Source organism: Spinacia oleracea, chromosome 4 (assembly GCF_020520425.1).
Source record: "Spinacia oleracea cultivar Varoflay chromosome 4, BTI_SOV_V1, whole genome shotgun sequence".
Taxonomy (NCBI): domain Eukaryota; kingdom Viridiplantae; phylum Streptophyta; class Magnoliopsida; order Caryophyllales; family Amaranthaceae; genus Spinacia; species Spinacia oleracea.
The window spans coordinates 164285443-164343661 of NC_079490.1; the positions used below are offsets into that span (position 1 = coordinate 164285443).

The 58219-nt window shown below is 36.9% G+C and overlaps 5 protein-coding genes across 6 annotated transcripts; 2 read left to right on the top strand and 3 right to left on the bottom strand.

The window, feature by feature from the left end:
• Window positions 1-19431: 19431 nt before the first annotated feature.
• On the top strand, window positions 19432-20037 carry LOC130472118 (uncharacterized). Its single transcript, XM_056842563.1, has one exon. It carries the CDS (start codon window positions 19432-19434, stop codon window positions 20035-20037), a length of 606 nt encoding a protein of 201 aa, XP_056698541.1.
• Window positions 20038-22413: 2376 nt separating this feature from the next.
• On the top strand, window positions 22414-24105 carry LOC130472119 (uncharacterized). The gene has a single exon (XM_056842564.1). It carries the CDS (start codon window positions 22414-22416, stop codon window positions 24103-24105), a length of 1692 nt encoding a protein of 563 aa, XP_056698542.1.
• Window positions 24106-26677: 2572 nt separating this feature from the next.
• Window positions 26678-29005, bottom strand: LOC110803082 (protein CASPARIAN STRIP INTEGRITY FACTOR 1). Its single transcript, XM_022008547.2, has 3 exons — window positions 28666-29005; window positions 28503-28561; window positions 26678-26951 (listed from the first exon to the last, which is right to left on the bottom strand). The coding sequence occupies exons 1-3, from the start codon at window positions 28745-28747 to the stop codon at window positions 26808-26810; spliced, it is 285 nt and encodes a 94-aa protein (XP_021864239.1). The 5' UTR covers window positions 28748-29005; the 3' UTR covers window positions 26678-26807.
• Window positions 29006-33365: 4360 nt separating this feature from the next.
• On the bottom strand, window positions 33366-42448 carry LOC110803071 (chaperone protein dnaJ 10). Of its 2 annotated transcripts, none has more exons than XM_022008537.2 (10): window positions 42187-42397; window positions 41880-41981; window positions 39457-39516; window positions 39228-39310; window positions 38531-38699; window positions 38320-38449; window positions 36775-36933; window positions 36494-36666; window positions 35238-35318; window positions 33366-33485 (listed from the first exon to the last, which is right to left on the bottom strand). In XM_022008537.2, the coding sequence occupies exons 2-10, from the start codon at window positions 41964-41966 to the stop codon at window positions 33459-33461; spliced, it is 969 nt and encodes a 322-aa protein (XP_021864229.1). In that variant the 5' UTR covers window positions 41967-41981; window positions 42187-42397; the 3' UTR covers window positions 33366-33458. The 2 variants fall into 2 exon arrangements, with proteins under 2 accessions (XP_021864229.1, XP_021864228.1); XM_022008536.2 differs by lacking the exon at window positions 33366-33485 and adding an exon at window positions 34123-34477 and having other exon boundaries at window positions 42187-42448.
• An 8264-nt stretch (window positions 42449-50712) lies between these two features.
• On the bottom strand, window positions 50713-52509 carry LOC110803092 (uncharacterized). Its single transcript, XM_056842565.1, has 4 exons — window positions 52315-52509; window positions 51920-52203; window positions 51409-51814; window positions 50713-51237 (listed from the first exon to the last, which is right to left on the bottom strand). Exons 1-4 carry the CDS (start codon window positions 52507-52509, stop codon window positions 50713-50715), a joined length of 1410 nt encoding a protein of 469 aa, XP_056698543.1.
• Between the last annotated feature and the right edge of the window lie 5710 nt (window positions 52510-58219).

A 58219-nucleotide genomic window follows, 5' to 3' on the forward strand; every position in this document is an offset into this window, starting at 1 on the left:
ACATTCGATCAATTCTCGAAAAGGAGAAGTTGAACGGGAAAAACTTCCTTGACTGGCAAAGGAACTTGCAAATAGTTCTTATGCAGGAAGAAAAGGAGTATGTCCTAGATGAGGCGATGCCCGAAGCTGCAGGCGACGGGGTCACTCAGGCAGCCCTCAATCGTTGGATTGATGCCAACAAGGATGTGAAATGTCTAATGCTCGCCACCATGAGTGCGGATCTGCAGAAAACGTTCATCAACTCAGATGCTTTCACAATCATCAGTGAGTTGAAGAACATGTTCCAAGATCTGGCTCGAGTCGAAAGATTCGAGACTCATAGGCAAATTCTTGAGACCAAGCTTAAGAAAGGCGAGCCCGTAAGTCCACATGTTCTCAAAATGATTGGACTCATTGAGAATATGAGTCGGCTGGATCAGCAATTTTCTCAGGAAATGGCTATAGACACCATCCTCCATTCTCTTCATAGCGGGTATGATCAGTTCAAACTGAACTACAGTATGAATAGTCTGGACAAAACGCTCACTGAGCTTCACGTTATGCTGAAGACCGCTGAAAAGACGCTCAAAAGTGATAAGCAGGATGTGCTTATGGTGCGTGGGGGCAAGTTCAAGAAATCTGGAAAGAAGAGGAATGCTAAGAAAGGTGGCAACAAGGCCAGCCCAACTAAGCAAACTGGCGCCAAATCTGTAAAGAGGAAGGTCAGTCAACCCACTTCTGAATCCGAATGCTTCTACTGCAAGAAGAAGGGGCATTGGAAGAGAGATTGCTTGAAGCTAAAGGAAGATCAGAAGAACGGAACAGTCGTTCCATCTTCAGGTATTTTCGTTATAGACTGTATACTTGCTAATTCAACTTCTTGGGTATTAGATACAGGTTGTGGCTCACACTTATGTTCCAATCCACAGGGACTAAAAAGAAGTAGAAAGTTAAGCAAGGGTGAAGTCGACCTACGAGTGGGAAATGGAGCACGGATTGCTGCATTAGCTGTAGGAACTTACTATTTGTCGTTGCCCTCCGGGCTAGTTTTGGAACTGGAAAATTGTTTCCATGTTCCAAGTCTTACTAAAAACATCATTTCAGTTTCTTGCTTAGATGCTAAGGGATTTTCCTTTTTAATAAAAGACAATAGTTGTTCGTTTTATTTTAAAGAGATGTTTTATGGATCTGCTAGATTAGTCAATGGACTTTATTTATTAGATCACGACAAACAAGTATATAACATAAATACCAAAAAGGCCAAAAAGGATGATTCAGATCTCACCTATCTGTGGCATTGTCGATTAGGCCATATAAACTTGAAACGCTTAGAAAGACTTCAAAAGGAAGGAATTCTAGAACCATTTGACTTAGAGGATTATGGTAAATGCGAATCATGTTTACTTGGCAAAATGACAAAGCAACCTTTCTCTAAAGTTGGAGAAAGAGCAAATGAACTATTGGGTTTAATCCATACAGATGTATGTGGACCAATGAGTACAAATGCTAGAGGTGGTTTCAGCTACTTTATCACTTTCACTGATGACTTCAGTAGGTATGGTTATGTCTACCTAATGAAGCATAAGTCTGAATCCTTTGACAAATTCAAGGAATTTCAGAGTGAAGTAGAGAATCAATTAGGCAAGAAGATTAAGGCACTGCGGTCTGATAGAGGCGGTGAATATCTGAGCTATGAATTTGATGACCATCTGAAAGAATGTGGAATTCTATCAGAATTGACTCCTCCTGGAACACCACAATGGAACGGTGTGTCAGAACGGAGGAACAGAACCTTGCTAGACATGGTCAGGTCAATGATGGGTCAGGCCGAACTTCCATTAGAATTTTGGGGACATGCACTAAATACAGCTGCACTCACTATAAATAGAGCTCCGTCTAAAGCTGTCGAAAAGACTCCATACGAATTATGGTTTGGAAAGCCTCCAAATGTGTCTTTTCTTAAGATTTGGGGATGTGAAGTATACGTCAAACGATTAATTTCAGACAAACTTCATCCAAAATCTGACAAATGTATCCTTGTGGGCTATCCAAAGGAAACAAAGGGGTATTACTTCTACAATACATCTGAGAACAAAGTGTTTGTTGCTCGAGATGGTGTCTTTTTGGAGAAAGATCACATTTCCAAAATGACAAGTGGGAGAAAAGTAGACCTCGAAGAAATTCGAGTCGAACAACAAACTCTAGAGAATGCTCAAGATGACATTCAGGATGAAACTCAGAGATCTTTAGAAGAATCTGGTGAGAATCATGGTCAATCTAGAAATGTTACCCCGCGTAGATCGCAAAGATATAGATCTCAACCGGAAAGGTACTTAGGTATTTTGACGAACGAGAGCTATGACGTTCTATTACTTGAAAGTGATGAACCTGCGACTTACAAACAAGCTATGACGAGCCCTAGCTCCAAGCAATGGCAAGAAGCCATGCAATCTGAATTAGACTCCATGTCTGAAAACCAAGTATGGGATTTGGTCGATTTGTCAGATGGCTACCAAGCCATTGGAAGCAAATGGGTTTTCAAACTGAAAAAGGACAAGGATGGGAAACTTGAAGTTTTCAAAGCTAGATTGGTTGCAAAAGGTTACAGGCAAGTCCACGGTGTGGACTACGATGAAACCTTTTCACCAGTTGCAATGCTAAAGTCTATTCGGATAATGTTAGCAATCGCTGCATATTACGATTACGAAATATGGCAGATGGATGTCAAAACTGCTTTCTTAAACGGCGTTTTAACAGAAACTGTGTTTATGACACAACCTGAAGGTTTTGAGGATCCAAAGAATGCTAAAAAGGTATGCAAGCTAAAGAAATCAATCTACGGATTGAAGCAGGCATCCAGGAGCTGGAATATACGTTTTGATAAAGCAGTCAGTGACTTTGGTTTCATCAAGAACGCAGACGAATCTTGTGTATACAAGAAGGTCAGTGGGAGCAAAATTGCTTTCCTAGTATTATATGTCGACGACATATTACTTATCGGAAATGACATTCCTATGTTGAACTCTGTCAAGATTTGGCTTGGGAAAATAGGAAATGTTTTTTGATGAAGGATCTAGGAGAAGCACAGTACATATTGGGCATCAAGATTTACAGAGATAGATCTAAAAGGATGATTGGACTTAATCAAAGCACTTATATCAATAAGGTGCTTGATAGGTTCAAGATGGCGGACTCCAAGCGAGGCTACCTACCCATGTCTCATGGAATGACTCTAAGCAAGACTCAGTGCCCAAAAACACTTGATGAGCGTAGACGAATGAATGGGATTCCATATGCATCATTGATTGGTTCAATAATGTATGCTATGATATGTACACGCCCGGATGTTGCGTACGCACTCAGTGCTACGAGCAGATACCAGTCAGACCCAGGAGAGGCGCATTAGACTGCTGCCAAGAACATTCTGAAGTACCTGAAAAGGCACAAAGATGACTTCCTGGTCCATGGTGGAGATGATGAATTAATTGTTAAAGGCTATACGGACGCAAGTTTCCAAACCGACAAAGATGATTTCAGATCACAGTCTGGGTTTGTCTTCTGCCTCAACGGAGGAGCAGTAAGCTGGAAAAGTGCTAAGCAAAGCACCATTGCGGATTCTACAACTGAAGCGGAGTACATTTCTGCACATGAAGCAGCAAAGGAAGCTATATGGCTAAGGAAGTTCATAGGTGAACTTGGTGTAGTCCCCTCCATTAAAGGACCAATAGCCCTGTATTGTGACAATAACGGAGCTATTGCACAGGCAAAGGAGCCTAGACACCACCAGAGAGTCAAGCATGTACTTCGTAGATTTCACCTTCTACGAGAGTTCGTTGAAAGAAAAGAAGTCGAGATAAGCAAAATTGGAACTGATGACAACATATCAGATCCATTGACTAAACCTCTGCCGCAGGCGAAGCACAACTCGCACACTGCAGCTATGGGAATCAAGAATATTGGAGAATGGCTTTGATGTCTCTGTTTAATGTTTTAAAGTTTTAGAGTTTAAATCTTTGTAAAACATTATTGGTTAATCATTCACAATAAATGAAAAGAATTCATTTTTCCATTTAATTTGTGGTTTATTAAATGATGAGTCCCTTCAATTTGACGATATATTCAAGATAGACTGTCAGGACCAGTCCTGTGACTAAGAAATGTCTATCAAGTGAACTTGAATGTCAAAGGTTGAAAATGGTCCCTAGTCGGAGTTTTCTATAAAATTGGACGCATAGAAAACGTTAGACGACTAGAATGCAAGATGACTAGTAGTTCTGTTTCTTGAACTATGTGGACATGGCAATGTCATAATCATTTGCATAGATACTTACTTTGGGAAGACTAGTATCGGACAAGACCTATGGAACTTTACTGTAAGAGATGAAAGTCTGTCATAAGTAAATTTCATTAAATTATTAGACACTAAATCCTCAATACCTGAGTGATTTGAGATTACTTGTTTGAGAACTGGTTACTTTGACGTTGACCAACCGTCGCACCGTAAAAGGAGGCTATAAAGGCAACGCTCAGGTAATCACCTGTCAAACGAAGTCTAATCTCAAGATCGCAAGATTGGGATTGTCCTCCCATAAATCGGGATGAGATGCTTAAAAGTTGTACAAGGCCACTCGGAGAGCTAGAAACTGTGAAATGCATGGCCGTGCTCGGATGAATCATAGGCTATGATTATCTGTTTATTTGATCAGTTGAACTCTGAAACCGAGGAACACCTCTGGACATAATAAGGATGACAACTCTTACCTTATGTTCAAGAGCAAGCATCAAGCGACAAAGGAATTAGGAAATGCACACTTGTCCCTAAGGACAAGTGGGAGACTGAAGGAAATAATGCCCTTGGTCCAAGTATGCATTATATGTTAAGTCTAATAAATGCGGTTCAGTATTAATTAACAAGTTAATAATTCAGTGAGATCAAGTGAGCTGAATGCCTAGCTAGAGGCCGCTTCAGTTCAAGTGGAATTAATAATATTAATCCACAGCTTACTCTTGACTGAACCCGTAGGGTCACATAAATAGTACGTAAACGGATCAAGTATTTAATGGCATTAGATACTCCATCTATGGATATTCGGAATCGACGGATCTTGGTTTCAGTGGGAGCTGAGATCGTCACAGGCAAGAAATGAATACTCCGGAAACGATGATATTGCCGGAAACGGAAATATGGATCGTATCGGAAATATAAATATTATCCAAGTCATAGATGTTGCCGGAAACGGAAACATGGTACGTGTCGGAAAATATTATCGGAAATGGAAATATTACCAGAATCGGAAATATTGCCGGAAACGGAAATATTGTCAGAATCGGAAATATTATCGGAATCGGAAAATAATTCCGGAAACGGAAATATTAAATATTTGTTCGAAACGGAAATTGATTCCGGAATCGGAAATATTAAATATTGTTCGTATCGGAAATGAATTCCGGAACCGGGAATTTAATCGGAATCGTATCGTACGAATTAGCATCGGACGAGGCCTGCCGGACGAAGGCCCAGCACGAAGTCGGGCCATCGCCCAGCAAGCCAAACGCGCGCCCAGCCAAGGCAGCGCCCAGGCCCACCGCAAGGCAGGCCCAGCGCGCGCCTAAGGCCATGGGCCTCGCTGCGTGGGCTGCTGCTCGCACGCACGCATGGGCGGCCCTCGTGGCTGCCGTGTGTGTGTGTGAGTTTGTGTTCATGCACGATTCCTAAAACTATTAGAATTAGTATATGATTAAATTCCTATTCCTAAAAGGATAAATTAATTAATTAGAGTTCTTGTAGGATTCTAAGTTTAATTAATTCGTATCCTACTAGGATTCCAATTCCCTTTCCATAACTCTATAAATACGTGCCTAGGGTCACATATTTTTAGAGATTAATTCAAGTATTCAAAGTGAGTTTTGAGAGAAAAATTCAGCCACATTCCTTGCTCAATAGTGCCGAAAATTCTAGTACCTTAAGGGCGATTCTAGTTGGTCAATCTTAAGGCGGATCCGGACGTGCTGTGGACTATCTACGGAGGGACGACACTTGGAGTCCTAAAGACTTGTTCTTGTTCGGTTCGGGCGCAGCTAGGGAAGGCACGCAACAAAGAGTATGCATCTAAATTATGGTATATGATTATGTGTAAATAATATGTATTCCTGGCTTAATGGTTGTTTCCGCATGATTTATGTATTGTCATATGTATCATAACCTAACAGTTCATACTCAGTATAATATAAGTTTAAGACTAATAAGTTATGACCTATGACAAATAAGTTATGACTTTATTTATTTGGTGCGCGCATTCTTGTATTGCACGTAGATGCATGGTGACAGTGACACGACCAACCTTGGAAACTTTGTAAGTAGGATTGAAATATTTGCAAACACAAAATGCTAAAAATACTTTTTTTTTGGGTGAAATAGAGCTATAAAGAACAAATGATGTAGATGAGAGTCAATTCTAAATCTTAGAACAACCCGTAAAATTTTAGAGCTTTCGTTTCATCGTAATTCTACTTATTAATTTAGGGAAAATAAGTTCGGATTGATAAGATAATAACATACAAAAAAGTAAGAACGTAACTATTCAAGAAAAATTCACAACATATAAATACGTTCTAATAATTTAAAATAAATTCAAATAATGAAAAAAAAACAGGTGAATAGCACGACGAACCCTATTAACTAGCTAAATTATTTGTCACCAATAACACTATTAGTATGTAGAATATATTCTTCTATAAATTTTTTGTGATTGGGTGATGATAAAGGTCGCAAGTTACGACAACATTTAGTTGTCACAATCTTACGTGTCGCAGTTTAATTGATACATATAGGCGCCACATAGGCTATGTGTCATCAGGATATTTTTACTATCAATTCAATATTTTTACTATCAAAATATGCAAATAGATTAATCGATATAAAAAAGGAGACAAATTAGAATATTAAAATTTTCTTACCTTTTTTGAAACATGTATAATAGATTATATAAGTTAAATATTTTAGTTTCCAATTTAAATCATGACACATAAGCATGCCATGTCATCATTGTGACACGGTTTAAAGGTCGCGTGTTGCGACCTTTATCATTTTCGTTGGTGTGCTTAATATTCTGCCTATTATTTCTTTCTTTTATTTTTTTGGATTATTTGTTCCCTACAATTATGATAAAAAAGAAAAATCAAATCAGTAGTTGGGTAATTAGGATTTTTGTATTTCTCTCAAAAAAAACAATTAGGACTTTTGTATATACAAGTACATAATTTTCTTGCCGGTTTGTTTTGTATGTTTGCCAAATGGGAATTGAATAAATATTTGGTCCAAAACCACCGCGTAATTTCAATCTAGCTACGACTAGTGGCCTCTAGCTTGTTCATATTTTCTTCGTTTGGTGAGATGGGTTACAATTACAAACCATTACCTTGTCTTTTTTTTTTTTTTTTTTTTTTTTTCACCAATTGAGGTTGGCATGAGTGGTTAAGGGTCTCTTGTTCTTTAACCAAGGTCTCGGATTCGAGCCTTGGGAATGGAAAAAATCTCAACTGGGAGGGATGCTGCCCATCGAGGCACCCATGCAAACTCCCACGGGAGATTAGTCCACTCGTCAAACGCGGTGGAAACTCCTCATAGTAGAACCAAAAAAGAATCTTGTCTTTTCTTTTTCTTTTCTTTTTGCCATAAAAAACATTATTTTTATACGGTAACTCGGTAAGGAGAAAACTAAATACGGAATACTACGTACATTACAGTAGCATATAAGCCGAATAGGCGAATAGCCAATAAGCATCTAATTACATTGAATGTTTTAGGTCCATATATTAAAATATACTTCATCTGTTTATTTTTATTCGCAATGTTTGTCACTTTCACGCATGTCAATGCACAACTTTGATCATTAATATATTTATATCTCTTTAAACAAAAATTATAAAAAGTTAATATTTTGAAAATACACATTAAGACGAATCTAACAAGATCTCACATGACTAGGTTTTATCTTACATATTAATCACCAACAATGGTCAAAGTATAATATATAAATAGTGTAAAAATCACAAACGTTACGAGTATTAAAAATCGGAGGAAGTACAAAGTAACATATATGGAGAACTACGTACTTGTATAGTGATTCTTCATATTAGTGGTCAAACACTCAAACTACGGTCATGTATGTAAAATTGTAAATTATTGAAATTTGAGTGTCAAACACTAATTTTTATACTACGCGTATGCGCGCGGAGTACAATCTTGTACCTTTTTCTGCTATATATAATAACTATGGAGTACTACGTATGAAGTATCATTTATCTCAAAATTAAGATAGGAATGAATTAATAACTCAAGTTTTAGTTGGCAAAAAAAAAAATTACGCCATAGTGTAGAGATTAAAAAAAAATATATAACTTCATCCCCTATTCCCAAATTTCTAGATTCGCCGCCGCTTCCAAAGATATAATGTTCTTTTCGACTGATCGATCATTTGCAAACTACAGATTTTCATAATCTCATATTTCACGTAGTTCATTTTTTATTTAGGACAAATTCTCATACAGTGTCTTTTTTTGGGTGCACACCTTGAAAAAGTCTCGGGCATTTTATACGTTGCAATTAGAATTAACTACCTCCTTTTTTATAAGTCTTTACAATACGAACTCTATTAAAATAAATACCTATCTAATTTAGGCCTTGTTCTATTTACCTTATTTCCACTTATTTCAGGAAAAAGAAGTTCAGATAAGTTCTTATCTTATCGGAACTTATAGTATTACCTTATGTAATATTTACCTTACATTATCTTATCTTATTGGCCATGAACTTATCTTATCTTATCTTATTTTATCTTATTGATCCTTATTTTATCTTATTTTATCTCATCTTATCTTATCAAACCTGAAATAAGTGAAAATAAGATAAAGAGAACAGAGCCTGATAAGTTCAGGAAAAAGAAGGGTTGACCAAGTACAACTTATAACTAAAATAAGTTTTGATAAGTTTTAATAAGTACAGATCAGTTCAGATAAGTTCAGAAAAGATAAGTGAAAATCAGGTGAATAGAACGCACCCTTAGTACGCATAGTATGTAAGAAAAAATTGTAAAAGAATTATACTGTGAAAATGTATATCGGTACGGATTTAATAAGAATGCACATGTATGGTTTTTTTTTTTGATGTATAATAGTGAGAACTTGTGGTCAAGGTTTTTCAATTTGGATAGATTTTCAAAATAATTAGAAAATTCATAGACGGATGTAGTATTTTTTATTTTATTTTTGAATAAAAAGTTAGGCAAATTTGTTAAAAAGAACCTTTTATAACCCAAATTTTGCGAGAAAGGAACTTATATAATTTTTTTTTGTGAAATCACACCTTAATGTAATTTTTTTTGCGAGAAAGGACCTTATATAATTTTTTTTGGTGAAATCACACCTTAATGTAAATTTTTTTTGTGAAAGACAACCAAAAGTAAATTTCCGGCATTAACTGAGCTTTTCCGGCCATTGACTTGCACGTGAGAAGCACGTGTGGCTTTATTTTGCTAATCATACCCAATTTTCCTCCAAAATTCTAAACTTTAAAACCTAAAGTTGAAAAAAAAATCGAAATAAAATCAAGTTTGAAAATTCAAGACTCGGAAAAATCAGTGTCTTTGGCCAACGTAAGCCACGCGTGTTGCTCACGTGCAAGTCAAAGGCCGGAAAAGCTCAGTCAATGCCGGAAACTTTCCTTAGGTCATTTCCCGCAAAAAAAATTACTTTAAGGTGTGTTTTCACACAAAAATTATGTAAGGTCATTTCTCACAAAATTTGTGTTATAAAAGATCATTTTTGACAAATTTGCCAAAAAGTTATAAACTTTTAAATATTAACTAGTACTCCGTAGTATTAAGGAGGGTTTCGGCATTTTGAAAGGGGGTTTGAAAAGGGCAACTTAACTTCTTTCTTGCATGGTACGCGACTATGCGGAGTGCATGGAACGCATTCCCATGCTTTTATCACCTTTAATTTCAAGAAAGTAATATGTCTTGTTTCATCCTTAATTTATCTTTTTTAAAAGTTAATTTGGTGTTATATTTATTCTTGATTTAATTAGCATAAGCACATAAACTAATCAACATGATGTTGACTATTAATTAATGTGATTAGATGGGGGAGGGCAATGCCATACTATAATTGACTAATTGCTGAGACATGTATTATGCCAACTTATCACAGATTGAGGATCCAATCATATTTGAAAACTCTATACATATGATGTCCCTACTTAATTAAGTACATAATTACATATTGTATATACTTCCTCTTCATCGATCAACTCACATTCTCAATAATTGAGCTTTATAATTAACTACGGAGTAAGATCGTAAATCCGTAACCGACATGTTTTTAGTATACGAGGACGTACAATAATTTTCATTTTCGTCCTCAAAGTCTAATACTTTTTAAATAGAGATTTCACTTTCCGACTACGTGATCTACAATAATAAGTCGCGGTGATATTTAAAAAGAAAAATCTTAGATTCGATTTGTTTTAGCTTATTTAAATTTACTTTAGCAAAAGAAGGTTCGAATAATTTCAGCAAGAGTAAGTTTGTTGAAGACAATTTAAACACAAAGAATTAAGTTCTTTTCAACAAAATTATGTTTTTCTGATAAAATAAGTTCAAATTATTCAGTTAAATTTAAATAGTCTAGATAAATACAGATAATTTTATTTCAATCAAATTTAGGTGAATTAACCATATCCTAATAATTACGTGGATTAAGGTTCACTTCAATGATACAAAATACAAATAAAAAAGGACAAATTAATCACGTAACTAAAAAGACAAATGACAAGTTAATTAGTGAATTGACCATGCAAAGAAAATTCTAAAAATACACACAAGTGTATTTTGGTTGATGCTACCGTTCAACTTCAAATTATCAATTTTGTTGTATTACGGCATTTCCTCTTTTGAAGTCATAGGAAGTTGACAAGTAGGTGCCTAAATATCAACTCAATTACAACTTTACCCATTGAACTTTTTTTTGTTAGTCTAATAAGTCAATTAATTGTAGAGGGTAGTAAGGTAAATTTGTACACACTGACCTATTATGAAAAATATACTAATTAATGGTGCATTTGCTTTAGGTCATTTTACTCATTTATCTTGTGGTAGCGTATAGAGGTCATATAGGTTATCCATTTTATATTTCTTTTTTTTGGATTTTGTCACACCTATCAATTTCAGATTAACTACCATCCAACTATAGGTTATATACTTATATTAGAGGGTGATCAAGAATTTTTTCTCAAAATAAAATTATGATGGACCGGATTTTGCTACAAAATCTCATGATCAAACCCGTGAAATCAAGTTTGGATCAGGCTTGGGCTTAAAAACATATTCTTAGGCAATCCATACTGTATATTTTTCTGGTTGGACCGTGCTATGGTAGATCGATCATGAGTTATATGTGTTAGAGCAATCAAAATCACTAATATTTAAATTTATTAATAAGTAATATTATCACTACAAGAAATTGTACTATTAACGACGGGAAATCCCGTCGCGAATGTTAGAATAATATATGTAAATATATTATTTGGTGTATAATTATGTAAATGAGTTTGTTAGCATATTTAGTCAGAATATAGTTAGCAGTATTAGCCTTGATTAACGCCTAAGATTGGGCTTTGTATTTTGTATATATTGACACCAAACCTAATGAAAGGATCACGGAGTATAATTCTTTCATGGTATCAGACTGCTAGGGTTATCTTTTCCTTCCGTTGTGCCCTAGCCTCTCTTCCTCTTCTTCCTCTCTTCTCCTGCCGCCATGACTAACTCCGAGTCAGACGGCAAGTCTGCCGGCAAGTCCCTCTTTCATCCGGCTCTCTGTGTTTCGAATATCAGAAACCATATATTGTTCTTGAAATGGAAAACGTGCAGTACGGGACATGGGCGGAGCTGTTTAAAATCCATGCCCGTTCGCACCGAGTCCTCCACCATATCATCTCTCCACCCGCCGGACAACAGAAACCGGCTCCGTCGACAGATGAGGAACTCGAACTGTGGTCCACTCTCGATGTTACGGTGCTTCAATGGATTTATTCCACCATCTCGAATGATTTATTGAACACCATTCTTGAACCTGAAGCCACGGCGATGGAGGCGTGGGAACGCTTGCGTGATATTTTCCTGGACCACCAAAATTCACGTGCCGTGATCCTCGAACAAGAGTTTACTACCACCAAGATGGATGCTTTCCCTAACGCATCCGCGTACTGTCAGAGGCTTAAGAGCCTCTCCGATCAACTGAAGAATGTCGGTGCTCCGGTGGCCGCCAGCCGCCTCGTCCTTCAACTGGCTTCGGGACTCAGTGAGGCTTACAAGAACGTCGGTACTCAAATCCGACACGCAAAACCCCTGCCTCCGTTCAGTGAGGCGCGCTCCTCTCTGCTCCTGGAGGAACGCGAGCTAAATGCTATGGCCGCTAATGGTGGTCACGTGGTGATGGTGGCTGCGACAGATGATGGTGGTTCGTCCGGTGATGGTTCGGGCACTGGTTCTCATGGGTCATATCGAGGGAAAAACACTTCGTAGCATCATGGGAATGGTGGCCGCAATAACCGCAACAATGGGGGTGGTCGGAACTCCGGCGGGAAGGGCGGCGGTTCTGGCTCCGGTGGCCGCAATGGGGGTGGTCGGTACTCTGGGGGTGGAGGTGTTCAACCTGCTGCTGCACCTCAGGGCGGTACTTGGCGTTGGCAATGGGTGCCAAATTACACCCCTGCTCCATGCCCATATCCCACTCAAAATTGGGCTTCCCCTCAACCTGGCCCAACTAGGCCACACTTGCAGCAAGGCATTCTGGGTTCAGCACCACAACAGGCCTACACGGCCTCCCCTGAAGCAGGAACTTTTGTTCCAACCTTTGTTCCAACGGATATCGAGTCTGCAATGCATACGATGACTATGGCCCCGCCCGACCCAAATTGGTACATGGATACCGGTGCAACGTCTCATATGACGTCCTCAAATGATAATCTCTCGTCTTATTTTAATTTGAGCAATCATAATTCTGGTATTGTTGTTGGGAATGGTCATTCGATTCCAATTCGAGGTTGTGGTAATAGTAGCTTACCTTCCCCGCACCCCCCATTGTCCTTACGTAATGTCCTTCATGCTCCTAAACTTATTAAGAATTTAATTTCCGTCCGTAAGTTTACTACTGACAATTCTGTGACTGTGGAATTTGATCCTTATGGGTTTTCTGTGAAGGATTTCCAGACGGGGATGGCTCTAATGAGATGTGATAGCCGGGGCGACCTATATCCAATCACCACCATCAAATATCCAAACACTTCTCCGTCAACCTTTGCAGCCGTGTCCTCAACTCTTTGGCATGATCATTTAGGACACCCGGGGACTTCTATTTTGGATTGTCTTAGACTCAATAATAGTATTGAATGTACTAAATCTAGTAGTTCTAGTATTTTTCGTTCTTGTGTTTTCGGTAAACATATTAAGTTACCATTTGTTTCGTCCAATTCTGAGACTTTGTTGCCATTTGACATTATTCATAGTGATTTGTGGACATCTCCTGTGTTAAGTTCTACTGGACATCGGTATTATGTTCTATTTTTGGATGATTATTCTAATTTCTTATGGACTTTTCCTTTGGCTAAGAAATCAGACGTTTATGAGAAATTCTTAGCATTAAAAACCCACATTCAAACCCAATTTGAACGTCATATAAAAAATATACAATGTGATAATGGGCGAGAGTATGATAATGGCCAGTTTGCTAAGTTTTGTGAGTCTAATGGGATGTCTTTCCGTCTTTCTTGTCCTCATACGTCCTCACAAAATGGGAAGGCCGAACGGAAAATTCGGTCCATCAATAATATTATTAGGACTCTCCTTTCTCATGCATCCCTTCCCCCGACTTTTTGGCATCATGCTTTACAAATGGCAACGTATCTCCTTAATGTGCTACCTAGCAAACTATTGGGTCACACCACTCCTATTGACATCCTATACCAACGAACACCTTCCTATTCTCATCTTTGGGTTTTTGGGTGTCTATGCTTTCCACTTTTCCCGTCTACCACTATAAATAAATTGCAAGCACGATCCACACCGTGTGTATTCTTGGGGTATCCGTCACACCATAGGGGATACAAATGTTACGACTTGTCGTCCAAGAAAATCTTCGTGAGTCGTCATGTCATATTTGACGAAGGAGTGTTCCCATTTTCCGATTTGCATCTGCCAAAATCTCATTCTTCTGATTTTTTGGATAGTGCTATTTCCCCCTATTTAATTCATCATTGGCAAGATGCTGACACACTCCACTCCAGTCCAAATCCCACATCAACAGTGGCCCAAAATCAAGATCACCCCTTGCCTGGATCCCACGGTGACCATGCTTCCCCACCTCCTGCTTTCCCTTCTCCCTCATCCGCAGGTGGGCCGGCCCACAATTCCTCAGCCACACGATCCACATCTCCCTTAATGATGGACCATCATTTGGCTGCTCCCTCCTCATTACCCACTCAAAATTCTCACCCACTGCCACATACACGAATTGAACCAAGGATGGTAACCCGAAGTCAGCGTGGTATCTTTAAGCCTAAACACCAGTTTAACTTACATACCACGGTTACGAAATCTCCCTTACCTCGTAACCCATTGACCGCTCTTCGTGACCCGAATTGGAAAATAGCTATGAATGATGAATTTGATACTCTTATTAATAATAAGACGTGGGAGTTGGTGCCCCGTCCACCTAATGTGAATGTGATTCGTTCTATGTGGATTTTTACTCATAAAGAAAAGTCTAATGGTGATTTTGAGAGGCATAAAGCCCGTCTTGTAGGTGATGGGAAAACCCAACAGGTTGGCATTGATTGTGGCGAGACATTCAGTCCGGTAGTCAAACCGGCTACCATCCGCACGGTCCTCAGTCTCTCCTTATCCAAGCATTGGCCTATATATCAACTAGATGTGAAGAATGCTTTTCTGCACGATGAGCTTAAGGAAACAGTTTATATGCATCAACCTATGGGTTTTAGGGACCCGGTTCATCCAGATTATGTATGCTTGCTCCGCAAGTCCTTGTATGGACTCAAGCAGGCTCCCAGGGCATGGTATAAACGGTTTGCTGATTATGTCATTTCCATTGGTTTTACTAACAACATATGTGATAGCTCTTTGTTCATTTACCGAAAGGGGTCCGCTATGGAATACATTTTACTTTATGTTGATGATATCATCCTCACTGCATCTTCAGACTGCCTCAGGTGCTCGATTATGTCTCTTCTTGCCTCGGAATTTGCTATGAAGGATTTAGGTCCTTTGAATTATTTCCTTGGTATTGCTGTCACCCGTCATAAGAATGGTATGTTTCTTTCGCAACGTAAGTATGCGGAGGAAATTATTGATCGTGCAGGAATGTCTTCATGTAAGCCTTCCTCCACACCCGTGGATACTCAGCCGAAAGTAAGTGGCAACGCCGGTGCTCTGTTTGATGATCCGAGTCACTACCGCAGCCTTGCAGGGGCGCTTCAGTATCTTACTTTTACCCGGCCAGATATCTCTTATGCGGTACAACAGGTTTGCTTACATATGCATGCACCGAGGGACGACGATATGCTTGCCCTTAAGCGCATTGTCAGGTATGTTCAGGGCACACTTGATTATGGCTTGCATCTATATCCCTCCTCCGTCACTGATTTGGTGTCCTACACTGATGCGGATTGGGGGGGTTGTCCGGACACACGTCGATCGACGTCTGGATATTGCGTGTTTCTTGGTGATAATTTGATCTCTTGGTCGTCTACACGGCAACCTACCCTCTCTCGTTCGAGTGCTGAGGCGGAATATAGAGGGGTTGCTAATGTTGTTTCCGAGTCATGTTGGATTCGGAATTTGTTGTTAGAACTACATTGTCCTGTTCGTAAGGCCACACTAGTGTATTGCGACAATGTGAGTACTATATATCTTTCAGGCAATCCAGTGCAACATCAACGCACGAAACATATAGAGATGGATATCCATTTTGTTCGTGAGAAGGTAGCGCGAGGTGACGTTCGGGTTCTCCATGTTCCATCTCGTTATCAGATTGCCGACATTTTTACGAAGGGTCTACCTCGAATATTATTTGAAGATTTCCGAAACAGTCTCAGCGTTCGTAAGCCTCCCGTTTCGACTGCGGGGGAGTGTTAGAATAATATATGTAAATATATTATTTGGTGTATAATTATGTAAATGAGTTTGTTAGCATATTTAGTCAGAATATAGTTAGCAGTATTAACCTTGATTAACGCCTAAGATTGGGCTTTGTATTTTGTATATATTGACACCAAACCTAATGAAAGGATCACGGAGTATAATTCTTTCAGCGAAAGGCCACTAATCGTTGATTAACGACGGGATTTCCTGTCGTGAATCCGTCATAAAAGGGGGCCGTCGTTAATAGAAATCCCGTCGTAAATCCGTCGTAAACCCGTCTTAAAAGACATTTGCGACGGTTATTCCCGTCATTGTTTGGTTGTTAGCCCCGTCGCAAAAGGCTTTTGCGACGGGATTTTTGACCCGTCGTAATTAAGTTGTCATTAAAGATACAAATTCTTATAGTGTATATTTATCAGCATTTTTTATTTTATTTAATGAAATATATATTTTTAAATTGATTATATATTTAAATTTCCGTGTCTCCAAGCTTTTGGAATGTTTGTAGCACCAAAAACTATTTTACAATTTTAAAGATTGTCATTTTTCTGTTTCTTCATTCCTCCGTATTCGTTTTCGTGCAAGTTACGTAAAACAAAAGGCTAAAAAAAAAAAAGAAGCTTATTAGTATATATTAGACTTATTTTTACTCCGTATAATTTTTTATAGCATGCCAAAATCCCACCTTTTTTTGTGGGGGATGCCAAAATCCCACTTCATCCTAAGTTCCATTAACTACATCGGATCACTTACATATTCATTGATGAAACAATTACTTAATATAAGTGTTTTTGGGCTTAGTTTTCTCACTCAACTAGTCTTACAAAAGGGTCCAATGGAAAAGACAGGCCCAACTAGCAGCAACTATTCTCTTTGAGCAGCAACTTCTAATGGCCTTTACCAATGACATGTTCACCTAATGGTTAAAATCGAGGGCCTATAAATAATAGGTCTCAGGTTCGAAAATTCTAGACAGAAATTTATTCTGCACGCAGGGGCGGATCTTTATTGTGGCTGGGGTGGGCCTGCCCCCTGGCCGGAAAATTTTGTAGTGTATTTTTAGTTACAGCACCCCCTAAATTTGTGTATAATTGTATAATTATATACTCCGTAGTATATTGTTTAATTTTTTTTACCGGCCCCCCTCGTAAAACCGTTCAAGGTCCGTCACTGTCTGCACGGATTAGCAGGTCAAGTCTTTTGAAAGCCGAGGCAGGAGGAGGAATTAATAGGGTAAGGGATCTTCAGCCATCTCTAGAAGTGCTCACCAGCCCATGATAGGAGGATTGAACCCCTAAAAGTGATCAAATTCGTGTTGAAACACATCATATCTTTAGTTACATTTCTTGAGTATGTAGAGTCGACTCTCTATAATTTCATACACTACAAAACAGTACCAACTCGAGTCATCTGCGTTATTGGTACTGATATATTGTGTGTAGGATAAAAAAATTTGTATTGAGTACCAATTCGAGTCATTTGTGTTATTGGTACTGACATATTCTGTGTTGATATTAAAATAAATTGTATTAAGTGACTTGTGTCCAATTTAATCACAAACCACTTGACTTTTATAAAACTTCTTCATATTTTTGGACAGAAAGAATCTATGAAAGAAAAAAAACATTAGACCAGCCTACAAAATAACGTTCTACTTCAGACCAAAGTTGGGTTAACACGAAAATCCACTGTGTATAGAGTATATCACAAATGAAGTACAGAGTATGTGTTTGTAGTCCTGTAAGAAGTGAAAATTCAATCACATCCGCTTGAAATAATGCACCATTTTTACTTTCATATTCGCCGACGTATAATTTTGACCCTTTTGTTTTTTAATGTAAATTCAAATCATTAATAAAAGTCATACAACATCTACAACAGAAATCGAATTTAACAAATACATAATAAATTGAATCAAAAATAGGTATTCCTTCATCAAAACTACCATCGTTGGGAAAATCTTGCATTGTGGGACATCTCTCGCACATATCGCTGGAACATGCAGCCTTTTCGGAGAGACGGTTTAACGATTTGTTGTAGCCGCGAGGACGGTTTCCTTCCGATTCATCTAAGCCAATTTGAAATTTTGATAACCGGTTCAATCTCGTATAATTCTTTATCAACGAACCGAAATCACGACAATACTCCACCAAAACTATACTAATACTAAAACCCAAATACTCAACTAATCCCGCCATAGGGGAACTTACTAGACTCACTAATCCCACCATAGGGGAACTTACTAAAACGATGTAGTTTTATTGAATCTGAAGACAAACACATGAATAATTAAACCAAAAGGGCCGGAAATAGCCAAAATTTTGAAGAAATTTGCCTATTTCCGGCCTAAAAACCCTTTGAAATTTGTAAATCCTAGAGAGAAAAAAGGGAGGAGGACGACTCCATAAATTTGACCATTAATATCTCTAAAGTCTGATATTTTTAAAATATACAGATTTAACCAACATTTCCTTTACATAATTACATTTATATTTGCCTCATTCCACGGTAAATGTCGTCATTTTCCCCTCTCTACTGCTCTACGCGTCTACGACCATTAAGATGGCCGTGGGACAAGTCAGGTCGGCTGAGGCCCAACCCGACACGAAAAAGCACAGCTAGATACGAGTGCGAAGTTGTGGGCCGGGCCTAAGCCGCTTGTTTTATGAAAAAGCACGACAAGGCACGGGCCCCATCCGACAAGACAAAACACGCTAATTTAGTAAAATTAGGCTTAGGCACTACTGCCCCACACGAGGCTCATGGGCCTAGGCCCTATTTTGAAAATTTCAGCCTTACATGACACGGTCCAATTCAAAGTGGGCTTGACATGGACGGGCCCAAGACCCGAAACCCGACTCATGCAGCCTGCCTACAACCATCTTTACGACCATCTCTTGCGAGGTCAATTTTCACACATCTTCACAACCACATTCTTTCTCCCATTTATAAAAACATTAAAGACTCACTTTCACGTCACGCTGGATCTTTCTATTAGTTCATAAGCATGTGTATCTACATTAAGTACTACGTATTGGCGAAAGATTATATATTATGGTATGGAAAACAATACAAATGTTGGCTTAACACGAAAAATACACTATATAATTGTTACAATAAGTATATGACACGTAAAACAACTAGCTAGTAAAGTAGTAAAACTCCCTCGAAAGAAAGGGAATACCCCTGATATCCAGGAAACCCTAACCGTTCCGACGGCTATCTCTCCGGCGATATGGCTGATGATCTAACGGAAATTTACGGCCGCCTAGCGATCAATAATGATGAGGAGGAAGTTTTGGACTTGGGGAGTATTGTTACGGAGGAAAACGACGATAAAGTTGCACTAATGCTTGTAGGGAGACTATTAACAGACCGCCCTTTCAATGTGGATGCTTTTCAGCGAACGATAATACAATCATGGGCAATGACGGGGAAGGCGGTTGTGCGTAGTATTGGACCGAATTTGTTTGCTTTTCAGTTCTTTCATTGGCGTGACAAAGAGAAGGTTATTCTCGGTGGACCCTGGTGTTTTGATAACCAACTCCTGATTTTGAGCGAGGTTACAGGGGATGAACAACCAACGGAGGTAGCCCTGAATTTCTCACCTTTCTGGGTGCGAATCCGCAACCTCCCTTTCAACTGTCGAACAAATGCTCACGTAAAGGCAGTTGCTGGCTGCCTAGGAGCGGTTTTGGAGGTGGAGGACGATGATGTTGGAATTGATAAGGACCGCAGAGTTCGGGTTTTGCTAGATGTGCGGAAACCACTACGGCGGGAAAAGACTATAAAGAACAAAAGAGGCATGGATGTGGTGGTGGAGTTTCGGTATGAACGCTGATATGTTTATATTTTATAGTGTTTTTACCCCCGTCCCTTAGTACTTTTTTATCTCAAATGAGCTCTTCGGAGCGATTTTTAGTACTAATGTGCTCCTTGTAGTGTGTTTGTAGTTTCAGGCTCATCATTGTAGGAATTAGCATATTTTTGTGCATTTCCTACTCATTTGAATCAATACAAGAGATTATGTACTTTCGAGAGCACACACATTGAGTTGGAAGAGTTTGCGAGCAAAGCGGATAGTGAAAGAAGTAGAAAACCGACACTCGTCTACTCTTTTGATCATAACTCAAGTTCTACAACTCCAAATGCAGTGATTTTAATTGGGTTGAATTCTAAATTTCAATATCTTTCCAACGAGTGGTCATTTGCCTAATTCCGATAAATAACGAAGGAGTTATGACGTTTTGAAGATAGAGACTTTTTGCAGTTTTGCACCGAAAACCGGCCGGGTTCTGAAAACCGGCAGGTTTTGAGAAAAGGAGGATTTTAATTTTAGGCGCGAAACCGGCTGGTTTTCACAAACCCGGGTGCCAGGTTTTCGCTACCTGTAGGTTTTCTATGCTGGGAAGGACCGAAAACCGGCAGGTTTTCACAAACCGGGGTGCCAGGTTTTCGGCCCCAAACCGTATTCCTTTGTTCGTTTCTCTCCGTAGGTTTAAGGGGAAGGCTATTTATATTAAATTAGTGTTTTAGTAGCCACTTCTCTCCGAACTTCGTATTATTATTATTCCTTAGTTTAAAACTTCAATTTTTATTTTTCCAATTACTCAACTTTTATTAATTTAAAGTTTCAATCTTTCAGCTAATTCTTCGTTCTTCGTTTAGGTATTACTTTATTTATGATTCTATTATTCAATTTCAATCATGCTTTTATTTAATATGTTTACTTGGTTTAATTTAAATATGTGTGAGTAGTTGATTTTCTAGGGTTTTGGGAATCCATGAACGAATATGAAGGGATGATTAATTGTTGTTGATTGTTGGTTTAGCTGTTAATTCCTATTGATTGCTCCTATTTACTTTGCAATTAGATTTGCGCAGGTTTGATTGTATTAGTTTCGCAATATCAAATTAAGATTCGAGAGATGCAATTTGATGTTTAGGCTTGTGTCAATAGGTGGAATTGGGATTAATACGTAGCGAGAGCCCGTTAATTCTAAGTCTATGATTAGTATCGATTCGAAAGAGCACGCTAGTCTAATTAACTGTTTTATTGATTATTATCGATTGTTGTCATCCTGGAATGTTGTCCATCGGTGAACCTATGCCCTAGACCTTTTAATATCTGATTTTTTCCTATTTTATTATCGTCCTAGTTATATAATACAAATCAATCCATATTCTTGTTTCCCAATAGTCTAGAATTGCCGATTAATAGTAGAAAGAACATTGTTTCCCTGTGGATACGATCCCTGCTTCCCTTGCTATATTTTTAGTTGGTGAACGTTAGGTTTATCTTTGATAGGAGTGCGATTTAGCCTGTCAAACGCCTACCTTTCTTTTGTTTTCTCTGCGGTATTATGGGACATGGGGAACGAGATTGTTCGGTGGTGACTGAAGAAGGCAGAGAAGAGGGATACAAATGGGGGGTATGTCTAAGAGCGTCACCAAGAAAGGGTAGAACTCAACAGGTAGCGGAAGTGGAGTCTCTGAAGGCTGCAAAGAAAGTTTTATTTGTGGCAAAGAATATGATGGGGGAAAAGGGGAGTACGGATAGTGATGGGAAGGGCACAAAGAGTGTAAGGGAGGAGCAAGTGGAAGGAATACAGATTTCAAAGAAGAATGCAATGGTCAACAGGGAAGTGGACGAGGGGGAGAAGTCTATAACCAATCATGTAGGAAGGGGGAGAGAGGATACAATAGTGGGGGTGATAGCTGAGGGAGTGCAGGAACGGGGGTCCACAAACAAAAGTAGTACAGAGAAGGATAGTGGGAGAAGGGGGGCGAATGGAGAGGAGGTGCAAGAGGAGGTGCAAAGCGTAGAGGAAAGGGGGAGTGCAGTGAGCTCTATGGCGTTCAACATAGGCCAGCTGGGGAGCAAGAGAGGTAAAATCCGAAAAATGAAGAGAATTGGGGAGGGGGGGAGTATTGGTGGGGGTGGAGGTGTGAAGCAAGCCGCAGGGGGGCTGACAGGTGGGGAGAATGAGAAAGATGGAGGGAGGACGTGCATTGAAAAAGTGGGTGGAGGGGATACTACGGGAAACTATTACCATGGGGCAGGAGAGAAAAGGAAGGGGTGCATGGATGGGAATGATGTAGTGATGAGTGAAAGATGTGACGTAGATAGACACGTGAAGCTTGTTTTTTTGGGCTCCGAGTATAATGCAGGGAGTCAAGTAGCGGAGATTGGCAGTGGCCAATCCCGCGAAGGGCAATGAAAATCTTGTCATGGAACTGCCGGGGGATTGGCAACCCTTGGACAGTGAATGCCCTCCGAGATAGGTGTTGGAGGGAGATGCCAGAAATCGTCTTTCTAATGGAGACGAAGATTGATGCGCGACAACTCGAAAGAGTACGGAGCAAATGTGGTTTTGTGAATGGAATTTGCCTGAGCAGCAATGGCAGAGCGGGGGGTATGGGACTATGGTGGAGGGACATTAATGTTGAGGTCCTATCTTTCTCGCCTCATCACATTGAAGCGGAAGTTCGGGGAGAGAATGGGGACGGAATATGGAAGGCAATCGGCATATATGGTTGGCCGGAGACGGAAGAAAAACATAGAACTTGGGCACTAATGGAAGAAGTGAAGGCTCGGAGTGCGCTTCCAACGATCATGTTTGGTGACTTCAATGAAATTCTTGGTATGTCTGAAAAGGAAGGTGGGGTGGTGCGTAGGGAGAGATTGATCGATGATTTTCGTGGTGCAATGGACTCGTGTTCGGTCCGTGACTTGGGTTTTAAAGGTAGTATCTTTACATGGGAACATGGCAATACCATGGAGACACTCATTCGGGAGAGACTAGATAGGTTTATGGCGGATGATGCATGGGTCTCACTGTTTCCATGCTTTGAAGTTTTGCATTTTCCTATTTATCGCTCCGATCATGCTCCAATAATGCTGAAATGTGGCACGGATAACCAGAGGAAGAGAGGAGAGAAACCGTTTCGGTTCGAAGCAATGTGGTTGTCGAGTGAGGATTGCGGTCGGGTGGTCTCTCATGCTTGGAGGGGGTCGAGAGATGACAATATTGTGACAAGAATCGCAAATGTGGCTGGACACTTAACCTCCTGGGCAACGGAGACTTTTGGGGCCATTAAGAAGAGGATAAGGGATGCTGAAAAGAGACTAAAAAGCTTCCAAGATAGTAAACACGATGCTACTGTGCTAATGCAGTGCAAGAACATTGCCGAGGAGCTTGATAACTTACACAAATTGGAAGAATCTTACTGGCACGCCAGGGCAAGGGCGAATGAGTTACGGGATGGGGACAAGAATACAAAGTACTTCCATCACAAAGCGAGCCAAAGGCGGAAACGGAACAGGATAGTAGGCCTCAATGATAATAATGGAGAATGGAGAACAAAGCCAGAGGAGCTAGATGAGATTATTACAACATATTTTGAGGGGTTGTTTGCCACAAGCAACCCCACTGGCTTCGAGGAAGCATTGGAAGGTGTCGAAAGGAAGGTCTCGGAAGTGATGAATGGCAGGCTTGATAAGGAACCGTCGGGTGAAGAAATACGCGAAGCACTCTTCCAAATGCATCCCAATAAAGCCCCAGGGCCGGATGGTATGCACGCCCTCTTTTTTCAGAAATTTTGGGGGATTGTAGGTGGGGATATTGTGAGTTTTGTGAAGGCATGGTGGAGAGGAGAGACTGACTTATCTGAAGCAAATCGTACGTGCATAGTACTAATCCCAAAGTGCAATGACCCGAAGAGCATGATGGAATTCCGACCAATAAGCCTTTGCAACGTCTTATACAAAATCATCTCAAAGACGCTTGCAAATAAGCTAAAACCAATGTTGGGTTCTATTATCTCCCTGGAACAAAGCGCCTTTGTTCCAAAGCGGCTTATTACGGACAATGCCCTAGTGGCTTTTGAGATTTTTCATGCCATGTAAAGAAGAGGAGAGGGCAAGGATGGCACGGTGGCAATGAAGTTAGATATGAGTAAAGCGTACGATCGAGTAGAGTGGGTTTTTCTGGAGAAGGCAATGAGTAAGATGGGGTTTAGTGAGTCATGGATTTCACGGGTAATGGGGTGCTTAATGAGTGTAAAGTTTGCTTTCAAATACAATGGGGGTATCTCGGGTGATCTAACTCCGGCACGGGGTCTCCGACAAGGGGATCCTATTTCCCCATATCTGTTCCTCATTTGTGCCGACGCTTTTTCGACCCTTCTAGGTAAGGCTGCAAAGGAAGGAGCAATCCATGGAGCGCGGGTATGTGGGAGTGCCCCTAGAGTGTCACACTTGTTCTTTGCCGACGATAGTATCCTCTTTGCGAGGGCAAATTTGCATGAATGCTCTAAAATTGCTGATATAATCAGTACATATGAGAGAGCATCCGGTCAGAAAGTTAATCTAAGCAAAACCGAAGTTGCCTTTAGCAAATGTGTGGGGGGTGATAGAAGAAGAGAGATTGTGGAAACGTTAGGAGTGCGGGAGGTGGATCGACATGAGAAATATTTGGGGCTTCCTACAATCATTGGGAGGTCAAAGAAGGCAATTTTCACCTGCTTAAAGGAACGAATTTGGAAGAAATTGCAAGGGTGGAAGGAAAAACTCTTATCGAGACCCGGGAAAGAGACGTTAATCAAAGCGGTGGCACAAGCAATCCCCACATACATGATGAGTGTGTTCAAGATTCCGGATGGCCTTATTGATGAAATTCATTCTATCCTAGCTCGCTTTTGGTGGGGTGATAAAGAGTCGGACAAAAAGATACACTGGCATCGTTGGGAATCCTTATGCCTCCCCAAGGCTATGGGTGGAATGGGGTTCCGGGATTTGCGGTGTTTTAACCAAGCACTACTTGCTAAACAATGCTTCCGTCTTAGTATGGATACGGACTCACTGCTGAGTAAGGTGTTGAGAGCACGGTACTACAAAAACTCTTGTGTGGTGGAGGCTAGGAGAGGATATGACCCAAGTTACACTTGGAGGAGTTTGTGGGGGGCGAAATCCTTGTTACTAGATGGCTTAAAGAGGCGAGTTGGGAATGGTTCATCCATTGGCATATGGACTGAGGCGTGGCTACCAGGGAAAGGCACGCACACCGTACCTACCCCTCAGGCCAACAGTGATATGAATATGAGGGTGTCATACCTCATAGACTATGAGAATCGGTGCTGGAATGAGGAGAGGGTTAGAGAAGTGTTTGTAGAGGAGGAACAACGCTTGGTCTATGCGATTCCACTTTCCTCGCAGTGGCCATGTGACTCATACTATTGGTGGCCAACAAGCAATGGGATTTACAGCGTGAAATCAGCATATTGGCTCGGGATGTTAGGACATACTAGAACGTGGGAGCTGCAGTTTGGATCAAGAGAGGCGGACTTGTGGTCATGGGTGTGGAAGATGGAGGGTCCTCCCAAGCTTAGACACTTCCTGTGGCGGGCTTGCAAGGGAACTTTGGCTACAATGGGTGTGTTGTTTAGGCGCCATATCAGACCAACCAAGGAGTGCACGGTGTGTGGGGCACTCGACGAGACTATCATCCATGCTCTTTTTGAATGTAAACACTCCCAGGTAATTTGGGAAAGTAGTGAGTTCCTGGACATACTGAAGGACGCACCCACCTCTTCGTTTGCAGACAGACTGGTGTGGGCGGCAGGTAAGATGACACAGGACAAGCTTCGCTTGTTCTCAACCTTGGCGTGGGCTGGATGGTGCTGTCGAAACAAGGCTGTCTTCGATTGTGGGAACACTGAACCAATTCAAGTTGCTGCGGGTTTTGCTAGACTTGTGACTGACTACATGCGATACAATGAGATGGTGACGCAACACACAAGTGGTCATGGGCTACGATCAGCAAGCAGATGGATGCCACCGCCACCAGGGGTGGTCAAGGTCAATGTGGATGCTCACCTACACAGGTCAGGCGCAGGGGTTGGAGTGGTCATTAGAGATGAAGGTGGAGTGGTATTGGCAACTGCAGTGAAGCGAGTAAAGGCAGAATGGGCGGCTGAACTGGCCGAAGCATATGCAGCATGGTATGGAATAATAATTGCTAGGAGGTTGGGGTACAGGAAAATTATTTTGGAGTGTGATGCCATAAATATTGTACGGATGATTGACACCAGGGAGGAGGGAGCTGCACCAATCTTCTTATTTATAGATGATATTAGAAGGGTTAGCAACTGTTTTGAGTTTTTTAAATGTACTCATGTAAGACGGGGAGGCAATACAGCTGCACACCTAGTAGCTAGATGGGAGGTTGATAATGGATCAGAACGCATCTGTAATAGCTCCTTCCCACAAAGCCTAAACACTTTGGTGGAGATGGACTTATCTTAATATAAAAACAATATCTTTCCCTCAAAAAAAAAAAATAAGTATATGACACGTAGTAAAATAACTTACGTATTACGAAGTATTGGAAATAAAAAAAAACATATTTGTATATAGTATTTACACAAACAATATAGGTAAACAGGTAGAGAACGTATACAAAGTTCCCTAGCTATCTGGCTATTAAATTATAGTTTTATTTAATTATAGCAAAACATCCTGCTTAATTAGCCACTAATAAGATAATTAGCGTGCTGCAAATCTATCTCACATGGCCTAATTAATTAACATAAAACACTATAGCCTGTTAATTAATTTGGAATTAATTTGTGACGAGGCCTTGGGAGAGAAGGGGATGGATCATATCTTCCATAGTCGTGGGTGTTCATCTGCCTTAACATTCTCTCATGAATAACGGTGATCTCTTCATTACCATCTTCTTCAAATGGTGATTCCTACATGTCCAAGAAAATAAGCATTAATTATATATGGAAGAATGAAGTGTTTTTTTTAAAAAAAAATTTAATTTAACATAAGCGAAAGATTTAGAAAGTAAAACTTAACTAAAACTAATTAAAACTAAAACTATAATTTATCTTAAGAGAGATCGAAGCAAAACTATCTGTGACGGCTTTGTGAGCCATGTCATGGGCCTGGTGTAGGGGGAGAATGAAGTATTAACCGTAAAATATTTAATGAATATAATTAATTATCTTTTATATACAAACACCTTTATTTTGCCTTGAATACATTAAAAAGAGTACTACTTTCATTTTAAAAAGATCTTACACGAACTATTTGTATGGACTCCGTTGTAATGTTTGACAGTTAATATATCCAATTATATAAGGTAAAAAGTTATAAAAAATTGATATTTATAAAATGCATTTTAAGACGAATCTAACAAGATATCTCATCATAATTTTTGATAGATATAATAATGAGAATTTATGGACAAAGTTTTATTTTTTGACATATTTTTCAAAGCCTAAAGAACTTTATGAAACGGAGGTACACTACAAGAATTTGTATCTTTAACGACAACCTAATTACGACGGGTCAAAAATCCCGTCGCAAAAGGCTTTTGCGACGGGGCTAACAAGCAAACAATGACGGGAATAATCGTCGCAAATGTCTTTTATGACGGGTTTACGATGGATTTACGACGGGATTTCTATTAACGACGGCCCCCTTTTATGACGGGTTCGCGACAGGAATCCCGTCGTTAATCAACGATTATTGGTCTTTCGCGACGGGATTTCCCGTCGTTAATAGTACAATTTCTTGTAGTGGTAGTTTTTCATATTTTTATTTTAAGCTAAGTCATACTACTTGGAACATTGAAAAAAAAATCATAACCCTTATGTCAAAAAAAAAAAAAAAAAAAAAACAAAGAGTTCATAACCACTTCGTAAATCATTAAGTTAAACTTTGAGGTTTTTTATATCTTAGCAATTTACTCGTATACTCGATCTTAACTACGAATATACTACATGTCTACACGTAAAGATATTCATGAAACGGAGAGGGAGGTAGTATTTATCAGGAAATAATTTACTCCTATAAATATAAATTAACATCTTGAAAATAATTTATTTAACATGCATGCGTGCTAAATTCACTTCTCATGTACTCGTGTAGACTTGTAGAATTGTAGTATAATTATACTAATGTAGTAATGTCTAATCTCGTAATATTTTATATGATGAATATTGTAATTTTATGAAAAAACTTATATGAAATACGTAGTTGATCAGATAAATGAAAAATTCTATATATTTGTTCGAGATTACTAACAATTAATTGTTTTCCTATAAATTTATTTAACACGTTAATAAGGGTATACAAGGAATTTTGTAACGGGCACTAAATAGTCGAAGACCACAGGGGTTCTCGACTTCCATCATAGAATAGAGACTATTCTGTATATTCCAAATTTCATAACACAACATACGTAGTAAATATGGACTAAAAAAAGAAAGTTTTTATTCATTTGATTAGTTTACCTCGTATGCTCCAACAAATTCCTCAGCTGAGCTTTTACTCAAGAACATGAGTTGACGACCTACAAAATAAATATATAAATCCAACTTAAACTTGTTAATCAAAACTATAAAACAAAACAAAACGTTGGCTAAAACCCGAATAAATCAGAGTGGTGCTAATTACCTGCATATGAAGTTGATATAAGTAAAGAAGAAATGATGAGGAAAACAAGGATGAGTTTTTTTAGTGGCAAGAAACCCATCATGTTAGTTTTCTCTTATTTTTGTTTCTTTTCTTTTGGTTCAAGGGAATGAAGTACATAAGAAATGGTGCCTTTGTTGTTAGAATGATGCAAAAGACATTAACTTTACTAGGAAGTGGTATTTCTAGCTAGATAAAGATAACACAAATCATTTATTTATTTATAAATAATAATAATGCAAATTAAAAGGATTAATTAATATAAATTTCATTATGTTTTGCTTTTTAGTTTTAAATAAAAATTATAATTTTGAAATAGTAAATAAAGGCTAAAGGGGATAGCAGACCACTTTCCTGTTGTTGGGGCATGAAGTCTATGAAGTTAGTGGATTTTATTAGGGAAAATTAATTGAAGTTTGTCAAGATTGTTATGCCAAGGAGAAGAATATTTGTATGCCCCTTTTTAGATACCTAATTCAAATCATTTACTGGTTATTCACTTTTGCCATTTTGACCTTTTATAGTATTGCACTAATATCACCATCCAAGTTCTTATCAATCATGAATCATGACTAACTTCTTGGGTGCGGTGATTCTATATTGTCAGTTTATCACATTATTTGATCTAGGTCACAAATTAAGTAAATATATATCGACTGTAACATGTACATCATGTATGTAGATAGGAAAAAGTTTTCTCTAGCCATAGACCTTATATTTTCTCTATATTTTACAAAGAAGTAAAAGATAAACCACCTGAAATTATTAGGAAGGTGTATTTGCGGAGTATTAAGTTAATTAAGGCCATTAATTGTATGGAGTACGTGTTCACAAGCTTTGTTTTCTTAATCCCTTTTTATACTTTGTATATGTTTTTAAATCTATAGATAAATGAGTAAATATGTACAATTATGAGTTTATCTTTAGGGTGCTTAATTTTTAACTTTTGATTAATAAGTTCAATATGAATATAAGCGTTATACGTAGTTATGAATATCCGTTCTATAAAGTTATCATTAATTATATTTGCACCCAATAAAATATGGAAGTAAAGATATTTATTATACAAACTTTTAGGAAAGACGCTCTAACGGTTAGAACACTTTTATGCACTGGAACCAATTAGTTATGCACTTTAACTAATTAGTTAACCACTGAAATCAATTAGTTAAGTTTGAAATTCAATTAGTCAATCAACGAAACCAATTAGTTATGCAACCGAACCAATTAGTTAAGCACTGAACCAATTAGTTAAACAATGAAACTGAATAATTAAGCAATGAGATCAATTAGTTAAGATTTTATGAGTTTTAGTTAATAATAAGTTTGTTCAAAAATAATAACTATTCGACTCATGAATTTAACTATTTGTCTTTATACCTTAACTATTTCTGTTATTCAATTAGTTATGATTTTATTACTTTTAGTTATATTTTACACTAATTTAGTTAATACCAAAAAAGTGATATAAACGTTAGACGATTTTACACAAAAGTTTCTAGATAATTATTGGATCTCTATGTTGCATAATGGAACATTGCTAGCTGTGTTAATTACTATTAAGTGGCATTTCTAACCAATTATATCTAGTTGCCACTTTACCTATTTGGCTATTTGGACCATTGACAATGGACATCCTAGTTGGAGGTTTGACTTCGAGCTGACTCGTGTTCGAATGCTTTACCTAATTTCGTTGCCTTCTATAGTCTTTAACTAACCTACATGAATTAGACACTTTCAATATTTAATTACTAAATCACACACCAATTACTTTAGTTGTTTATGGTGGGAATGAGAGGAAGAAATCTCACTCTATTTAATAATACATATATATAAGTGGATATTTTTATTTTAAGGATTGTGAATGAGCCACATATGCTATTTTCATATACATAGAACAAATTGCAGCGCACATTTCCTAAATTAATACTTGTATGGAATTAAATTTGGTATTCAATCGATAAATTACCTCGTTTGAAATGTATGAGAGAGGCACGCTGAGGCGCAACTATAATGTGGAGATTATATATCAATTGTATGTTGGTTCAGTGGTGATTGGGGCTGAACTTTGTCGAAAGGACCCGTGTTCGATCCCCCGCAATAACAATTGGGAGGGGACTGGAACCTATCCACTCAGAACTTGCCTCAAACCCGGATTAGCCCTAAAGGTGAATCGGTTGCTAACACCAAAAAAAAAAGCGGAGATTATATATATTTTTAAATCACCATGTCATGTACTTGAATATGATAAGCGACACCAATATAACAACTAATTTTGAAAGGTACAAGTATAGCATAATTTTTTAAAAAATATCCTTACAAAGTACTCATACATAAAATTGCGGAGTAACATTCAGAGAATACAAACGCAATATAGATTGTGGAAAATTATGTATGTAAAGTGAGCATGGTGCATCTGAGTAACTACTCAGTAACACAAAGTGTTTGTGTATAATTAATACGAAGTAACATATATGCTTTCTAGCTTGTAAAAAAACATCGTTATACTGCATTTTTATTTATAGTTTACTAAAGAAAATAAAAGAATACTACCTTTGTTTCGAAAATATCTTTACATTTACTGTTTGCACGAACTTCGGTGTAATATTTGACCGTTAATATATCAAATTCTGTATGGCAAAAAATTATAAAAAATTTATATATATAAAATACATTTTAAAATAAATCTAACAAGATATCTCATGATAATTTTTTATAGATATAATAGTTAGAATTTATGGTCAAAGTTTTGATTTTTGAACACATTTTTTAAAGTGTAAAGAACTTTATGAAACGGACGTAGTATATGATCAGATGTTCTTTTACCATAATGTTCTAATCCATATTCTTTACGTATGCATTTCATTTCTCTAGGTGCACAATACTCAGTGGATAGTGTACACCATGTCCATAGTCCACGAATTGGAAAAATCACAGCCGAACAAATAACTACGTATAACTGATCAATCACTGTCATCTCCTCCTATAAAGAGAGCAAATTGTTAATTTAGATAGGTTAACTAGCTAACAAATTGGTTGAGTAAGATATTAGATTTAGTGTTAAGTTAGGATAAAATAGGTAATTAATTAATGGATGACTAGTGGTTCCAATAATCCTTAACGACAAAAAACAACCTACCAAATACCGCACATTTGATAAGACATAGACAATGGTGGAGAATAAAGAGAAGGCCACTAATTCTAAAGCAGCTAATCTTAATCTTAATCTTGTTTTAATGTTTGTTTAGGGTTTTCTTTCTTAAGAAATCAAATTCCAAGATAATTCCTTGCTGTTTCTTTAAGTTGGCTAAGAGACATTATCTTCTTCTTATGGAGCACAAAAGCACTTTTCCATTGCTTGTTTTCATCCCTAAAACTTGACACTTTGATTGTGCTTTTCGCTATCATCACGCGCTTATGTACGACGTCTACTAAGCACCGTTTATGGCCCCGGCCGTACCACGAACTAGGAGCTGCATGCCTGCATGTTCCTAGCCGGCTAGCCTACTAAGCCTAGTAAGTAAGATGTCATCGTATCAATATGTGTCGGATAAGAAAGAATTTTGGGTATTGTGGTAATAGGTTAGTACAAGTTGGGTGATCCAGGAGGAAGTATAAATCCATCTCATATATGTTTGTATAAAAACATATCACCTCACTAGACGATAAAATAAGTTAAAGATAAACGATAAATGACAAAATCATTTTTTTTGAAAAATGGCATCGGTTTTTGAAAATTGACATCTATATTCTAAAAATGGCATAAGTTCTTTGAAGAATGGCACATATTTTAATGCTTGTTTTATCCCTATTTTGTCGTTCAGTGGGGTAATATATTTTTGTAAAAGCATATCTGATATGGGGCACGCCGCCCTCGGTGATCAAGTACATGCAAGATGAACAAATTGGTGGCTTGTCAGAAATTAGAAATGGCTCTAGGCGACTCAATAAATTAAGATGATAGTATGGTCCAGTTACAAGTTACAAGCTTAAAGGAAGTTTCAAAGAATAAACTAATTGGTAAATGTGGGATAACTTCTACTACAAAAATTTGAATCTTTAATGACAACCTAATAACGACGGGTCAAAAATCTTGTTGCAAAAGACTTTTGCGACGGGGCTAACAACCAAACAAAGGCGGGAACAATCGTTGCAAATGTCTTTTACGACGGGTTAACGACGGAATTTTTCATTTATAACGGCCCCTTTTAATGACGGGTTCGCAACAGGAAATCCCGTCATTAATCAACGATTATTAGTCTTTAGCGACGGAATTTCCCGTCATTAATGGTACAATTTCTTGTAAGGTTCTCTAGCTTACAAAATTAAAGAGTACTTCATGAACCGGAACAATTCTGACAACTTCGAAAATGAAAGAAATCAATGTCTTTCGTTGCTCGGTTTAAATAATATGGTTAGAAAAAATTCACTTTTAGCCCAAATACAATTGATTAGGGAGGATTAGAGAATGTGAGTTTTTGATAAATTAGAAAGAATCATTTTGTCCCTTTATTTCTGTATAATTATATTGGTGAGCAAAGTTGCATTGTTCCATTAGGTATTGAATTCACAAGCTCTTGAAAATAATCTAACTGCTATAAATTTGATATTTTCTGTAATTGTCCTGGGATTAGAATGCAGTCATCTATTTACTTGATTAGATCAAAATTACAATTTTACAATTTTACAAATTTCTACACTTTTTTATTTATGAAATACGAAAAGTGTAAATAAAAAACACGGATTTCGTATAATTGGGTCGTTTAAAAAAGAACTTAAGGTAATTGGCCAATATTTCTTCTCTGCAAACAAACAACAAAATGTATCAAATCTCTAGACAAAATCAAAAATAAAATCAACAAATTGATTAAAAAAACGGGTGAAATATAAAACTTTGGATCAAATTCAATCCATTTATTTTCTGCAAGAAGATCCAATTTATGATGTTCTCAACTTCTCCTTTTTTATGTACTATCTGAAAGAAGATAAGGAACACTAGCTCGTCTAGTGGTAAAATGGAATACCAAAAAGTTCAGAACTACGCCGTAGTTTATATGAACTCCTTTCCTCGAAGTAAGGAAGAGGAGGGGAGTACAAAGCAAACAATATACTCTGTATATGACAATCTCTTTGCTCTTATAAATACAAATGTTTTGCACCCAAAAAAATAAAACAAAAACAAATGTTAAAATCGTTGACAATTAGCCTAGAAATTGACCTCCAGATAAAGGTTTAGCTAAACAATCCCAGCCAACTCTTACCAACTACAAGGTTGACTTTTTCCCAACTTTATTTGTTGAACAAATAGTCAAAAGAATGAGATAAAATGGTACAATACATCTTATCAATGAACATTTCCATCCATGAGATGAAATGACCAAAACCAACCACGATGATGCATGATCTTAACCTTGTGACCGAAAACTAGAAACGAGCAAATTACAAAATGAAATGGCACCTTCTCATTTCATTGCATATAATTCAATAATGCAAGAGTTATAAGGCGGTATTCAACACCAAACTGAAGGCAAATAATGTACAACACAACTACAGGGGGAAAAATTATGTCAACTGGGTTTGAATACAGCAACGGAACACACTGCTGTGTAAACAATGGTTGAATACAAATAACAGCATAGCAGATGATCAATGATATGCCAAGTACATACACACTGAGGGGGTTGTTGATAGAAATTCAAGATTGATTTGGCGCTGTTGTGTCCGCTGGGGTGCCAGCAGGGGTGATTACTTCACTCCGGAGACTGTTTTCTCTCTTGTAAGGAGCCTTTGCACCCTGAAACAAAGCAAGATTTTGGGCATTTGTTCATGAACCTAATGCTGGGAAGCGTTTGACTCAAAAGAAGAAACCCACAATAACAACTAACTCAGAGGAGCTCGTGTTTGTATCTACACAGAATAGTAAACTCCAAATCCTAATCTCAAAAGAATTGCCTAACTTATTGTATGATTTTTTGGGAAATGCCTGGAATCCGGATTAAGCATACGACAATTGAGAAAATGAGTTCGGAAATTTTGGGGCATTTTAAGATAGGATTTTTTTTTTATGCGATGGAGCAATGTTACAATTTGGAGATGCTCAACGTGCAACTTGACACATCAAACAGGCTGAGAGAGCCCATACTTGTGCCTTCTAGAGCTTATATAATCTATCATGGAAACCAAGTTCCTAAAAATTAATTGAGGATGATATCAACATCATGATGCTCAGATTTACTTGGGATAAACTTGGTTGTTCACTGAAGTTAGTGATCTTGGCAATCTTCTTTTTATGCTTTCTTAACAAGGCATAGCCTTCCGTGGAAGATTGGAAGTTTGGCACTTCACATAATTATAAAACTAAAACATGAGAAAAGAACTAACAACCTAATATAGATCCAACAAGGGCAAGGTTGGGATGAACCAAGTGTAAGCAACCTAACCAGTGTGAACCAGTAGGAAGGCAGAAGGCCAAAAACATACACAAAACATATAGACACTCAAAGAGTCTGATAATAAATCCAGATTGTTGACAAGCTTGGTCAAAATAAACTTACTTGAAATACCGTTCCGAGTTTCCTCAATGCCTTAGCACGTGACTTGAGAACATCCTTTGAAACAGTAGTATCCCTAAGAACCTACAAGGAACAAATAGTATTATGAATTCACTTACACCGGGAATTGATTTTCAATGGATGGCCAATTTTGGTCATCAAATAAATAAATAAAATCTCTCTTCCATGTTATTCATGACCAAATCTCATGTCAAATCATGAACAATAAATGCCCAAAAAATTTTGATCATCCATTTTTCCCTTCCTACTTTTTACCTTACCCAAAAAACAATAAAAATATGCACTCCCTCTTCCACTTGTCCTCCTTATACACTTTGCCCAAGAATTATTTTTGGTCATGACCATGACCAGCTCATGCCTCTCTTTCTCTCTTCCCCACTTCTTCTCTTTCATATTTCTTTATCGGATTTTGTTTTCCCTCTCTCCTCATGACCAAGCTACAAATGGCTGACGGCTATACTCGGCATCTTCACAGATTCTGGTCTGAGCTTCTTTCATGAAAGGTTTCTATCCCTATTTCATAAACAGTTTCAACCAGCAAAAACTTAAATGCCAGGATAACTAGAAATGCATACATCTGCAGATATATCTTTGGCTAGTTCAGTGGAGACTAGTGTAAAACAGATACTATAGCAGGAAAATCGACAACTTCTTATGACAGCCTAAAATGGAAAAACAATATCTTTTTGGGTTGGAAAATACTACTCGAAAAATTATTGAAGATGAACACCGTAAAGCTTAGGCACAAGTTTGCTAAAGAAGAAGCTCAGCCCAAGTTTTTTTACCGGTTAAAAAATATGACATAGCTCTTCACAGGACCCATGCATCCTCTTCTAATTTCATAGACCCAGACATGAACCAAAATGTATAATCTCCGTTATTTTAATTGCACCATTTTCCTTATTTGGAAGTTGCATATTAATTGCACCCTTTCCTTTTATGGTATGATTTCACATGCTTTTTGGAGTGTTTACACTTTACACACCAATTACTCATTATACCCTTACACATATTTTATGTTTATCATTCTTACCTAACCTTTTCTCTCTTATTACAACGGCATTTTGAGATTCACTTTTCCCTTAATGTTTGTGCCCAACCCAAATGGTGCAATTAAAAAAAACGGAGTAAGTACAATCATAAATGAGACCATCTACTCGGCCATCCCCTTTTATTATATCAGAATGCACCAAAAAATGCTCCGCAGCCTTGGCTATAAGTAATATAAATATACTCACTGCTTGGCAGACACGTGACAAGGTGGTCTCTATATCAATGACATTGAGCTGCCAAAGGGAATTAAGCATGGCGTCTTTCTTCTCTTCCATAGCTTTCATCATGTTCTCTTCCTTGTTTTCTCCTTGACTCAACCGCTTTAGATCCTCTTGTATTTGAATCAATGACACAGCTCCTACATACCAAAAGCGTGAAACTTAAATAATAATTGGAATTTGGATGTCAGAAGATAATTAAAAAAATCCCTTCAAATTTTAGCCTACAAATTCAAAGCCATTCTTACCTGAAGCTGCCATCACCTGTGACTTTATCTGATGTCCTTTGTCACGCACCCATTCTGCTAAAAAGGGTACTTTAAAGAATTTTTTCTCCTTTCCAAGTTCTTTGGCAGCTTGTCTTGTATAAATATAACCAATTGTATGTAGCATGGCCTCACCAAAAACTGTAAACATTGATAAGAATTACAAAACTACATATGAATCCATACTGCAGCATCAATTTTAGGAATTAGTAATGAGATTCATTAACACTTTGTTTGGATAAGCAAAAATGGAGAGAAGGAAGGGAGGGGAACAAGCTCCCTTGTTTGGATAAAAGGTTGGGAAGGAAAGGGAGGGAAAGATCCGTTTTCCCTCCCTATTTAATAAACACCATCCCTCCAAAATTGGAGAGACTTGGAGGGAAAATGAAATTCACCTTCCCCCTCTCTTTATTTCCCCTTCCCTTTCCTCCTCCTTCTTACCCTTCTATCTTGCTATCCAAACACACCGTAAATGTAGAAAAACCTTCATGAAAACAAGAATATAAGAAACACTTTCCCCCTAAGTTAGGGCCCTAAGCATACTATTTCACGATGAAAGTTTGTGAGTGAAGCTATGCCCATTGCCCCATTCACAGAAGAGTGAAGTTTGAGTGCTATTATCTATTCTCAGCAGCAGGAGTGTTCCTGCCCAGTGCCCATCATCAACAATTCCCTCTTCAATATTTTCAGTCACATTCATTCACCCTATGAATTCCTGATCTCCTTATGTTCCTATATGTCTTTCTCGTCTAACAGAGGTTCCAGTTGATGAATAAATGTTCATAGGGTTACAGCTCGGATTCAGATAATCCTTTGTCACAAACCACAATAATAACTTATTTCACTGTCATAGTGCCACACTGTCACCTTACATGGCTACCGAGGTTAAGAAGCAATCTCCTACACCACCAACAGAGAAGGGCAACAGAAGCTATTATCTATAAATAATCCAATAATCCAATCAACAACAACCTACACCTAGTATGAATCCTGCCAAATCAGGACCTAGGGCAACAACAACTAAATAATGAAGAAATAGAAGAAAAGAACGTTAAAATAATACGATGCGGGTCAACAAGAAAATTATACGCATAAGAAGCAAGTAAAGGGGGTTAAACTTTGGAGGAAAGAGAGAGAAGTGCACATTCCCTACAAGTCCATACTCCATACCCAGAGGGAGGAAATCTCGTACTTTAAGGTCAAGTACCTGAACAGTGAATCCTACAATGCAATTCCTATGTACTAAGGGTCATGTAAATAACACAGTTCAGATGAAAATTTTCATCTCTAAGCTGCCTCGCCATAACCTGTTGATAACATTGTAGGACTTGTTTGAAATCCCTTTTATATTTCTGATATAAAATTTAACAAATTGATCGAGTGAACCAATATATCACACAGGGATCCGTCTAAAACTACTCCTCTGTCATCAGTGTATAAACTGATGTTGTAGTCAGATTCTGAGAATATGCAATTGTAACCTACATCAATGAGCAACATTTTTTTTTTAAAATCAATTAGGTATACCAGCTTTTGAGAGGTTAGATGCTTCTGATGTTGCCCAATCTACAAACTCATCGATGCGATCATCTACATACGGTCGAAGACGGTCTTTAAGGGTCATTATGAGTTTGTCTTGCCTTTCCTGTTGCATTGTCTGCGAAGTATTTTAATCCATGTCAGCTCTGGTTTGAAGCTTGAACAATTAAAGACACCCTACAACAACAGAATGGAATACCTTCATCTTTTCCTGAATTTTCTGCCTCCTAACTTCAGCGGGAAGCTGGGGGTCCTCTTCAAACTCAACAGATGCTATAGTTGCCAATGCAAGTTGGCCAATATAGTCTTCAAAAAAGTCACTTCCAAAAAGCATCCCAAATACTGCTGCTGGATCTACCATGGCATCCCTGACAAAGATAGCGAAACACCAATGAGGATACCATCAAACTTAAGGTACAAACCTGACAGGATGACACAACTGTAACCAGGACCAGGAGTGAGTATTATGCTGGTAATTTGGTAACTACTCCGTATCAGTCGTAAAAAAAAATGCTAAGCATCAATCTTAGGGGGAGGGGCATTTCAGATATTAGAATTATATTTAACTGTTGGTAGCTTGAAGAATAAGATAGGTAGTTTGTTTGAGGAAAAGCTCTATATATAGAGCATATTAGAGAGAAAAAAGGAATAATGTTGAGTATTGCTTAGAGTTTTGTTTAGGTTTTAATTTGGAGAGAATCAAGCCTCTTGAAAGCTTGAATATCATTAACATTTGTTGTAATTTTCAGTTTATTAATCAAACCATCTTCTTCTTCTCTTATTTTCTGCCATGTGTCTGAGCTAACACAATTCTTAGCAAACGGTTCTCTAAAGCATAATTCAAAGCAGCACCATAATCGGCATCTGTCTTACAAGTTACAACTGCAAACACTTACTGTGGTACACCTTCCTTCCCATACTTATTATATGCCTCGCGTTTCTCAGGATCACTTAATACTTGATAAGCCTCGCCAAGTTCCTACATATCCACAAAAGTACATTTGTAAAAGAATATATAAATTTCATCAAGTTAAAATGAAGATCCTCATACATGAAACTCGAGGAAAATTATTTATGAGCAGTGAGTCATCAGAAATTCAGAATTCAGCACATCGGATATCATACCTGAAACTTCCGGGCAGACAGTGGATCTCCAGGATTTTTATCGGGATGAACAATCCTTGCCTGAAGGAAACAAATTTATGATTAATGAGAAATTTATATGATTTTGGAAAACTAAAGGTCCACCTAGAGAGACTTCTTTTGCTTTAGAAGTTCAGTTGCGCGGAAGTTTAAACAAATTCACACGGCTAGACAGCAAAATTATGATTAGTTGGTCCTGTTTTTGAAGTTATGGTGTCATTTCTGACCAAATTAGGCTGTCAATGATCAACTGAGTGGCAGACATACATAAGCACCAAAAAATTGCAAAACTTGATTACTAGCAGTCAAGAATACATCAAGGTCATCCTTTGTGGGATTTTAGAAATAACAGGAATTAGCATGGGAAAACTTGTCTACGGAATCACCACACTTCTACTTAAGTTGCATCAGAAATAATGGAATTAAAGTACCATTGTGGCCTATGATCCTAATGGTGGTTACCATAAAGGGCATAAACAGTGGATACAACGCTAATACTGTTTCTTGTTGAGGGCTTCCTTCATCTAGAATTAGTTCACATTTATCAGAGGGGAGAAAGGAAGTAGGTGGCTACTATAAGATATCCTCCCTATACATTATACTGGTATGAAATCTGTCCGCAAAGAAGGCTTTCCCGGGGAAAAGAGTACACTTACAGCACTCTCATTATCTATTTAACATATTATCCCAAAAGATCATTAGCATACTACTTCTTTGCTTAAATGATAGCCTTTAGAGCTTTTCGGCCAGTTTACAATTCTAGAACAGTCGGCAATATGCTGAAAAGAAAAGATAGTTGAGATGTTTCTACTTTCAATTTAGTTCAGTCAGAACTAGCTACATTGTATTCGATATCAATCAAAACAAAAATGTCTCTATACAATATTCAACAAGTTCAACAGCTACTTTACCAAACGTTTCTAGTAAAAATCAATTAGTGTCAAACTCTCAGCTTTCATCTTGTTATTCATCCAACTCCCCCCAATAGACTCATAATCTTCATCTTGTTTCTCTATTTTCTTCTCCAATTTTTACTTTAAATTGCTTGCCACTTTTTACTTGTATTTAGTGCATACACATCAGTACCAGTTTCCCCCTCTGCTATTTGATTCTCTGTTTACTTATCTATGCCCCTAGAGAATATTAATATTTATATTTCAGTATAATACTTGAAAGCAGTAAGAACATATGGAAAAGCTTGCCAAGTGAGTTTATCAAAGTCCTAATAACATAGGCCACAAATTATCTAGTTATAGAAACATCAAAGCAACACAATCGCTTTGTGTTTTGGAGGGGGTGAGGAGGTATAGTTATTATATAAAATTGACACAATCAACTTAGTGGCTGTGTAATCATCAAATAGAAAGCTATGCTTACTAGGAGCTACCTAAATCCAACTCGCTATATCCCGATTGAAAAGATGTGCTTGACGAAGCACAACTGAGCTCAGGGGAAGCTAACAAATGTATGATTCAAAGAAACCAACTCATTCTACGACAACAGAGGATGATAATCCGGAAGATGATGCTTAGATTGAAATTAAGGCAAAGAGGCCTGGCTGGCTGGCCAAGTGAGAAATCTTACCAACATCAACCAAAAACTTGAAGTCGTTACTCTACCAACCCCAAGCATTGATCTCCAAGATAAAAATTCTCAAAGGGCGCATGTTAAATCACAATCCCCTATAACCTCGGGCTTTACCTCTAATATAATTGTACCTACCTTATTAGCTTATTATGTTAACTCAATCAACTCATTCTGGTCCAATGCAAATACTTTGAACCGATAGGTAAATACTATAGGACAGTCAAAATCACCCCATTTCTCATCGAGTCACCTCATTGGTCCTCATATATCCATTGAAAGTTAGCCCTGAACCTCGATGTAATGGTAACTCGTTATATTCACTCAATCTCCAGTGTTTTTATATGCAATCCTAAGTGCTAACTACAAACATCAAATACCTTTCCTAAAATGGTATTATATTACTTTAGGAATTTCTGGCAATATCATAGGTTGATGTTGATCAGCATTATTAGTGGTTAAATATCGCTTAATGTGTCTACTTTCAGCATCTTATAGCTAGCCCTTAGGGTTGCGTTACTTGCGCAAATCATTTCCTAAAACTAATTATTAGTCCTCTTCTTCTTGTCAGTTGACACACCGTATTGTCATAAAACTACTGCTAATCTAGAGTGTCCGTGTTAAACTAATCCAAAAGTTCACCAAAAAACCGGGATAGGAATCGAATTCGGAAATGATCAGAGCTACAAACACCTCTTCTAACTTGAATTACATGCAATATTCTCAACAAACATCAACACATATACAAAAATTCAAAATTCCAAATATAGACATATAAAATTAGAAAAAATAAGTAGAAATTGGCAATATTAAACGCTTGCCTGAACATAGTAGGCCTTCTTAATCTCAGTTTGCGTAGCGTCAATACCAACTCCTAGTAAATCATAGTAACCAGTTTCCTTCGCCATTTTCTACTGAATTTCCTACATTAAAAAGTTTCACCATAATTAAATCAGCTGAAACACATCATAATACGAAAATCAGGAAAATGAAATTGAAAATTGAATCGAATTCATATATATTTAAAGAAATTAGCCTCGAATTAAGCATTAAAATCGAGTAATACTGGTGATATGAGCAAAAAGTCTTGCCTAAATTAACAAATTCAAAAAGGAAATTATAACTTACCAGAAATCTGAAAGGAGGGAAAATTAGGGAAATTCGCCTTCAAATGATTGAAATTTTGAAATTTAATCAAGATTGTAATAATGGCGGATGATAGAGTGGAAATTATGGAAGAGAATCGATCGAATTAATGCGATCTGTTCTTGAGCTCCCCCTTCACGTAGGATAGATCTGATTATTTTCTAAAATTGAAAACAATAATAATGATTTCATTGTTTTTTTTCTTAATTTGGAATGTAGGAAATAACGACGACGTTTCTCATAAAACAACAGATGATTAGGCATTTTTTTGCCCTTTTTCTCTATTGGGTATTTGGGGAGAGATGGAAGAATAATTTTGGTGGTGTGAGCCTTTCAGCACGTTACATTAAGACGGATGTGTGTCCTATCGTGTCGTGCCGAGCTTGTATGTAACGGGTCATAAACTCATAATAGGTTTTATTTATGTCAAATCTACTGATTTGGTATCATATCGTGTCAAAATATTTGATTAGGCGGATCAGGCGCAGCCAAATCCTATGTATTCTTGTGTCGTGCTTACTTGCTTAAATTAAACTGATTCACTTTAATGTGCTATGTCATGTAGGGTCGTGTCGTATTGTGACGTATTTTTTAAAAAATGTGGCCCAAACACTGGCCATGGTTTTTTCGTGCATCCGGTCTTTTTCCGTGTTGGGTTATATCATGTCAAGGGTCGGCCTTGTCTAGTGTTATCTTGGAGCATTCAATTTTTTGGATAGGACGAGAAAAGATGAATGAATGGGTGAGACGTGAGAGAAGTGTATGAATTATAAATATCTAGGGTGAAAGCATATGCGAGACACAAAATTGCGGTGTTGAAGTTTATGGAAATCGAAACGCTCAAAACGTCTTTTGGTGGTTTAGGGGTTTTTCGTTTTAGTTCAGTGAAAATGGATGATATTTGTTTTATTAAACACATTCATCCGAACACTATTTTTTTATTTATTAAACAAATAGAAAAACAGGAAACGGCAATGATGCCGAACACACCCGTGTTTCAGCTTTTTGTTGTCAGTTTTCAAAATCAACATGATTACTATAATTAAGGTTATTTTTTAGTTCATGATTCAATCTTAAATTATATGACTTACAAAACTAAAAAAAACTAAAAACTGTTAGTGATACCTAACGAGCTATTTAATCTATTCAAATTTTTAACTTACCGTCTGATTAAGAACCTATATTCTTTTTAAAATAAATGTGTTCTTTAGAATAAACTATTTCATCAAGGTTTAAAGAACAGCGAAGGTATTCTTATTGGGCTGGTGTGCGCAATTTAGAAGGTGGACCATAGTGCACATAGAGCATGATGCACCATAAGAACATGCACTAGTACTCCGTATATAATTGAAAGAACATCCGGTTACAAGAAAAGAACATGAGTATTTTTTTTATTTAGGTTTTAAATAAATAGTAAAATAATATACTCCGTATTATTTTTATAACAAAAAAGTGAAATATTATATCGCATGTTCTTTTGCCGTAGTGTCATGTTCTTTTGCTTATGCACATATGTTCTTTTGATGCACCATGCTCTATTGCACCACGGTCCATAGTCCACGGATTGGGCTTGTGTGTACGACCACACTTTATACATTAGCCTTTTTCCTAAAATTCTTGACATACACCAACATGCATATTTAAGGACAAGATCAGTAGTTATCTAATTAGTTGTCAAACAAAAAAATCCGATAAGTTCAGTAATATTTTGGATATTTTGATATTACCATATTTTAAATTTCAGATTTTTGTATTTATCACTTTATAAAATGTAATTTCATATTTATTATCTTAATTTTATGAAATATTTTAAATTTATAACATGTTTGTGATTTTCATCCAACTTTCGGTTCATGTGAATCATTTTTAACTAACTTCTTTAATTGAAATCCTAATGAAAGATGATTAAAATTAAAAAAAGTTGGTTAAATGAAACTCACATGGATGAAAAATTGGATGAAATCCATTAAAAAGTGGTGAATACAATTTTTTTTTATAAAAAATAATTAATATGAAATTATATTTTATAAGGTAGTAAATACAAAAAACTGAAATATAAAAGTAATATGAAAAATCTTTATTTTATTTATTTTGGTGCAAAAAAAATACTTCACTAAACTTAGACCCTATTCTGTTCGACTTATTTTGACTTATTTCAGACAAAATAAGTTCAGATAAGTTTAGTTAAGTTTAGATAAGTTCAGTTAAGTTCATACAATATAAGTTCGGGAAAAATAAAATAAAAATCAGAAATTTTCACACAAAAAAAAGTTTATTTCAAACAAAATAATTTTTTTTCAGATAAAATAAGTTCAGTTAAGTTCAATTAAATTCAGATAAATTTAGATAATTTCAGATTATATAAATTCATTCAAAATAAGTCCAATAGAAAAGACCCTGAGTTAAATTAAGTTAACATGACGAGTTTAGATACGCTAAAATAAAATGGTTGGATTGTTCGATAAAGAGGGGTGTGGACTAGTGCATGTTTCCTCGAAATGGTAAATTATGTTAAACACAAATGCCTCCAAAATAGGACCTGGTCTGGTCAAGTTCTTGGAGTTGGCGACCAACGAACTTGGTGAGTTGTCACCAATAATCGAGGTAATTTACAGATAACAAAAGAAGAAAATCTTTGCAATGCACGTAAAGTAGTCTAATTGTCTACACACTCATCATTATGTCTTCGATTTGTTTCCATAAGTGCTGCCGTGGTGCGCTCTTACATCCATTAATAAACACTGCAAAACCATGCTTATACTCCATTATTTTACTCTTTAACTTTACTATTTCAATGCTGGTTTTGGTTGACAATACACGAAACTGGTGAAACATTTTGTTGATACCCGCAACTACCGGTCTTGGATAGATATTTTAATAGGTAAAATAAGTAGAGACCATGTCATTTTAGGGTTGGGGTGGGGTGTAGTTCTGAAATTATTTATTTAAGAGAGTGGCGAGACATAGAATATATTAGATAGATTATTTAAGTAGATGGTGGGGTTGATAACTTACTATAAATGGCAAGTGTATCTCTTAAATAAATACGGCCGAAAAAGGAAAATGTATCCCTTAAATAAATACAGAAGGAGTATAAAGTTGAGTCTTGTTGTTTAATAAGGTATTTCTTCTTACTACTCCATATACAAGACGGTCATATAATGGTATGGGTTGACTCAAGTTGTGATCTTTTGCTTCTTCCCTAACATTGTCTAGGGTTCGATCAAGCATTTGCTTGGGATTTAAGGGGGGAAGGGGTTGGGGGGTTTAAGGCTTGTAATGGGCTTTTGGGTGGGGGCCCTGTGCGAGGGCAACCCAGATGATTTCTTCTTATCTGTAAAAAAAAATGATGGTTTGTTTTATGTACATACTTTATTTCCTTTAAGGTGTACGATTTATTCCATCCGTTCCTAAAAAATGTTCATACCGTATACGAAAATATATCACTTTGTGTTTTGACAAGAGTTTTTTTTTGGTGAATAACTTGATTTCGTAATTAAATCATTTATCATGTTGAATACACATAGATCAAGCTAAGCTTGACCCCGAATTTCATTCCCCATTATGGTCACTTTGAGAGAGAATCCTCTTATCCCCCGCTACTCTCAATAACCTAGCTCGCTAGTTGTCCGAAGAGGGGTTCATGTCCAGTAAAGACCCTTCATCTTATATGACTACATTAAAAGTTGCAATTATAAGAAGAACAAGATTACAAAATTGTATTGGGAAAATTAAAGGAGGTAGTATTAAAAAGAAACTACTTTTACCGTCCCTAAAAACTTGCCCCGATTTTCTTTTTTGTCCGTCTCTTTGATTTTGCCTCATGTCTCCCACACTCTATTATTTAAATTAGCAAAAAGACAACGGTTTTTTCATGAAATGCCCCTGAGGTTTGCAAAAACGCACCAAATACCCTCGCGTCTTTTGAATCACATAATATACCCCTATTTTTTCCCAAGTTTGCACCAAATACCCCTAAACCGACTTTCCGTTAGTCATCCGTTAAGTCGTGTTCATAATTCATAAAATACACCTATTTTGAAACTAAGTTGCACCAAATACCCAAACTGCTTTTAAACTGCAGAATTTGATTTCCACAAATCGTTCACCTAAATCAATTTAATCAACCTAAAAGTTAAACCTAAAACAGAAATATAAGTAATAATCAAATAAAATTGTGGAATAACAAGATTTATATAGCGTTTAAGAGTGCTTTATTACATCCCCTGTTAGGAGCCTTTGAAAATCTTTATTCACTCTGCGTATTGCCCTACCTGGAAGCCTGGATGCACTTGGCGTGAATGCAAGGAAAAGAAACAAAAGAAAAAGAGGAGACATTGCTGCTACTAGCAATGTAGCATCACTATGGGGATTGGAAAGTCAGCTTGTATGCCAGTGAGAAATGTAATTAAAAGAGGAGATAAAAGAGAAGTAGATCCATTCAGAAATCATGTTTTAGCAGCTTTGTTGTTGGGATAGTCTAGTCTCTCGAATGCAAGCTGGTTTCATTGGTTGGTTATCAATACGATTTCCCATTAATTTCTCTTCTGCAGTCTTATTTTTCTCCATTCCAGACCTTTCTTCTCTAATCTAAACCCATTCTTGCAGCAGGTGCGGCACTGCAACACACAAAAAAGAACCAACAAAACAAGAGATAAGAAATACAATTTAGGTAGCTTGTAATCTTAACGTGCATTAACTTGTTGCTGAGCCCTTTTATATTGAGGATTGCCGGTTGCTTACCCATATTTGTGGTATTCTTTACTCTTTACAATTAAAATCATAATATGTTCTCATAAGTCATAACCCGTGCTTTGTTCTCCTCTACAAGAAAGATTAACGTGTTCTCATAAGTCAAGCCCCAGTAATTCAGTATCTTAGTTCTTGTTTTGTCAAAGCCCCAAATTTTAATGGGCACAATTTAACTTGCAACATTAATATACAAATCCAATCAACAACCCTTTCTTTGTTAATTACTATCCAAATCGACAATGATATCCCCAAATTACCAACACTCAATTACCGAAAAAGCCTCAGTCGAGAACCCTAGTTTTCGAAAAACCCCCAATAAAACAACCCTAGTTTAACCAATCCTCCAATCGAAGAACCCTAATTTTTAAAACCCCCAATAAGAGAACCCTAATTTATAAAGAAACCCCCAATTTCACAACACAAAAACATCACAAAGAGAACATAGTGAAAAAGAATCGAGGGAGGAGTTAAGGAGAGAGATTACCTGTCATCACGGTTAAAGCTTCCAACCTTGGTCAACAATGGTAGAGAGCACAATTAAGAATTGAGGGAGGAGTGAATTCAAGAACAATCCATTTAAATTTGATGGCGCGTGAAGGATCTCGATCTACACCGAAGAACATTGCGGTGGCGCGCGAAGGAGATCGACCACCGCCGACCAGAGAGCAAGAGTAAGAATAGGGGAGAGGAGAGAACATGGGAGAGGAGAGAGAAAGAGGAAGAACAGGGGAGAGGAGAGAGAAAGATAAGAAGTTTGAGATTTTTTTGGAATTTATGTCAAAAAACATCATTAAGGGCAAAATGGTAAATTGCAACTAACGGTAGACTAACGTCCGTTAGCTCCAAGTGCATCTCATGAACAGTACGAAAAAATAGGGGTATATTATGTGATTCGAAACACACGAGGGTATTTGGTGCATTTTTGCAAACCTCGGGGGCATTTCATGAAAAAACCGTTATTTAATTGAACTTAACGGAAAATGTAACGGTGTTAATAAAAATAGCTTATTCCATCCATTTTGAGGGACCTAAATGCTCCTTTTGAAACTTGAGGGACTTAACTGCTCCTTTTGGCAAAGTTAAGGGACCTCCAGACCTATTTACTCATGAGAGTAGGGGTTGAATTTTTAATTATTTTTTGTATGGAATAGGGGTAGGTGGGTTAATAGGGGTGGAGTGAGAAACAATATAATATTGTTAGAATATTTCCATTTTTAGAAACAGGTCAAGTATTAAGGGACGGCCCGATAAGGAAAACAGGTCAAGTATTCCGGGACAGAGGGAGTATTAATAAGAGTCACTTGCGTTATTGGACCGACACATCCCCATTGATGCTAAAAAGGGTCAACTATCAACTTAAATGTTTTTCTTGTGCCTTCATTAATAAAGTGAAAAATGTGACTTGGGACAACCTTTAAAAAAACGTAGGGAGTACATAAGACGGACAAAAAAGAAAACTACAATCTTTCAAGGACAAATGAAGTGTTTGTTACTAAAAGTCGACCATACCAAAAGGCCCATTACACCAATGGAAGGCTGGAAGCTCGTATAAAATTTGAAATATGTGTGAACTAACATACTGAATACTTTGTAGTTTTGACGAGCTAGTAACTTTGTTTTGTGAAAGAATGTTGAAATGTTGAGGATTTAGCGAATCAGATAAGTTTCAATAAGGTCTCACGGGTTAAACAAAGTCCTACTTAGTATAAGTCAGATAAGGTCCTATAAGTTTTTCGTTTGGTAAGAGAGTAATGATATATTGATTACAACCTAAGGACTACAAGAGAAGAGGCAACCTTTCTAGAAAGGCTCCCCTCTAGCTCAAGAGCCCAAAACAAACTACAGCAGCAGCCTTATAGCAACAAGAACTACAGCAGAATACATCTGTTACAAAGCACAAAGTCAATCGGCATCATTTTGACTAACTTTTTTCCCCTACAATACTCTTAATTCTGCCCATTACATCATGTTTAATATCATTACAAATTTTATGCACATAGGAGACTCTGGCATTTCACAAAATATTATTTCTCTCTTGCAAAATTTGTAAATTGCAGCTACAAACATACCAGTAATGACTCTTTTCGTGAATTTCGAGCCGTTAAACCTCATGTGAGCCCAATGAAGAAGAGTATGAAACATAACAGATCTTGCTTTAATGCCAAGCCAAGATTTCAACATCTTGATACACTCAACATTGTGCTTGCATTCAAACAATATATGGTTGTGTGTTTCGCTAGCAGCATCACTTATTGTACATTTATTAGAATCCACAATGTTAAGATGTTGTAGCCTTTGCCTGGTTTGTAACCTTTCGTGCATTACCATCCATGTTATAATTATGTGCTTAGGACAATTATATTTATCTGCACCATTACACCTTTTGTTCCACCCTTGTTATTTTTGCATAACAATCACTAATGGAGAAGTTACCTTGAGTTAGCCGGACACCACCTAAATTACTTGTGAGGAGCTCATTTTTTGTCTAACATATGTGTTTACAGGCCCAGCTGAAACTGGCAGGTCCTATAAGTTCCAATTAATGAAATATGTAATTTTATGATTATTAGTATCATTATTATATATATTTGACTATTATTTACGTTGGTATAGTAAATAAATTATATTTATATTGTTATATTAAACGAATTGTGGTTACCAATTCATGGTTAATAATTACTACATTATATATCAATTGCTATGTCGGATTCAAATTAGATTTCAAAAATAAAGTATTATTGGATTATTAAGCTATATTACTAATAATAACATAAATTACAAAATTATTAATATAAGAAGTAAGTCATACGAAGTATTTACTTTATTGATTTATATTTTTCATTAATACTTGCAACCAACTATTATAAATAATTTAATGGATACCAATTTAGAATAAGGTTTAATAAGGTCTTATGAGATCTTGTACGGTCTTACAAGGTCTTGTAAAATTTCAAAAACATGTTAATTACTCCGTATTACAATAAAATAAACTAAATAAGACGAAGTAAAAAAACTACGGAGTATAGTATTTCAAGGACAAATGAAGTGTTCTGTTACTAAAAGTCGATCATTCTACCTAAGAGGCCCATTACACCAATGGAAGCTCGTGTTGGTTTGGAACAGGAGGAGATTGGATATGTATTACCGTCTGTCTAATGGAAGCTCGTGTTGGTTTGGAAAGGGAGGAGATTGGACATGTATTATCGTCTGTTAGAAAGATACCAAAATTGAAATATGTTACTCCCTTTGTTTTTGAATATTTGCAACACTTGTGTTTACGTTTGTTTCTAAATAATTACAACACTTTCAATTTTGACATGGAACCACTAATTATTTATCCAACTTACAACCAATTCTTTATCAATGTGTATTTTTTTTATTTTTTTTTGGCAAGCAAGCAAGGGGAGATATATTAAGCTCAAACAACAGTATTACAACCTAAGCAAGAGAAACCAAGGGACAAAACCCCAAGGCAACTCAGCAACACCAACAGATTCCAAACGGGAATCAAACCAAACTAGAGTGTTACAAAGCTACTAACCACTCTCTATCAGAGTCACTGAGTTTTTTGCTACTTACACTTAGGATTCTATGCTTAATATCAAACTGCAATGGTTGCAGCAAGTTCACAATAGTAGGAACAGAAAGATCCCAAACTGCAGAGTTCCTAGGTTTCCAAATTTGATATACACCACCAGCCATGGCAGCATAAAATACTTTCCTTTTGAACACTGACTTGCAGTTCCTTCTAATCCATTACATGATCAAAACCACAGAGGTTCTGTGGGTGCTGAGACCCAGCCAAGCCATGAGATCAGCCAAGAATTTCCTGCTGTACACACAGTCAAAAAACAAGTGTGCACATATTTCAACATAATTACCACAAAGAGGACATAAGTTATCAGCACACACTCCATATTGGAATAATCTGTCTCTGGTTTTGAGTCTCTCCAGTAGCAACACCCATAAAGTAAACCTGTATTTAGGAATGGTAAGCCTATTCCAAACATATCTTGCCCACTGAGTCTTCCCTGTTTGGTTCTTGAGCAGATTGTACACCTCCTTAATAGAGAATTTTCTCTTTGTAAGCCAAGAAGAGGATCCCAAGGTATCACAACATGCCTGCTTAGCTTTGCAAATGCATTTTACAGCCCAACTGGCTGCCTGAGGAGCCTGATATTGCAGCCAGTTCTTATTTTTGATGTAAACTGTATGCATCCACTTCACCCACAGATTATCTTGCTTTTGTTCTATAGCCCAAGCCAACTTTCCCACAGCTGCCTGATTCCATAAAGCCAAATTTATGAAGCCAAGACCCCCCTGATCCTTGTCCAAACACAAGTTATCCCACTTAACACTACCTGGCCTGCTATCATCATACACTCCATGCCAAAGGTAAGCTCTTCAGATTGCTTTAATTTTCTGGATGATTGAATGAGGAATTAGGAATACTTGCCCCCAATACACACTAATACTCATTAGGACAGAATTAATGAGATGCATTCTTCCTGCAAATGACAGATATCTTGAGCTCCACACCTTAGTTTTTGCAACCATTTTTTCCACCAACAAACTACAGTCACCAGCCTTAATCTTTCCAGTACTGATGGGCACTCCAAGGTACTTGAAAGGAAGCTTACCAAAGTTAAAATCAGAAAAGGAAGCAATTTCCTCCTTAGTGTGTTGATCAAGCCCACAACTGTAGATGGAGGATTTACCAGGGTTAACCTGTAACCTAGTAGTGGTAGAGAATAAATTTAAGCCCTCAAGCAGGAGTTTCACAGAGGTAGTATCACCATTGCAGAACAATAATAGTTCATCAGCAAAAACTAGGTGGTTTAGAGATATTGATCTGCATCTGGTATGGAATTTGAAAGATTCATGTGAGGCAATCAATTTCATAGTTCTAGACAGGTATTCCATGCAGAGTGTAAACAAGAGTGGGGAAAGTGGATCACATTACCTCAACCCCCTCTTTGGGTGAATAATGGGAGGAGGAACCCCATTGATAAGAATAGAGTACTGAGTGGTAGATAGGCAAGTCATAACCAACTGAATAAAGTGAGCAGGAAAACCCAACTCAACCATTATCTCCTCAATAAAGCTCCACTCTACTGTATCATAGGCCTTCCTCAAGTCCAGCTTCATAAACCAAGCAGGTTTAGCCATACCCCTATTATACAATTTGATAATGTCTTGGCACAAGAGAACACTGTGAAGAATGGATCTACCAGCCACAAAGGCACCCTGACTGAGGGAAATGATGCCAGGAAAGGACCAGTTTAAGCTTGGAACATATCAATTTAGAGATACACTTGTACAAAACAGAACAACATGCAATAGGCCTAAAATACCCACTGAAGCAGGAACATGAAGCTTAGGCACCAGAGAAATTGAGGTAACATTGATTTCTTTCAGTAATTTCCCAGTGGTGAAGAAATCTTTGATAGCAAGACAGAACTCATCCTTGATAATGGGCCAAGCTGACTTGAAGAACTGACTATTAAAGCCATCTAACCCAGGTGCTTTGGTTACAGGGATGGAATCTAACATCAATGTGTATTTCTCTCAAACGTAAACAATTAAATTATCACCATTGACCTCAATTCCAAATAATTTAGAAATGAACATCAAGAAGCTAGCATTGCAGTTGGATAATCAAGCTTGTATTGAGGTCCTAAATAATCAAGAGTATCAAGGGGGGAATGCTTTCATATTCTGAATAATTGTCGTAGTTTAATTAATTCTTTAGATTGGGAAGTGCGTATTTTGCACTACTATCGTGAGGGGAATAGGTGGCGGACAAACTCGCCAATGTAGGAGTCGTCCTTGAAATAATTGGTTTATTTCGAAGGCCCGCCCTCTGGAATTACCAATCTGCTTCTTGAGGACTTAAAATCTTAGTTTAGTTCTTTTCTTGTTTTTTTTTTTTTAAGTTTTTGTTCGGATTTCCCTCTTCAACATCTAAAAAAACAATAATTTATTCATTCTAATATAATATTCACAAACATTTCTAAACTTACACGCAAACGCAAGTATTACACCATAAAAATACAATTTGTACTGATCAGAGTAATTAAGTACTCCGTACAAGCAAGTAGATTTTCTAAGCACTGATCTACGAAGTACTCCTTCCGTTTCGATATACTTCATTATTTAACCATCATTTCGAAACGGAAGGAATACAAAACATGCCTTAATTGTTAAGTACTGTAATTAAATGTAATGTGTACTATGACATTTGACAACGGAATATGTTGATAAATGAGCATCATTCTGCACCAGAACTTTTTTCAGGAAAATTATAGAAAGTTTCGGAAAAGATTGAGAACATGGAGTATTAAGATTTTACTGTTTAAAGCCTTAAAAGGTCTTTGATCCACAACTTTTCTCGTAGCTAATTTGACCAATGTCGTACCCGAGAGGAAATATGTCACAATTATTTTCCCAAATTGTAGGCAAAATGTGTTGCTCGTGTAGTCGTGTACAGGGCGGTCTTAAACATCATAGAGGTCATGTGCTAACTTTAAATTTAGGCCCTAAAAAATCAAAGTTTAAGAAACTGGGAAAAGAACCGTGCAACGTGGTTTAACCTTGAGTCTCGTGTGTAGTAGAAACACGCTGAACCACTGTGACAAGTAACAATTTCTATAATTTTGGTGCACAGTGTAATATATAATCTAAACTTTGAGGCCCTTTTAGCTTTCTAATATTAGCGGGGCCTTGTGGCTTGTGCTATAGCCTAGTTTGCACAGGCTTTTAGTCGGACCTGCACATATAAGTTGTACAATAAATTTAGTATACATCAGATAACCTTTTACCATTTTTTATAACTTTTATAATATGAAAAAAATTGATGGATAAACAATTTAAAGGGTTACATGGTTACATTTATGCATTAGTGATTTTGAAGGAGTAATTTTTATTAGAATGAAAAAAATTATCACTAAAATATACGATGTAGATAACTTTTACGGAGTACATTATATTGGGGTAACTTTTGAACATTTTGAGTTAATTTTTTCCTCCGATATACAATATTTATTGTACACTACTTTTAAATAAAAATTAGTTTTTGGGTCCGGGCGATGCCCCGGTTAACTATATTAATAACATTTGCGTTTATTTATTTTTATTTTCGCAATGATAACATGAAAGATGACATGTCTTAGTGTTAATGACTTTATTGTTTAAACACAAGGTTGTGGGTTCAAACCTTATGTGAACCATATTCACGTATTTTTCGTGTATGTGAAAATTGCATAGAATGAATGACTAAACAGAGCACCACGTGTCACGTAAACTTCTTTAAAAACGCATTTTAATATATAGTATAGATAGATTTGTGAACGAGTATTCAACGAGACAATTGATATAGTACTAGACATTTTGATAAAGAGGGGGTTGGTAAGAGGGGTTCTCTCCTAAACTACCAAGCAATGCCCCTATCAGTGGGGAAAAAACCACCTTCCAACCAAAAGGTCGGATGTTCAATCTTACTAGGGACATTTTGAGGGATGTTCCCCTTGTCATCCCCCTATTCTTAAAGTCTTTGGCTCGTTAATCCGGACCGAGTGACCGTGCATAATTCCGATCTGATAGATATTTCATTTTACCTTATTAAAAAATATAGATCTAGACTAAAATACGTACTTATGTACATATTAGTCACTCCCTAGTAATCTATTACGTAGTATTAAGAAAGTAAGGATAATGTTTTCAACAATATAAAAATAATATTTTGTTCACATTTTCATTATTTTATTTCCTCTCTTTGACTAAACTATTCCTCCCGTCCCATGAAAACACCACCCCACCTCACAAATGCAAAATGTCAAGACCAACCCATCTTCTTCTTGCAATTATTTAACTATAATTGATTGACTATTGAATGATGATTAATTCTCCTAATGTATGGAGCTGTAGGTTTTTTGTATTTTTTTTTCATTTCACAGAAATTATTGCCAGCAATTCATATAATATAATGGTTTGAAGTTTGAACATCAATCAAAATGAATATTTCTCTTTCACCAAAAGGTTCTCTACATCACATAAAAAAACAATACCTATTTCATAATTATGAAAAGTCAAAACTAATACATCCTCCATTCATATATTCACTCCATATAGCTACCTTTTTATTTTTATTTTTTAACTTTTCAAATGACTAACTCAACCAAAAGCTTAAGTTATGTTTTGTTCACCTTATTTTCACTTATTTCAGAAAAAGTAATTTCAGATAAGTTATGTTAAGTTCAGATAAGTTAAGATAAGATAAGTTTAGGAAAAATAAGGGTTGACAAAGTATAATTTATAACTAAAATAAGTTTTGATAAGTTCAGGAAAAATAAGCGAAAATCAGGTGAATAAAATGCACCCTTAACATGATAGTCAAAGTTTTAATACTCCGTATTAGTTTTATACTCTATTTTGCCCCCCCCTATATATATATATATATACATATATATATATATATATATATATATATATGAAAACCCTTTGGATTTGAAGTGTGGGTGCAACATGAGTCTCCCCATACCCAACGCTATATATTTTACTTTGAAAGGAGTGTGTATGATATTTGAATTCGTGACCTTTATGTCACACTGACTCTGGTACCATGTCAAATGACCAACTCAACCAAAAACTTAATCAAATAGTTGAAGCTCCAAGATTAGTTTTACACTACGTCCTATATAGTATCCCTCCGTTCCTAAATACGTGTCCAGTTCCCATAAATAGCGTTCCCTTATAAGTGTCCAGTTTCCATTTTTTGACATACACCTTTCCCACTTTTCCATACACTTTTCCCACTTTTCCACACACTTTTTCCACCTTTCTATAAATCATTATTATTTTTTCTTACACATTCTACACTTTTACCACTTTTCAATCACCACATCCACTTTTATATATACTTTATTAATAAAAAAATATTTACTTTTTCTTTTCCCAAAAAAAAAACATTCTCAATCATTACCTCTTACACACCATTCAATTTTATTAATTACCGTGTAAATGTCTAAAGTGGACACGTATTTAGGAACGAATGGAGTACTAATTATTTAATTTCTAGCTTACAAGTTTTTTTCATTATTTTTTCCTCTATATTTATATGCATAACTACTTTATATGGCATAATATAATACTAAGTACTTTATGTTTTTTTAACTATATACTTTGCCTTTTCACACTACCCGCAATTTTGATTAATATTGGTGATTTATACTTCCTTAATTTCAAAATAGTTGTACCATTTTGTCTTTTAGATTTGCCAACACATAAGTACATAACTATCAATATTAATAATTATGTATTAGTAAAATTTACAGAGTGTAAAAATTTGATATATTTAAATATACATTGATACAAACACAATAATATTTTACATTAATAATATTTGTTTTTATTTATTAATCGAAATTTATGGTCAATGTAAGATAAGTGAATAAGTGTCAAAAGTTAAAATGGTCCAAGTGTGCAACCATTTAGAAATTGAGGTATTCTATAAGGATAAGCATAGGGTTGTTTGGTTGACATCTAAAAATGGGGAAGTGGAAATTCATGGGAATTTATAGATTGGCTAGTTGTTTTGTTGACACAAAAAGTAGAAATGGAGGAAGTTGAAATTCAAGGAAAGGTTGAATTCCTACACCACATGGGAAGTAAATTACCTAATCTTCCCTTGGTAAATCAAAGTTCATGAAAGTTTCTAATTCCCATGTCGTCGACCAAACAACTTAAAAAAATTCCCACAAATTTAACAAGGGGACTGGTTTTCCTTGAATTACAACTTTCTATGGGAATTAAATTCTCATGCCAACCAAACAAGTCCATAAGTCATGTGAGATCTTGCTAAATTCGCTTTGATATACAAATTGTTTTAATTCATTATTCCATACTTATCAATAAAATAAAGATATTAATGTTTAATTTTTGCGATGGAAAACGTGAAAGACAAAGTATATAAGTAATAATTAGGGTGTCCAACCTCGACAAAACTAGACCAACATGAGCAAACCGACGAATACCTGAACAATATGACCCGAAACAGATTCGACATGAAATTATTTTTAGCTTAATTGAATTTATTACCCAAGCTCGGTTGGTGAAGGGAAAAAGTGTTTCCTGGCGGGAGGAGCGAGTTAACGATCTTCAATGCAGAAGACATATAGCCCAACCCAAACCCAAACCCAAACCCAAACCCAAACCCAAAAATGGAATGACTAGATTACCACCTCTTACCTACACAATATTTTTTTTTCCCTGGACAACAGAAATTACTGTAGTCAGTTCACCCCTGACCAAAATCGGTATTTTGTACTCCCTCCATTTCTTTTTGTTGTATCCGTTTCCATTTTAAGCGTTTATTTTTGTTGTATCCGTTTCTATTTTTGGACATACATTTTATCCTAAAATACCCTTACATTTCCATCTAATTACCAAAATACCTAAAGATTCTACCCATATTCCCACCTAAATTTTCCCACCCCTATTATTTACTCCCTCCATTCCTTTTTGTTGTTCCCATTTCCTTTTTTGGCATTTCTTTTTGTTGTTCCCCTACTGAATCTTTACTATTTTTGGCCATAGTTTTTTTTACCAATTTACCATAAGATTCCCCACTATTTACCAAAAAACCCTAAGATTCTACCCTTTTTCCACCCTCTTTTTCCCCACCATCCTTATTTAATTATTTAACTATTCCCCATAACCCCACCCCACTACCCGTCCCTTTCATCCTCTCTCATTCACTTCACCTATCTGATTTCTCTCTCTCTCTCTTCATTTTCTTACTCTCTCTCTCTCTCTCTTCATTTTCTTGCTACGTTTCTCTCCTCCTCTCACGTTTTTCACTCTCTCTCCTCCAAAACAACTCTCTGTTCTTCAGATCTAGAAGTGAGATCGCCGGCCACCACCGCAAGCAAATCTCCGCCGCATGTATTATGGCTTTAGATGTGAAATTCGACCATAAAAACTCTAGATCTAGAGTTTTCATGGTCGAATTTGACCTCAAAATCCTCAAAATCGTGAGTGATATTAAGGATCAAGTAGGTATTAATTTATTTTTGTGTGGTTTTTTGTCGAATTTTCTGGGTGATTTTTGTCGAAATTTTGGGTTGATTTTGGTCGTTATTTTGGCTGAATTTTTGGGTTAAATTTGGTCAAATTTGGTGGTTGATTTTGGGTATAATTTTCTCGAATTTCAAGGTTTAATTTTCTGTTTTTTTGGTTGAATTTCTGGGTTTAATTATCTCGAATT

Excerpts from the sequence above, each read along its gene's own strand:
- LOC110803082 (XM_022008547.2), bottom strand. The coding sequence starts at position 28,747 with ATGATGGGTTTCTTGCCACTAAAAAAACTCATCCTTGTTTTCCTCATC. Across the intron at positions 28,562-28,665 it reads TATATCAACTTCATATGCAG|GTCGTCAACTCATGTTCTTG; the intron begins GTAATTAGCACC and ends TTTATTTTGTAG. Across the intron at positions 26,952-28,502 it reads AATTTGTTGGAGCATACGAG|GAATCACCATTTGAAGAAGA; the intron begins GTAAACTAATCA and ends TTGGACATGTAG.
- LOC130472119 (XM_056842564.1), top strand. The coding sequence starts at position 22,414 with ATGAAAATCTTGTCATGGAACTGCCGGGGGATTGGCAACCCTTGGACA.
- LOC110803092 (XM_056842565.1), bottom strand. The coding sequence starts at position 52,509 with ATGTTAGATTCCATCCCTGTAACCAAAGCACCTGGGTTAGATGGCTTT. Across the intron at positions 52,204-52,314 it reads AGCTTCATGTTCCTGCTTCA|GGTGCCTTTGTGGCTGGTAG; the intron begins GTGGGTATTTTA and ends TCCCTCAGTCAG. Across the intron at positions 51,815-51,919 it reads CACCCAAAGAGGGGGTTGAG|ATGCAGATCAATATCTCTAA; the intron begins GTAATGTGATCC and ends ATTCCATACCAG.
- LOC110803071 (XM_022008536.2), bottom strand. The coding sequence starts at position 41,966 with ATGGCGAAGGAAACTGGTTACTATGATTTACTAGGAGTTGGTATTGAC. Across the intron at positions 39,517-41,879 it reads AGAAGGCCTACTATGTTCAG|GCAAGGATTGTTCATCCCGA; the intron begins GCAAGCGTTTAA and ends TGTTTCCTTCAG. Across the intron at positions 36,934-38,319 it reads ATCTAACCTCTCAAAAGCTG|TTTTTGGTGAGGCCATGCTA; the intron begins GTATACCTAATT and ends CAATGTTTACAG.
- LOC130472118 (XM_056842563.1), top strand. The coding sequence starts at position 19,432 with ATGGCTGATGATCTAACGGAAATTTACGGCCGCCTAGCGATCAATAAT.